This window comes from Salvelinus namaycush, chromosome 13 (assembly GCF_016432855.1).
Source record: "Salvelinus namaycush isolate Seneca chromosome 13, SaNama_1.0, whole genome shotgun sequence".
Taxonomy (NCBI): domain Eukaryota; kingdom Metazoa; phylum Chordata; class Actinopteri; order Salmoniformes; family Salmonidae; genus Salvelinus; species Salvelinus namaycush.
The window spans coordinates 41,260,185-41,332,273 of record NC_052319.1 but is presented as its reverse complement, the minus strand read 5'-3'; the positions used below and the strand labels follow the sequence as shown (position 1 = coordinate 41,332,273).

The window sequence follows — 72,089 nt, the reverse complement described above, 5'->3', positions numbered from 1 at the left end:
GGAACTCTATTCCACATCAAGTAACTGACGCAAGCAGTAAAATTAGATTTAAAAACAGATAAAAAACCACCTTATGGAACAGCAGGGACTGTGAAGCAACACAAACAGGCAAAGACATATGCATACACACACACACAGGATAACATACGTGCATATGGATAACATATGGATTTAGTACTGTATATACAGTTGAAGTCGGATGTTTACATACACCTTAGCCAAATACATTTAAACTCAGTTTTTCACAATTCCTGACATTTAATCCAAGGAAAATTTAGGATCACCACAAAATAGGATCACCACTTTATTTTAAGAATGTGAAATGTCAGAATAATAGTGGAGATAATTATTTATTTCAGCTTTTATTGCTTTCATCACATTCCCAGTGGGTCAGAAGTTTATATACACTCAATTAGTCAGGTTTGTAGGCCTCCTTGCTCGCACACGCTTTTTCAGTTCTGCCCACAAATTTTCAATAGGATTGAGGTCAGGGCTTTGTGATGGCCACGCCAATATCTTGACTTTGTTGTCCTTAAGCCATTTTGCCACAACTTTGGAAGTATGCTTGGGGTCATTGTCCATTTGGAAGACCCATTTGCGACCAAGCTTTAACTTCCTGACTGATGTCTTGAGATGTTGCTTCAATATATCCACATAATTTCCCTCCTCATGATGCCTCTATTTTGTGAAGTGCACCTGTCCCTCCTCCAGAAAAGCACCACCACAACATGATGCTGCCACCCCCGTGCTTCACAGTTGGGATGGTGTTCTTGTGCTTGCAAGACTTCCCATTTTTCCTCCAAACATAACGATGGTCATTATGGCCAAACAGTTCTATTTTTGTTTCATCAGACCAGAGGACATTTCTCCAAAAAGTAAGATCTTTGTCCCCATGTGCAGTTGCAAAGCATAGTCTGGCATTTTTATGGCGGTTTTGGAGCAGTGGCTTCTTACTTGCTGAGCGGCCTTTCAGGTTATGTCGATATAGGACTTGTTTATCTGTGGATATAGATACTTTTGTACCTGTTTCCTCCAGCATCTTTACAAGGTCCTTTGCTGTTGTTCTGGGATTTATTTGCACCTTTCGCGCCAAAGTATGTTCATCTCTATGAGACAGAATGCGTCTCCTTCCTGAGCGGTATGACGGCTGTGTGGTCCCATGGTGTTTATACTTGCGTACTATTGTTTGTACTGTACAGATAAATGTGGTACTTTCAGGTGTTTGGAAATTGCTCCCAAGGATGAACCAATTTTTTTCTGAGGTCTTTGTTGATTTCTTTTGATTTTCCCATGATGTCAAGCAAAGAGGCACTGAGTTTGAAGGTAGGCCTTGAAATACATCCACAGGTACACCTCCAATTGACTCAAATATGTCAATTAGCCTATCAGAAGCTTTTAAAGCCATGACATAATTTTCTGAAATTTTCCAAGCTGTTTAAAGGCTCTGTCAACTTAGTGTATTTAAACGTCTGACCCACTGGAATTGTGATACAGTGAATTATAAGTGAAATAATCTGTCTCTAAACAATTGTTGGAAAAATGACTTGTGTCATGCACAAAGTAGATGTCCTAACCGACTTGCCAAAACTATAGTTTGTTAACAAGAAATTTGTGGTGTGGTTGAAAAACAAGTTTTATTGACTCCAACCTAAGTGTATGTTAACTTCCGACTTCAACTGTATGTGGTAGTGGTGGAGTAGGGGCCTGAGGGCACACAGTGTGTTGTGAAATCTGTCAATGTATTGTAATGTTTTTAAAAGTGTATAAACTGTTTTAATTTTGCTGGACCCCAGGAAGAGTAAGCAGCTAATGGGGATCCTTAATAAATACAAATACAAATACAGCTTGTAGCTTGTTTTTGAGTGGACAGCTTGATGACAACCAGTCAATATTTAGGTCACCCAGAAAATATACCCCTCTGTTGATATCACGTACATTATCTATCCAACATTTCACCCACATAGTCCAAATTCTGACTTTTAGTACTAGGTGGTGTATATCAACTTCCTACGAGAAGAGGCTTTAGGTGATGCAGATGAACCTGTATCCATATTACTTCCACATCATCTGACATGAGATCCTCTCTGAGCCTAACAGGAATATGACTCTGGACTAGGGCTGTGGCGGTCACGAAATTTCATCAGCCGGTGATTGGCAGACATTCAACGAACTAACTTGTTGGAAAGGTGGCATCCTATGACAGTGCCACGTTGAAAGTCACTGAGCTCTTCAGTAAGGCCATTCTACTGACAATGTTTGTCTATGGTCGATTGCATGGCTGTGTACTCGATTGTATACACCCGTTAGCAACGGGTGTTGCTGAAATAGCCAAATCCACTAATATGAAGGGGTGTCCACATACTTTTGTATACATAGTGTAGATCAGGTTGCTTTCATTCACTGCACTTCTATTTCTCTGGGATATAATATGATTTCCATGTCCTCTGTTGCTTATTTTGACAGGGAGCATTACCAAACCCAGACGGTCTATTAAGTCAATTACATTTTTTTTCTGATTGCTTTGGCACCATCTTTGTAGATGTTGGCTATTTTTGCTTAACTCTACACACTAACCACAAAACCTTACACCAAACCCTGCAAAACCGTATACATCTCTTGCAAAAGCAAACAATTCTTGCAAAACTCTTCAAACTCTTAAAGAAAATTGTGTTTTTGCGTCAATACAGCACACACAAACCATCATCTGAATAAGCACACAAATCACCAACTATGCACTGATAGTATAAGTGAAAAACACTTGTGGCTTTTGCTTTTTCTGTGTACAGGGCATAGCAGTTTGCAATAAAGTTTTTACATACATGTAGTACATGTACACGCAGGTATCCAAACGTGTAAAGTATGGACATAACACACTATCAATACAAATAAGGGGAAAATGTTTTTTTTTCCTTCTCAAAATGTTCTAACTCTCCTCAAACAACAAAAGCGCAGTAAAAGAAAACCAAAAACATTTGTGCAAAAAAAAATGGGGGGGGCTTCATCTCCTCTTCTTTGTGGGTCAGGCCATAAGACTTCATCCACATCACATGCGACGTTGTCTTGAGCTAGGCACCGTGGAAAGTATCGCCTGGAGTGCCGTGTTCAGGCCTGGCATGACCCCTGATCCACAAGCCTCCTCCATTGGCTGGCAATCATACACGCCATGCAGAGAAGAATTCTTCAATAGGATTCAAGAACGGAGAGTATGGGGGGGAGATTGAGTGCGATGAAAAGTGGGTGTCCTGTGAACCAATTGCGGACCACAGCAGCCCGGTGGAAACTAACATTGTCCCAGATGATAACGTACCTGGGCTGCTCTGGCCCCTGGTCATTAGGGATTAGAATGTTGTGGAGGGTGTCCAGAAATGTGATGATGTGTGCAGTGTTGTATGGGACTAGGATTGCATGATGGTGAAGGACGTCGTTTTGACTAATAGCCGCCACATTGTTATGTTGGCACCACATTGTCCCGGGAAGTTGATGATGGCACGGTGTCCGATGATATTTCTGTGCGGCCCCTTGTTTCTGCAAGGTTGAAACCTGCTTTGTCCACATATATTAGTTCATGATGCACTGCATCTGCTTCTAGCTCCATGACTCTGAAAGAGACAAGACAAAACAATGTAGCACAGTAGTTAAAAGACAGGGATCAGTCAATATGATGTAGCAACATACACTTCCAGATCCAGTACCAATGATAGGATAGTATAGCTTACCTGCACATATTCATATCTCAGTTGTTTTACACGGTCTGAGTTTCTTTCGAAAGGTAGTCTGTACAGCTGCTTCATCCTAATTCTATTGCGTTTCAGTAGACGAGACAGTGCATAGAGACTCACTCTGTTGACGTTTTGGAATATGGTGTTATCTACCATTATGTGGTCCTGCAGTTCTCTGAGTCTGATGCAGTTATTTGCAATGACCATATTTACAATGTGGGTCTCCTGCTCTGGGGTGAACAGTCAACCTCTTCCACCAGATACTGGTTTTCTTGTAGTTCTGTAAAAACATTTGAATGGTTTTAGTGATAGAGCCTTCTCATTATAAAAGTACAGTACATATTACTGTACCAGTCAGACTACAGCACTTACAGTTACTTACCGGTTCTCATTTCAAAATATCCGGATAATACCTGCAACAGTATAGCGGCTTAGATTTGGTTGAACATGTTGCCCAGCCTCCCTCATGCTCATCCCATGGTTGACATCATGGTCCTCCACGTCCTCCTCTTCTAGTTCTCACCCCTCTTACTCTCTGTCCAATATTGGCCTCCATTGTTGTCCAAACCAAATATTTACCTGTGGCCTATTTGTAGTGCTCAAGCTCTGATTTGTTAGTGAACTCATTATCTAAAAGTGTTTTCACGTGTCAATTTGGAAAGGCAATTGGCGAAATAGTGGAGCAATGTAGAGACCAATGTTTACAGTTTTGCTAGAAGTGTGTTATTAAATTGCAAACTGAGTGTAAAGCAGTGAGTTGTGTTTACAGTTTTGCAAAAAGTGTGTTATAAAATTACAAACTGAGTGTAAAGCAGAGAACGTGCATTCAGTCTGGCACACTTGGTAAATGCATTGGCTAGAAGGGTTAATGGTTTCAGAGACAGTGCTTCAAGAATCACTGTTAGTGTTTAAGCATTCAGAAAAAACTGTAAGCAGTTCGCTATGTTGATGGAGATAATCTTGGAACACCTGCGGTTAGGGTGAATACCATGTCTTTTAAAGAGTGTTCGTTGCTCCCACAGCAAGTCATAATTGTCACAAAAGGAGACATTCTTGTCTTTGGTCTTTGCAGAGTTTCTTCAGGAACTCGTTTAAGGCAGCGAGGCGGCTGTAACGTTCCGTTCGCTTTCTCTAGCACGGCAGGGGAACAGAGATGATTGTTCTCTTCCCTTTGTAAACAAGGGTGTTCAAGAGAATATTGTAGTCCTTCTTCAGTGCCTCAGATTGCTGAAAGTGAATGTTGTTTAAAAACTTCTCAGGGATAGCCCCCTTTTCTTTCATTTTTCGCCTAAAATGACATACCCAAATCTAACTGCCTGTAGCTCAGGCCCTGAAGCAAGGATATGCATATTCTTGGTACCATTTGAAAGGAAACACTTTGAGATTTGTGGAAATATGAATTGAATGTAGGAGAATATAACACAATAGATCTGGTAGAAGAAAATACAAAGAATAACCAAGCGTTTTTTTCTACCAACATCTTTGAAATGCAAGAGAAATGTCCCAGTTCTAGCCATCACTCTGGTTGTAATTCCAATGGTGTCCACAAGAGAGCAGCAGTGTATGTGCAAAGTTTCAGATGGATAACTTAAAGTATGAGTGAACTACATGACATTTAGTGTGAAGTCACCGAGGTACATTTGGGCAAATCGTGGAGACATGTGCATTCATATTACATTTTTCTGCAAGAATATCATCAAATCTGTATACTTGGACTTTTATTTAGCTTTTCCAGTATTAGTAGCCATATTATAAGTTCAACATTTGCAAAACAACCAGTTTTCATAACTTCATAACTCTGAATATTCTTCTAATTTTTGTCCAAAAGGAAAAGGCATGCTGTCGCACAAGGTTAGTAGATACATTTTGCAACAGACACAGGGTTTCCGGATACTCTCGTAAAGCCCAGCTCATTGTCTATCTAGCTGGCTTTGTTTGACACCGATTGGTGCTTATTTTACAAAGATACAGTCGATCAAATGAAGACCGGCCGCGTCATCGGCGTGCCATGAAGGCGTCGCTCTCCGACCAAATTTGGTGTCCTATAGGATATACTACACCCCTAATGATATAGTGAAGTCTGGTTACGTTCTAGGATCTCTGAGTAATACATACGGACGTGATTTGACTGGTTGTAACAACGTTTAGGGTTGGATTTTCACAGATTCCTTTCTTTGCATAATTGAACGGGTGGAAATACAAAATCGATCGGGCATGCTATATGGACATTTTTAAGATATTGAAAAGGATTTTATCTAACAAAACAACACTTCATGTCATCTCTTGGACCCTTTGGATGATAAATCAGAGCAAGATTTCAGAATGTAAGTACACGTTTCACCTTCAGAGGTGAATTTATCAAACCTATCGCAGTGAAAAAAGAGATTTGTTGTTAGGAGCTCTCCTCAAACAATAGCATGGCATTTTTTTCGCAGTAATAGCTACTGTAAATTGGACATTGCAGTTATATTAACAAGAATTTACGCTTTCAGCCAATAAGACACTTCTATGTACCGACATGATTTACAACTGTCCCGTTGACGGAACGCCTATCCCTAAGAAGTTCAGTGTGACAATGGTGCCAATATTACAGTAGTTAGCTAGAACTGTGGGCAGGAGGGAGTTGATGTCTTGGATACGGGCGCCTGGGTGACAATGGACCCTGGTCGACCCTGTTATGGCTGCAAGGGGCAGTATTGAGTAGCCAGTTAAATCGTGCCCATTTCAAACGGCCTCGTACTCAATTCTTGCTCGTACAATATGCATATTATTATTACTATTGGATAGAAAACACTCTCTAGTTTCTAAAACCGTTTGAATTATTTCTCTGAGTGAAACAGAAGTCATTCTGCAGCACACTTCCTGACCAGGAAGTGGAATGTCAGAAATCGATGCTTTGTTCAACTTCCTGCCTATACATGGGCATGATACGTAAGAGTCTACATACACTTCATACACCTTCCCCTGGTTGTCAAGAGGCGGTGAGAGAAAAAATTTCGTGTTTATCTTGGTCTGAGGTGGAATTAAAGCTCTTTGTTTGACGTGACCGTCCACTTCCTGTTTCTGGAGCGCGCGAAAGAGGACATGGATTTGCCTTCTGTTTTGCTCTCGTTATGGACGACTAACATCTCCGTCTTAGATTTTATTTGATACATGTGACCATATCATCGTAAAGTATGTTTTTTCAATATAGTTTAATCAGATTATTTAAATTTTTTCGGGAGTTTTGCCGTGTTCCGTTCTCTGATTTTGTTGACGTTGGAGAGATCCGTAGCACTTGGCAAGTGCCCATGCTAAATCAAGAGGGAAATTTGCCGTTCCAGATCCAAACAACGACTGTTCTGGACAAAGGACACCTTGTCCAACATTCTGACGGAAGATCACCAAAAGTAAGAAACATTTTATGATGCTATTTCTAATATCTGTCGTGCATGTGAACTGGTCGTCGGCGCCCAAGTGTTTCTGGCTATTGTGGCTATGCTAATATAACGCTACATTTTGTTTTCGCTGTAAAACATTTAATAAATCGGAAATATTGTCTGGAATCACAAGATGCCTGTCTTTCAATTGCTGTACACTATGTATTTTTCAGAAATGTTTTATGATGAGTAATTAGGTATTTGACGTTGGTGTCTGTAAATATTATGGCTGCTTTCGGTGCAATTTCTGATTGTAGCTGAAATGTAAACTATGATTTATACCTGAAATATGCACATTTTTCGAACAAAACATATGCTATACAATAAATATGTTATCAGACTGTCATCTGATGAAGTTGTTTCTTGGTTAGTGGCTATTTATATCTTTATTTGGTCGAATTTGTGATAGCTACTGATGGAGTAAAAAACTGATGGAGTAAGAAAAGTGGTGTCTTTTGCTAACGTGGTTAGCTAATAGATTTACATATTTTGTCTTCCCTGTAAAACATTTAAAAAATCGGACATGTTGGCTTGATTCACAAGATGTGTACCTTTCATATGCTGTATTGGACTTGTTAATGTGTGAAAGTTAAATATTTAAAAGAAATATATTTTGAATTTCGCGCCCTGCACTTGAGCTGGATGTTGTCATAAGTGTACCGGTGTCGGGCTGCACCCCAAACAGGTTAATAGCTGGATCTGATCTTCTAGGATATATAGAGGCCGACCAGACTGCTTCCCACTCTACCTCCTACGCCTTGCCAGTGTCCAGTCTCCCACTGGCTGTGGAGTTGAGCCACCATCTGTCCAGTGGATTGGAGCAGGTCAGTACCGCCCACCTCATCGACCCCTTGGCTGTAGGAGGCATTAAGAACTGAAATTCTGTGTGCCTGTGATGCATCAAAGCACTTAGAAAGTACATCTTGTTTTTCCTGCAGCTGAGCTAGCAGCCGGAGAATCTCTTCCTTAAGCTGCTTGATGATGATACATTTGGAACAGACAAAGAATTTATGGTCACATATCCCAATGACTGACATGGGACTCTGATATCAGTGGACTGTGATGCAACAGGTTATGGAAACATATCCCAATGACTGACAGGTGACTCTGATGCAACAGGTTATGTATGGTGTTTCTTCTGACAGGATCTGATCATCAATCAACACTGAGTCTTTCTGTCTATCAGTGGTTGTGGGAAATAATGCCTCCTGTCCATGGGGAGAAGGGGAGAAAGAAGGGGAGAGAGAATGGAGGGAGGGAGGTATTGGAGAGAAAAGGGGAGGTAGGAAGAGGAAAAGAACTGAAGGGAGAGAGAGGGAGAGAGCGTGCGAGAGGAAGAGAATTGAAGGGAGAGAGAGGGAGGGAGGGAAGGAGGGAGGGGAAGAGAACTGAAGGGAGAGAGAGATAGGGAGAAGAAGATAACTGAAGGGAGAGAGGGGTAGGGAAAGGAAGATAACTGAAGGGAGAGAGGGGTAAGGAGAGGAAGAGAACTGCAGCACCCGGCCTCACCCTACTAGAATTTAAATCAAATGTCTACTGTTTACAGATGATCTGGTGCTTCTGTCACCAACCAATTAGTGCCTACAGCAGCACATAGATCTTCTGCACAGATTCTGTCAGACCTGTGCCCTGACATTAAATCTCAGTAAGAGATTACAATGGTGTTCCAAAAAAGACAATGGTGTTCCAAAAAACGTCCAGTCGCCAGGACAAAAAATACAAATTCCATCTAGACACTGCTGCCCTAGCCCTTGTGCAGTCTTAACATTCTGTATACTCCCCTTGACCTAAGGGTAAAAAATTACCCGCCTTCACTAATTAAACCCCTAAAATAAAGCTGCTTAACTGAATTTTAAACCCCAAATCTATTTTGCATGAAGAAACAACCTGTCATTCATCACAAACTTTGTGAATATCTGGGTTTTCCCTCTTCACAATGCAGAAAGACTGCATTTAATAAGTGGACACCACTCGTTTTTATTACAACACACCTGTCATAATTGTTTTCTTTACTAAAGTAGAGGTTAATTATTATTATTATTACTAAAGGTACTGCATAGGTGTAAACATCATTTTCTTAGCAAGACATAGCACTTGTATAGCCTGAGAAAGTAGCAGAAATGTGCAGGAAGTAGTTTTGAATGCATTTTATTGAAGGGAAACAATAACAGGCGTCTCTTTTGACGAACATATCAAGACTGTTTCAAGGACAGCTTTTTTCCATCTACGTAACATTGCAAAAATCAGAAATTTTCTGTCCAAAAATGATGCAGAAAAATTAATCCATGCATTTGTTACTTCTAGGTTAGACTACTGCAATGCTCTACTTTCCGGCTACCCAGATAAAGCACTAAATAAACTTCAGTTAGTGCTAAATACGGCTGCTAGAATCCTGACTAGAACCAAGAAATTTGATCATATTACTCCAGTGCTAGCTTCCCTACACTGGCTTCCTGTTAAGACAAGGGCTGATTTCAAGGTTTTACTGTTAACCTATAAAGCGTTACATGGGCTTGCTCCTACCTATCTTTCCGAGTTGGTCCTGCCGTACATACCTACACGTACGCTACGGTCACAAGACGCAGGCCTCCTAATTGTCCCTAGAATTTCTAAGCAAACAGCTGGAGGCAGGGCTTTCTCCTATAGATCTCCATTTTTATGGAATGGTCTGCCTACCCATGTGAGAGACGCAGACTCGGTCTCAACCTTTAAGTCTTTACTGAAGACTTATCTCTTCAGTAGGTCATATGATTGAGTGTAGTCTGGCCCAGGAGTGTGAAGGTGAACGGAAAGGCTCTGGAGCAACAAACCGCCCTTGCTGTCTCTGCCTGGCCGGTTCCCCTCCACTGGGATTCTCTACCTCTAACCCTATTACAGGGGCTGAGTCACTGGCTTACTGGTGCTTTTTCATGCCGTCCCTAGGAGGGGTGCGTCACTTGAGTGGGTTGAGTTACTGATGTGATCTTCCTGTCTGGGTTGGCGCCCCCCCTTGGTTTGTGCTGTGGTGGAGATCTTTGTGGGCTATACTCGGCCTTGTCTCAGGATTGTAAGTTGGTGGCTGAAGATATCCCTCTAGTGGTGCGGGGGCTGTGCTTTGGCAAAGTGGGTGGGGTTATATCCTTCCTGTTTGGCCCTGTCCGGGGGTATCATTGGATGGGGCCACAGTGTCTCCTGACCCCTCCTGTCTCAGCCTCCAGTATTTATGCTGCAGTAGTTTGTGTCGGGGGGCTAGGGCCAGTTGGTTATATCTGGAGTACTTCTCCTGTCTTATCCAGTGTCCTGTGTGAATTTAAGTATGCTCTCTCTAATTCTCTCCTTCTCTCTTTCTTTCTCTCTCTCGGAGGAACTGAGCCCTAGGACCATACGTCAGGACTACCGGGCATGATGACTCCTTGCTGTCCCCAGTCCACCTGGCCTTGCTGCTGTCCCAGTTTCAACTGTTCTGCCTGCGGTTATGGAACCCCTACCTGTCCCAGACCTGCTGTTTTCAACTCTTAATTATCGGCTATGAAAAGCCAACTGACATTTATTCCTGATTATTATTTGACCATGCTTGTCATTTATGAACATTTTGAACATCTTGGCCATGTTCTGTTATAATCTCCACCCGGCACAGCCAGAAGAGGACTGGCCACCCCTCATAGCCTGGTTCCTCTCTAGGTTTCTTCCTAGGTTTTGGCCTTTCTAGGGAGTTTTTCCTAGCCACCGTGCTTCTACACCTGCATTGCTTGCTGTTTGGGGTTTTAGGCTGGGTTTCTGTACAGCACTTCGAGATATTAGCTGATGTACGAAGGGCTATATAAAATATACTTGATTGATTGATTGATCTAGCTTAGATTGTAGGAGGGCTGGGGTGTTAAGCATATCCCAGTTTAGGTCACCTAACAGTACGAACTCTGAAGATAAATGGGGGGCAATTAATTCACATATGGTGTCTAGGGCACAGCTGCGGGCTGAGGGGGGTCTGCAACAAGCGATAACAGTGAGAGACTTATTTCTGGAAAGGAAGATTTTTAAAAGTAGCAGCTCAAACTGTTTGGGCACAGACCTGGATAGCATGACAGAACTCTGCAGACTATCTCTGCAGTAGATTGCAACTCCACCCCTTTGGCAGTTCTATCTTGGTGGAAAATGTTGTAGTTGGGGATGGAAATGTCAGAATTTTTGGTGGCCTTCCTAAGCCAGGATTCAGACTCGGCAAGGACATCAGGGTTGGCGGAGTGTGCTAAAGCAGTGAATAAAACAAATTTAGGGAGGAGGCTTCTGATGTTAATATGCATGAAACCAAGGCTTTTACAGTTACAGAAGTCAACAAATGATAGCGTCTGGGCAATAGTAGTGGAACTGGGGGCTACAGGGCCTGGATTAACCTCTACATCACCAGAGGAACAGAGGGGGAGTAAGATAAGAGTACGGCTAAAGGCTATAAGAACTGGTCGTCTAGTGCATTGGGAACAGAGAATAAAAGGAGCAGATTTCTGGACGTGGTAGAATAAATTAAGGGCGTAATGGACAGACAAGGGTATGGTAGGATGTGAGTACAGTGAAGGTAAACCTAGGCATTGTGTGACAATGAGAGAGGTTTCGTCTTTGGAGGCACCAGTTAAGCCAGGTGAGGTCTCTGCATGTCTGTGGGGTGGGACAAAAGAGCTATCTAAGGCATGTTGAGCGGGACTGGCGGCTCTACAGTGAAATAAAACAATAAGAACTAGCCAAGACAGCAGTAGACAAGGCATATTGACATTATAGAGAGGCATAAAGCAATCACAGGTGTTGATCGGGAGAGCTGAGACAACAACGGGTAAATGGCGATGAATGGGCAGAGCAGGTCAGTTAGGTACATACAGGACCTGAGTTCGAGGCTGACAGATAAACAAAATTAGGTACTGTGTTATTAAAACAGTCCAGGGGACATCAGCTGTGTAGCCGAGTGATCATAGGGTCAAAGGAGCAGCAATAGGTGAGTCAGGGGGGCGTTCGGTAGTCACAACTACGCTAGGTGAGCAGTGGACACAGCGTTCAGAAAGCTAGCGGGCCAGGGGTAGCAGATGGTTCTTCGGCGATATCGTAACAGAATAGCCTGTTGAGACCACATCGGGCGATCATGTTGGCAGTCCAGTCGTGATGGATCGGTGGGGCTCCGTGTCGACAATAAAGGGTCCAGGCCAATTGGCAAAAGAGGTATTGTAGCCCTAGAATTAGCTGGTATATTGGCCTAGCGCGAGGCTAGCTCAAGGCTAACCGGTGCTTGCTTCGGAACAGAGGCGTTAGCCAACAGTAGCCACTCGTTTGTAGCTAGCTAGCTGCGATGATCCGGTGTAATGATCCAGAGCGGCAGGAATCCGGTGATGTGGTAGAGAGAAGCAGTCCAATATGCTCTGGGGTGATATCGCGCTGTGCAGACTGGCAGGTATTGTCCGAGCTAAGGCTGGCTGGTGACCGAGCTAAAGGTGAAGCCGTGGCTAACAAAGACTAGCAACTAGTTAGCTGGCTAGCTCCCGATGGAGGTTCCAGTTATAAGGAATAAAAATAGCAGATCCGTACCACATTGGGTGAGGCGGGTTGCAGGAAAGTATATTTAGTTCGTAGATAGAAAGTGAGAGTTAAGATATATACGAAAAAAACTGCTATTTACACGGTATAAGACACGGAATAAGATAAAGACAACACACGTCCGACTGCTACGCTATCTTTGTTAATATTTCCCCAAATCACAATGTTAATCATTGTGCGTATGTGTTAGTTATTCAAGGTACTATTTTGTTTGGGTTTCAACCCTGTGTTTTTGATACTTGTTGTTTGGTCTTCATCCCCGTGCCTTTACATGGCCGCCGTAATTTGGGGCATAATTTAAAAAACGACTAGACATTCCTGCGCCTGTTTCCCAAATCTCTTCATACCAGCGTGACAAATACGCTGATGATTGATGATTGATGATTTTCATAACATTTGGGGTGTTTTATTTAACTTTTGTACATCTGTGGTGTTCCCGGTCAAAAATGACCGGTCATTAGAAATGAATGGGTGAGACTACAATTAGTGTATTAAATTGAGTTCAGGCACTTGCCCATTCATCAGATGGACACACTTCCTCTCCCAGACCCCCACATGCATGTGTGTTTGAGCACACACACACACACACACACACACATGCACCTCACTCCCCTTCTTGGCTTCCATGGCAACCCCCATGGGAACCTTTCCCCAATAGAATCCCCACGGGAACCACACCTGTTGGCATTCTCACAAACAATCACAACATTATTTCAATAATACATAGAACTTTTCTCGCAGCTCTGGTATATAAAGCATTTTCGAGGCCTTGCTCACAATTCATTCTGTGGCAGCACAATAACCAAACGATATACTGTATGTGAGGCTCTTGATCATATCTTTGATCATGACACTGGTGAGGAGGAGAGAGTCCTTGTTAAACGTTGACACAAAGTAGTATGTGATAAATGGCACAATATGTTTCATCTGAGTATTTGTTAGAGTCAAAATAATCCATACATTATGCTTTTTTACTCAAAAACGAGTTGTATGAGCTCAGGTCAATGAGGCCTACAGGCCATAAATAGCAAATAAAAGTTCAAAACCTGTATTGTTCACAAGAACTTTAAGATGATAAAAATATCTAACACAACATTAAGTGATAATATATGTATTATTATGGATTTATAATCAGCTATAATGGAGTGGTCATTTTGGACCGGGAACACAGAAATAATTAACATGAAACGAACACAACAGGAGGGTTAAAACACCACAAGGGCTAGAGCACACAAAAACAACACATACCTTGGCCTAAACATCAACGCCACAGGTAACTTCCACAAACCTGTGAAAGAGATGAGAGACAAGGCAAGAAGGGCCTTCTATGCCACCAAAAGGAACATAAAATTTGACATACCAATTAGGATCTGGTTAAAAATACTTGAATCAGTTATAGAACCCATTGCCCTTTATCGTTGTGAGGGTCCGCTCATCAACCGAGAATTCACAAAATGGGCCAAACACCAAATTGAGACTCTGCATGCAGAATTCAGCAAAAATATCCTCTGTGTGCAACGTAAAACAGCAAATAATTCATGCAGAGCAGAATTAGGCCGATACCTGCTAATTATCAAAGTCCAGAAAAGAGACGTTAAATTCTACAACCACCTAAAAGGAAGCGATTCCCAAACCTTCCATAACAAAGCCATCACCTAAAGAGAGATGAACCTGGAGAAGAGCCCCCTAAGCAAGCTGGTCCTGGGGCTCTGTTCACAAACCCAACAGACCGCACAGAGCCCCAGGACAGCAACACAATTAGACCCAACCAAATCACGAGAAAACAAAAAGATAATTACTTGACACATTGGAAAGAATTAACAAAAAACAGAGCAAACTAGAATGCTTTTTGTTCCTAAACAGAGAGTACACAGTGAATACCTGACCACTGTTACTGACCCAAACGTAAGGAAAGCTTTGACTACAGACTCTTGCTCGTGAGAAAGGCTGCCGTAGGCAGACCTGGCTCTCAAGAGAAGACAAGCTATGTGCACACTGCCCACAAAATGAGATGGAAACTCAGCTGCACTTCCTAACCTCCTGCCTAATGTATGACCATATTAGAGACACATATTTCCCTCAGATTACACAGACCCACAAAGAATTCGGAAACAAACCCAATAATGATAAACTCCCATATCTACTGGGGGAAATACCACAGTGTTCCATCACAGCAGCAAGATTTGTGACCTGTTGCCACTAGAAAAGGGCAACCAGTGAATAACAAACACCATTGTAAATACAACCCATATTTATGTTTATTTATTTTCCCTTTTGTACTTTAACTATTTGCACATCATTACCACACTGTAATATAGACATAATAAGACAATTGAAATGTCTTTATTCTTTTCGAACTTCCGTGAGTGCAATGTTTACTGTTAATTTGTATTGTTTATTTAACTTTTGTTTATTATCTACTTCACTTGCTTTGGCAATGTTAACATACGTTTCCCATGCCAATAAAGCCCTTATATTGAAATTGAATTGAGAGGTAGGGAGAGGAAGAGAAGGAGAAGAAGAAGATATTTGAAAGGTAAAGAGAGAGGATGAGGGAGAGCCCATCTCTGGTGTCTGCTAGTGAAGTAGTGTGTGTGTGTGTGTGTGTGTGTGTGTGTGTGTGTGTGTGTGTGTGTGTGTGTGTGTGTGTGTGTGTGTGTGTGTGTGTGTGTGTGTGTGTGTGTGTGTGTGTGTGTGTGTGTGTGTGTGTGTGTGTGTGGACGCGTTTAACTATGCTTGTGAGGACCACAAGAATAGTAGGAGAACAAAAATTTGACCAAATGGGGTTATTTTGTTAGTCCCCACAAGGTCAAATGCTATTTCTTAGGGTTTAGGGTTAAGGTTAGAATTAGTTTTAGGGTTAGAATTACGTTAAGGGTCAGGGTTAGGAGCTAGGGTTAGGTTTAGGGTTAGGGTTAGGAGCTAGAGTTAGGTTTAGGGTTAGGGTTAGGAGCTAGGGTTAGGTTTAGGGTTAGGGTTAGGAGCTAGGGTTAGGTTTAGGGTTAGGGTTAGGAGCTAGGGTTAGGTTTAGGGTTAGGGTTAGGAGCTAGGGTTAGGTTTAGGGTTAGGGTTAGGAGCTAGGGTTAGGTTTAGGGTTAGGAGCTAGGGTTAGGTTTAGGGTTAGGGTTAGGAGCTAGAGTTAGGTTTAGGGTTAGGGTTAAGGTTATGTTTTTGGGTTAAGGTAAGGGTTAGAGTAGGGGTTAGGGTTAGAGAAAATATCATTTTGAAGTGGAGTGAATTGTGTGTCCCCAGAAGGTTAGTTGTACAAGACTTTGTGTGTGTGTGTGTGTGTGGAGATACTGCTTGCCTGCTAGCTGAATCACTCAGTGTGGGAGTGTAAATATCCTGTAGTGCCTGCTGCATGTGGGACCTCATCCTGTCCTCTTCCGCTCTGTCACTCCATCTCCTGTAGTTCATCTCTCTTCCTCCTCTCAGTCCGCCAGCACCAGTCCCTTTCCCCTGCCCTTTCTCTCCCTTTCCCTCCACCTCTCTCCCTTTATCTCTCTCCACCTATCTCTGAATCTCTCCCTCCACCTCTCTCTTGATCTCTCTCCTCCTCTTTCTCTCTCCCTCTCTCCACCTCTCCCTGTATCTCTCTCCTCCTATCTCTCTGTCTCTCTTCCTCCACCTCTCTCCCTCGTCTCCCTTCTGTTGACCTATATTACTCCTCTCAGCACCAGTCCCTCTACACTTGATATTTTTCTCTCTCTTTCCCTCAGTCTTCTCTCTCTCTTTTTCTCTTTCTCCTTTCTCCTCTCTCCTTCCATCTTTCTCAGATATCTCTTGTTTTATCATTGGACACTGTCTATTATCAGACTGGTTCAGAGTTCAGTGTAAGGTAAATGTCCCCTGTCTTTTTTACAGCATCTTGATAGCACTTCATGTAACCAAGCACAGGAGTTGTTGTCACTGTTCTATTACCGTGGGACTGAAACAAATAAGTAAAAAGAAGGTGGCAATGGAACACACTTGAATCGCAACAAAAAAAAGAGTGGAGAGGTTGTCCCAAAGACAGTAAAATAGGCTACATAATGCTTGGGGAACCCCTGCTTATTTGGTTGACAGTGTTAATTGACATTTGGGCGTAAGACCTATTTTCAGTATGCTACAATTGGCTTTTCAAAAATGAAGTCAAACCTCTGCCTCCCTTTGGCCGCGGTCGCTGCCTGGTGTGATAGGATGCTTGCTATTCCACACAGCGGCTCCCACGCCCCCCAGACACACACGTGGGGATCTGCGTCACGCTGTCGCGTGGGAGTGAGAGATGTAGCAAGGGAGGAGCAGCCCAACAGTAGAGGAGTTGGGTGGAACGAATAGTTAGCAGGTCCTGTATACTAAACCTCTATTTCACGTACTCATAATTTGTTTTCTCGCTGTGAGAGAACGGAGAAGTGAAGAACGGAACGAGAGGTTGGATGAGCGGCGCGAAGAGTTCTGCAGGTAGGCTATAGAGAGCTCACAGTGGATGTTTTCTTTCCTTTTCTAGCAGGGCGCAAACTTGAGACGCATCCATAGACGATCTTGGTTGGACTTTAATAGGGTAAATAATGTTGTAGACATGAAATGGCATTACCAATATCATGAAGAAGAGACTGGGAGTGATACAACTATTTGTTGATAAGCCTACCTATTGTTGATGAAGTGCACGTCCATCCTACTGTAAGCGTCATTCATTCTGTTGGCACATAAACTAATTGATACGTTTTGTATGACTTTTGTATGCGGAGAGTAGAGTTGTGAACTGCTGTGCATTTGAGCAACAATGACAAGTAGAAGCGGGACGGGGTTTTTAGGCTAGTCTATGAGTGGAAAACTCAAACCCATTATTCCCGGGCGCAGGGACACAGCCGGTGGGCGTCTACACTACCCCAATGTGCTGTCACTACTGAAAACATTTGAAGAATATGAAGAAACCTGTTGCACTTAATCTGAGTACAGTTAATTAAAGTGATTTTGTTGTCATTACTAAAACCGAAAAAGTTGGGCAGGAATGGACAACTCCAGTCCTTGGGGCAGTAGTGATATCACAGGTCCCCCCCCCCACACACACAGCTGAAGAGTCTATTGATGCACCTGTGCGTCAATCTAATTAACATTTTAAAAAATCCCCATCAAAATCCGCCAGTTTAAACTAGAGATCCGGGTTTTTTTGTTGCATGGGCTGCATTTCAATCCCCCACATCCGCCTTGTCGGCCTTCAGCATCTGCAGTGGAAAGTGGCAGAGCTACAGCACTGTTTGACAGACTAGGAGACATCCAGAAAACCGGTCTTATCAGGAAAACATCTGGAGTGTCTGAACCATTTGGGTTACAAACTAATATGACCCCACTATGTACTGTAAACATTTTGATTCGGGTGGTTAGTAAACTATACTTGAAAATACAATTATTTTGACTTTTACATTTTTTGTTGTCATCTTTACTTGAATATAATAACGACTTTACTGTATGTCACTTTGCAAAACCAACCTGAAATTTAATTTTTTTTATTCAACATAAGATAAATGTATAATTTAAACAAGTATTTGGGTGTAAAAACAATTACAAGGAAAATTGTGTTTAACTTACTAAATTTTCATAATATTTCCTTTCAACTGAACTTTACCATACTTTTACACAATGTTGTATGCATGTTTGAAGAACGAAAAGCACATTTCTATATTAATATCAAACTATTTGCTATGCTAGGACATGCAATGGATCATGATGAATGGATATCAAAACTTGTCAGGCAAATTGACGTTCAATGATGAGACCACCCGTTCTCACCATTAGCCAGATCATGTCGCGACTCTTGACAGGGTCAAATGCATCAAGCTACAATGGTTGCAGCTTGACCTCCAGTTAGTGTTGGTGGAATGAGCACTGCGCTCAACAATTCCTGCTAAAGTGGATAAAAAAAGTCGAGATGAAATGCATAAATCCTTGTTTAACACTAAGACACGATCATTGAAAGTAACTAATCAGAAAGATTAGCTAGATCTAATGTACAATAACAGTTCTGGATTTGATCAAATTTGGATCTTAGACATTTTTTTTATGCTGGACTTAATACATGAGTGTTTGTGAAAGACTTAAAGTTAAGTATATTATATGTAAAAATACCTCATGTTGGAAATACTGAAAAAGCTGATGCAAATAGTTGCCTACATTTTTTAAAAGTGGAACTAGCACAATATTTATTTACAGTGTGTAAAGGGAAGAATCTCACAAACATGGGTTTAGTCTGAAGGTAACCTAGTACAGGTTTAACAAATTAATGGAAGCTTTTTGCCCCCCCCAAAAAAGTTTTTAAAAATATGTGTCCAAAAAAAGTACATATTTCCTGAGCTTTAAAAAAAATATATCTCCTAGATACAGGACAGACACTTCAAACCCGTTATTCCTTACGATGAGGTTTTTAAGGACAGACACACAGGACAGACACGATGAGGTTTTTAAGGACAGACACACAGGACAGACACGATGAGGTTTTTAAGGACAGACACACAGGACAGACACGATGAGGTTTTTGACTGTCTGTTGTTCATTTCTATGGGCTATAGTAGTAATGCCCACGACCCACATGCAATATTTTATCAAACAATTATTTCATATTTTTTCAGATACCAACAGGGGTCCTGAAATTCCAATATCAAATAACTAAACATTCCGTGGTATGACCCCCCCCCCCCCCCCCCCCCCCGCCCAATTTTGAGAAAGTTTACTGTAAAAGTTTACGTTTACTGTAAAACTTAAATTCATAGCCCAGGCGTTTATTTGCTTAAATCACTGAACACAACAGGCGTTAATTAGAGACAGGCGTCAATATCCTTAATGCATACAGCTTTTGCTAATTTGCAAAGTTAATTGTTTAATTCCAGCATTCACTTCCAGAATTTTTATCAATTTCTTAATTTCCTGCAATAATGTGTTCACACAATGTCATGTTTCTTTTGTCTTCGTATGCCTCTATTAAAAATCATTTTCCTTGACAGAATAATTAATTATTCTCTTTTTTGACTGTGCATTTTCGTCAGTTCTTACTTCCGCCACTAGAAGGTGATCAGATGATTTCTAGGGGTCTGTACTCCCGAGATGGTTGATTGTTTTTGTGCTTGCCGGTTACCTAGCGGTTCTCAGCTGTTACCAGCCAATGGCTAACAGTTTCTTACTGCCAATAATAGAGGATGATTGCCATCATTTGTTCAAATCAAACGATAAACCTCATAAACAATTCATGGTAATCTTGTAAACAATTAATTTAGACCGGGTGTTTATTTGCTGAAGTGTATGCCGGTGCCTGGCTATGAAAAGTGGCAGGCGGCTATTTGAGACTCAGTGTTTAATTGAAGTTTTACAGTATTTTTTAAAACCTTTGTTTAACTAGGAAAGTCAGTTAAGAACAAATTCTTATTTACAATGACGGCCTAGGAAGTTGTACGGTACGAGGTTAACTGTTCAGGGGCAGAACGACAGATTTTTACCTTGGCAGCTCAGGGATTCAATCTAGCAACCTTGCGGTTACTGGCCCAACGCTCTAACCACTAGACTACCTGCCGCTCCAGCACAGGGTATGCGCACAGCTGTCTCTGTAGTGTCCTGGGTAAGGGTGTGTGTAGGTAGACTAGGTGTGTGTGTCGCTCTAGTGTGCTGGGTTAGGCTGTGTGTAGGTAAGCGAGGTGTAAAGCTTGCTCCACCGTGTCTGACTTTGGACGGGGGGAAAAGGAAGCCCATGCAGCACCTGTCTGTCTGGATCAGGGTGACTCACAGACAGGGAGAGAAGGGCAAGGAGGGAGAGGAAGGGGAGATGGAGGGGTGAGAAGGAGAGAGAGGCGAGAAGGCGAGAGAGGCAGGGGTGAGAAGGAGAGAGAGGCAGGGGTGAGAAGGAGAGAGAGGCAGGGGTGAGAAGGAGAGAGAGGCAGGGGCGAGAAGGAGAGATGGAAAGGAGAGAAGGAGGGGAGAGAGGGAGGTGGGGGAGAGGAGTGTGAGGGGAGAGGGAGAGGATATGTGGGATAGTAAGTGACTGAGAGAAAGAAGATAACAGAGAGACACTGACATTACCACCATGCTAGCTGCACTCATCCTCCTCTAGCCTTCTCGCCCTGTCCAATTGTAATAGATCTTTAATTGAGATGTCAACTGACTCCATTTAGGAGTACTGGGCCTCAGCCACAGTGTAGTGGGACTCAGCCACAGAGCAGTGGGCAGAGCAGTGGGACTCAGCCACAGAGCAGTTCGTCACGACTATAGTAGGGATGTTTGAAGCTCAATGCTACATTCAAATCTCCCTACCATGATATCATTCAGATATCCCTACCATGATATCAGTCAAATCTCCCTACCATGATATCATTCAAATCTCCCTACCATGATATCATTCAAATCTCCCTACCATGATATCATTCAAATCTCCCAACCATGATATCATTCAAATCTCCCTACCATGATATCATTCAAATCTCCCTACCATGATATCATTCAAATCTCCCTACCATGATATCATTCAAATCTCCCTACCATGATATCATTCAAATCGTCCTACCATGATATCATTCAAATCGTCCTACCATGATATCATTCAAATATCCCTACCATGATATCATTCAAATCTCCCTACCATGATATCATTCAAATCTCACTACCATGATATCATTCAAATCTCCCAACCATGATATCATTCAAATCTCCCAACCATGATATCATTCAAATCTCCCTACCATGATATCATTCAGATATCCCTACCATGATATCATTCAGATATCCCTACCATGATATCATTCAAATCTCCCTACCATGATATCATTCAGATATCCCTACCATGATATCATTCAAATCTCCCAACCATGATATCATTCAAATCTCCCAACCATGATATCATTCAAATCTCCCAACCATGATATCATTCAAATCTCCCAACCATGATATCATTCAAATATCCCTACCATGATATCAGTCAAATCTCACTACCATGATATCAGTCAAATCTCACTACCATGATATCAGTCAAATCTCCCTACCATGATATCATTCAAATCTCCCTACCATGATATCAGTCAAATCTCCCTACCATGATATCATTCAAATCTCCAAATTAATTACTTAAAAATCATACAATGTGATTTTCTGGACTTTTTTTAGATTCCGTCTCTCACAGTTGAAGTGTACCTACGATAAAAATTACAGACCTCTACATGCTTTGTAAGTAGGAAAACCTTCACAAGGCTCTTTGCTGTTGTTCTGGGATTGATTTGCACTTTTCGCACCAAAGTACGTTCATCTCTAGGAGACAGAACGAGTCTCCTTCCTGAGCGGTATGACTACTGCGTGGTCCCGTGGTGTTTATACTTGTGTACTATTGTTTGTACAGATGAACGTGGTACCTTCAGGCATTTAGAAATTGTTCCCAAGGATGAACCAGACTTGTGGAGCTCTACAATTGTTTTTCTTCTGAGGTCTTGGCTGGTTTCTTTTGATTCTCCCATGATGTCAAGCAAAGGGGCACTGAGTTTGAAGGTAGGCCTTGAAACACATCCACAGGTACACCTCCAATTGACTGAAATTATGTCAATTAGCCTATCAGAAGCTTCTAAAGCCATCACATCATTTTCTGGACTTTTCCAAGCTGTTTAAAGGCACAGTCAATTAGTGTATGTAAACTTCTGACCCACTGGAATTGTGATATAGTGAATTATAAGTGAAATAATCTGTCTGTAAACAATTGTTGGAAAAATGACTTGTGTCATGCACAAAGTAGATGTCCTAACCGACCTGCCAAAACTATAGTTTGTTAGCAAGAAATTTGTGGAGTGGTTGAAAATGTAGTTTTAATGACTCCAACCTAAGTGTATGTAAACTTCCGACTTCAACTGTAGGTAGCCAGCTAGCTAGCTAAAGTTAGCTAATGTTAGGTTGCTTGTCCAAAGTCCAGCAGCTTGCCTCTCTAGCTAACAACAGTCAGCTGAAAGCTAGCTAGATGTATTTGTTTTGATTAGGAAAGATGCCTGTATCTTAGTGACTATCTCAGTTGCCAGAGAGGAAGGAAACCACTCAGGGATTTCACAATGAAGCCAATGGTGTGTAATGGCTGTAATGGGAGAAAACTGAGGATGGATCAACAACATTGTAGTTACTCCACAATACTAACCTAATTGGTGGCCAATCCAACACAACACATCACTGAGTACCACTCACCATATTTTCAAGCATGGTGGTGGCTGAATTATGTTATGGGTATGCTTGTCATTGGCAAGAACTAGGGAGTTTTTTGGGGATACATCTAAACAGAATAGCGCTAAGCACAGGCAAAATCCTAGAGGAAAACCTGGTTCTGTCTGCTTTCCAACAGACACTGGGAGACAAATTCACCTTTCAGCAGGACAATAACCTTAAACACAAGGCCAAAAATACACTGGAGTTGCTTTCCAAGACAACATTGAATGTTCCTGAGTGGCCTAGTTACAATTTTGACTTAAATCAGCTTGAAAATCTATGGCTAGACTTGAAATTGGCTGTCTAGCAATGATCAACAACCAACTTGACAGAGCTTGAAGAATTTAAAAAAAGTTCAACTTCTTATGGCTGCAGGGGCAGTATTGAGTAGCTTGGACGAAAAGGTGCCCAGAGGTGCCCAGAGTAAACTGCCTGCTCCTCAGTCCCAGTTGCTAGTATATGCATATTAATATTAGTATTGGACAGAAAACACTCTGACATTTCTAAAAGTGTTTGAATGATGTCTGTGAGTATAACAGAACTCATATGGCAGGCAAAAACCTGAGAAAAAAATTCAACCAGGAAGTGGGAAATCTGAGGTTTGTAGGTTTTCAACTCATCGCCTATCGAATACACAGTGGGATATGGGTCAGTTTGCACTTCCTACGGCTTCCACTAGATGTCAACAGTCTGTAGAACCTTGTCTGATGCTTCTACTGGGAAGTGGGGCCGAAGGAGACGGAACTGAGTAAGGTCTGCCATGAGCTGACCATGCTCTGACCATGCGCGTTCACATGAGAGGGAGCTCTGTTCCATCGCACTTCTGAAGGCAATGGAATTATCTGTTTGGAACATTATTGAAGATTTATGTTAAAAACATCCTAAAGATTGATTCAATACATCGTTTGACATGTTTCTACTGACTGTTACGGAACTTTTTGACATTTCGTCTGCTTTTAGTGAACGCGCTTCGTGACTTTGGATTTGTTTACCAAACACGCTAACAAAAGTAGCTATTTGGACATAAATGATGGACATTACCGAACAAAACAAAAATTTCTTGTGGAAGTGGGAGTCCTGGGAGTGCATTCCGACGAAGATCAGCAAAGGTAAATGAAGATTTATAATGCTATTTAGGACTTTTGTTGACTCCACAATTTGGCGGGTAACTGTATGGCTTCCTTTTGTGGCTGAACGCTGTTCTCAGATTATTGAATATTGTGCTTTTGCCGTAAAGCTTTTTTGAAATCTGACACAGCGGTTGCATTAAGAACAAGTTTATCTTTAATTCTATGTAAAACATGTATCTTTCATCAAAGTTTATGATGAGTATTTCTGTTATTTGATGTGGCTCTCTGCAATTTCTCCGGATGTTTTGGAGGCATTTCTGAACATGGCGCCAATGTAAACTGATGTTTTTGGATATAAATATGAACTTTATCGAACAAAACATATATGTATTGTGTAACATGAAGTCCTATGAGTGTCATCTGATGAAGATCATCAGAGGTTAGTGAGTAATTTTATCTCTATTTCTGCTTTTTGTGACTCCTGTCTTTGGCTGGAAAAATGGCTGTGTTTTTCTGTGATTTTGCGGTGACCTAACATAATCGTTTGTGGTGCTTTCGCTGTAAAGCCTTTTTGAAATCGGACACTGTGGTGGGATTAACAAGAAGTGTATCTTTAAAATGGTGTAAAATACTTGTATGCTTGAGGAATTTTAATTATGAGATTTCTGTTGTTTGAATTTGGCGCCCTGCACTTTCACTGGCTGTTGTCATATCGATCCCGTTAACGGGATTGCAGCCATAAGAAGTAGTGCAAATATTGTACAATCCAGGTATGCAAAGCTCTTAGAGACTTACCCATAAAGACTCACAGCTGTAATCACTGCTAACGGTGATTTTAACATGTATTGACTCAGGGGTGTGAATACTTATGAAAATTTTATATTTCTCCATTTCATTTCCAATACATTTGCAAAACCTTCTAAAAGCACGTTTTCACTTTGTGATGATCCATTTTGAATTCAGGCTGTGTTATGTGGAATAAAATGTGGAATAAGTCAAGGGGTATGAATACTGGGATTGAGTTGATTTATAATTGCACATTGGGATTGGCTGAAGTTTGTGTGTGTGTGTGTGTGTGTGTGTGTGTGTGTGTGTGTGTGTGTGTGTGTGTGTGTGTGTGTGTGTGTGTGTGTGTGTGTGTGTGTGTGTGTGTGTGTGTGTGTGTGTGTGTGTGTGTGTGAAATTCTCAGTGCAAAACCCACTCTTTGTGCGCAGATGCAGTGCAATGTAATGTAAATGGGCCATTGTGATAGACAGCAACCTGCCTTGTTGCTCCATTTCACTCCCTACTCCCTGTCACTCTTCTCACTGGCCATGTTGGGTAGCTCGCTAGAAACTGTACTGGGGACAGGGAGTGGGGGAAGAATTCACACATACACACACACACACAATGGTTGACTCCATGCTGAGAGAGACTACTAGAATCTGAAGTAAAATGTTTACTCTTTGCTGATGATCTGGTGCTTCTGTCCCCAACCAAGGAGGGCCCACAGTAGCAATTAGATCATCTGCACAGATTCTGTCAGACCTGGGCCCTGACAGTAAATTTCAGTAAGACAAAAATAATGGTGTTCCAAAAAAGGTCCAGTTGCCAGGACCACAAATACAAATTCCAACTAGACACCGTTGCCCTAGAGCACGCAAAAAAAAAACGATACATACCTCGGCCTTAACATCAGTGCCACAGGTAACTTCCACAAAGCTGTGAGAGGTAGAGAGAGAGAGAGAGAGAGAGAGGAAAATGTTTTAAAGAGCATAAACCTTCCAATAGTGAACAGGATAACATTATCTTGATCTACAATGCCTAAAGGATGTAAAGAGAGAGCGAGCGAGCAGCTACGCGTGCTGAAGAGTATGTATGGTGTGTAGCTCTCCCTGATCTCCAGCACTGTGGCAGGCTGCGATGGGTTCAGAGCTGCCTCTCTGTGACTGCATGCTCCACTGCTTCACCTTCTCTATTCCTCTCATCTACAGTACATATTAGAAGTGTATACATCTGGTATATTTTTGCTGTGTTTTTTATATTCATAGATTATTTATGATTTATTTATTGTTCAGGTCTTTCACGGCTGAACTCTACTTTGTATTTCTGGAGTTTGAATATGAACATTTATTTGTATATATGCATTTGGCTGGTTTTAGTATTTCATAGTGGTTTTCACAGTGTTAAGACTGTTAAAGTATATGGCATTACTGTGTGTGTGTGTTCTGTCAGGGATGTTGGCAGTATTGAAACTAAGTTGTCAGTGTGTTCTGTCAGGGATGTTGGCGGTGTTACCCAGGACCCTTGGGGAGCTCCAGCTCTACAGGATCCTCCAGAGGGCCAACCTGCTGTCTTACTACGGGGCCTTCATCCAGCAGGGTGGCGACGACGTGCAGCAGCTGTGTGAGGCGGCCGAGGAGGAGTTCCTAGAGATCATGGCCCTGGTGGGCATGGCTAGCAAGCCCCTCCATGTTAGGAGGCTCCAGAAGGTTCTTCGAGACTGGGTCACCAACCCGGCCCTGTTCAACCAGCCCCTGGCCTCTCTCCCTGTCTGCAGCATCCCCGTCTACAAGCTGGAAGCTAACGGTAATTCTAACGCTAGCGCCCACGTCACGGTGCCCACACTGCTGGTGGAGGAATGTGTGGGGGAGCCCATGAGGGGTGCGGCGGCGTCAGGGGTGGGGGGCGAGGGACGAGGATGTTCGGCCTCTGGGTCTCCAGTGCAGAGTGGCAGCGAACCTCGTTTCTGGGGCTCCTTGTCCTCTAATGGTGGCGGGGGAGCGGAGAGCGAGCAAAGCCTGTCCCCTGCAGAGTTGACCCTGGGTCTGGGTTCTCCCTCGCCATCGTCCCCCCGCGGCGAGGAGGTACTAGATGCCGCAGCGTTGAGGTCGCTGGCAGAGTGCGTGGAGCGGCTGGCCCAGGCGCTGCCCCGGAGCGACCCGTCCGAGGTGAAGGAGGGGCTCCGGGGCAACAAGAAGCTGTCCAAGGTGATCTGCCACATCCTGGACATGGAGGAGGAGGACCCGAGGAGGGCAGAAGAGATACGCAAGTACAGCGCCATCTATGGACGCTTTGACTCCAAGAGGAAGGACGGCAAGCACTTCACGCTTCACGAGGTAGATGGGGAAAGAGGGTGTGTGTGCATGTGTATGTGTGTGTCTGTTTGTCTGTGTGTGGCATCAGTGTGCAAAAAAAGTATAACATTTTCAGATATTTGGGAACTTGATTGTTGTTATTCAACTTTCAAGAAATTGAGAAATCGTTATAACAATGACCCTCCAACTCCTCTCCTCCCCCTCTCTTCCCCTCCCCTCCTCTCCTCTCCTCCTCCCCCTTCTCTGTGTCTAGCTGACAGTGAATGAGGCAGCAGCTCAGTTGTGTATGAAGGAGGTGTCCCTGCTGACCAGGAGAGAGGAGTTGTTTGGTCTGGCTAGACAGGTCTCTCGGGAGGTCACCTACAAGTACACCTACAGGACTAGCAAGTGAGAACACACACACACACACACACACACACACACTGAAAGCAGTGTGATTTCGTAAGCAGTCCAAGCATCAGGAGGATGAACGGAAATACTTTCATGTGTATAAAGGGTGTAATCCTCCTAATGGGTCATAAAAAGAAAACATATATATATATACAGTTGAAGTCAGAAGTTTACATACACTTAGGTTAGAGTCATTCTTGTTAACAAACTATAGTTTTGGCAAGTCGGTTAGGACATCTACTTTGTGCATGACACAAGTAATTTTTCATTTCTTTTTTTTAAAGACAGATTATTTCACTTATAATTCACTGTATCACAATTCCAGTGGGTCAGAAGTTTACATACACTAAGTTGACTGTGCCTTTAAACAGCTTAGAAAATTCCAGAAAAGTATGTGATGGCTTTAGAAGCTTCTGATAGGCTAATTGACATCATTTGAGTCAATTGGAGGTGGACCTGTGGATGTATTTCAAGGCCTACCTTCAAACTCAGTGCCTCTTTGCTTGACATCATGGGAAAATCAAAAGAAATCAGCCAAGACCTCAGAAAAAAATAGTAGACCTCCACAATTCTGGTTCATCCTTGGGAGCAATTTCCAAATGCATGAAGGTATCACGTTCATCTGTATAAACAATAGTACACAAGTATAAACACCACGGGACCACGCAGTAGTCATACCGCTCAGGAAGGAGACGCGTTCTGTCTCCTAGAGATGAACGTACTTTGGTGCGAAAAGTGCAAATCAATCCCAGAACAACAGCAAAGGACCTTGTGAAGATGCTGGAGGAAACAGGTACACAAGTATCTATATCCACAGTAAAACAAGTCCTATATCGACATAACCTGAAAGGCCGCTCAGCAAGGAAGAAGCCACTGCTCCAAAACCGCCATAAAGCCAGACTACGGTTTGCAACTGTACATGGGGACTAAGTTTGTACTTTTTGGAGAAATGTCCTCTGGACTGATGACACAAAAATAGTGCTGTATGGCCATAATGACCATCGTTATGTTTGGAGGAAAAAGGGGGAGGTTTTCAAGCCGAAGAACACCATCCCAACCGTGAAGCACGGTGGTGGCAGCATCATGTTGTGGGGGTGCTTTTCTGCAGGAGGTATTGGTGCACTTCACAAAATAGAGGCCTCATGAGGGAGGAAATGATGTGGATATATTGCAACATAAGCAACATCTCAAAACATCAGTCAGGAAGTTAAAGCTTGGTCGCAAATGGGTCTTCCAAATGGACAATAACCCCAAGCATACTTCCAAAGTTGCGGAGGACAACAAAGTCTAGGTATTGGAGTGTCCAGCACAAAGCCCTGACCTCAATCCTATAGAACATGTGTGGGCAGAACTGAAAAAGCGTGTACGAGCAAGGAGGCCTACAAACCTGACTCAGTTACACCAGCTCTGTCAGGAGGAATGGTCCAAAACTCACCCAACTTATTGTGGGAAGCTTGTGGAAGGCTACCCCAAACGTTTGACCCAAGTTAAACAATTTAAAGGCAATGCTACCAAATACTAATTGAGTGTATGTAAACTTGTGACCCACTGGTAATGTGATGAAAGAAATAAAAGCTGAAATAAATCATTCTCTCTACTATTATTCTGACATTTCACATTCTTAAAAGAAAGTGGTGATCCTAACTGACCTAAAATAGGGAATTTGTACTAGGATTAAATGTCAGGAATTGTGAAAAACTGAGTTTAAATATATTTGGCTAAGGTGTATGTAAACTTCCGACTTCAACTGTAATATATATATATATATATATATATAAGAGAGGATTAGAAATTATGCGAGTAATGTTATTTGATACTCTAGTTCTATATTCTAATTTCATAGCTGATCAATCCCTGATCAAATAGTTTTATTTGACAGCATTGCCTTCTCATGACTGGCCCATGAGAATAAAGTTGAAGTAGAAAATATCACATGAGTTATTGAGTATAAAGTCTCATGCTCCATCTTGGAAGTTGCCAGCTTGCTTGTGCCAGCCACTCCCCCTTTACTCCTTCTTGATGACAGAGGTTTTAATCAGACATGCAGGTGCTTCCTGGCTGGCAACCACAACGACGGAAAATTCCACCCAGCGCCTTGTCTTTCTCACTTCTTCTCGTCATGACGTTGTTGCATGTTGATTCATAAATAATTATTTTTATGGGACGGACGTTGTCCCCACTTCCACCCTCCTTTTGGCTTAGTTGATGTAACCTGAATGTTTCAAGTATTAAAAATTAATCACTGTTTTCGATTTCGGTTTAGATTTTATATTAAATAACATGAAATGCACTATATCATTAAATGCACTATGCATTATGTGGGTTAAATGCTGTGACAAAACAGAATAAAACAAGTAATAGAAGTCCCATGATTGTAGTGACTGTCTATTAGTGCTTATCACTTATTAACCATAATTTATTCAAATCAAATTTTATTTGTCACATGCGCCGAATACAACAGGTGTACACCTTACTGTGAAGCCCTTAACCAACAATGCAGTTTTAAGAAAAATAAGAATTAATACATATATAATAATAAAATGAAGTAACACAATAAAATAACGAGGCTATATACAGGGCTATTCACATTACTTTAATAAAGTATTTCAGTTGTTGTTTATATTACATTAGTTTTATTTAATGACTTTATTATTTCATTCCACGTCATCTCATGTCTATAGAGCTGCTGTCTACGCTGTCTGACAAAATCCCTATTATGTAGTTCTTCAAAGTAAATACGTCATACTATTATGACTGCTGAATACCAACTGTCAATCACTTAGATTGTGTATTTTCAGTTAGAGATACCTCGCAGAGCAACTGCTCTCTATCCCTCTCGATTGCACATTATTCTCCTCTCTCTCTCCGTCTTCCCCACACTAACTTAATGTAGCAGGTGTAAAAGAAACACAGACTGGACAAGTAGGCGCGCAATGGATTATGGTCATTATTAGGGATGCACAATATATCGGTGAACATATCGGAATCGGCCGATATTAGCTAAAAATGCCAACATCGGTATTGGCCCGATGTCTAGTTTAACGCCGATGTTAAAAACCGATGTCAAAGCTGTCGTGCATACCTATATAACATAGTTACATGACGTAATGACGCCACGTAAAATGTTGCGCTACACGTGCAACACAGCATTCCTAACCTAGCCCACAATGTCTGCTGTGTGGATCGAGCAGTCAACAAGTCGAGCAGTCATTTGAAAGAGTAAGAACATTTCAACGAGACAACTCAAAGGTGAAATCTATTAAAGCCAAGATAATGGAATTCATTTTCCTTGACAATCAACTGTTCTCTGTCGTGGGTGATGTTGGCTTTCGCCGACTGGTCGAGCACCGGTTAACACTACCAAGTGCGCTATTTTTCAGACGTTGCCCTACCGGAGTTACACAGTAATGTCGTCACTGCTATTAGCTTCACGACATACATACTATGGAACACCGTTTGGGTCTTTGCCTGTCAAAAAAAGAGTAGCACTGTCAAAGCTGTACAAAAAGTCTGCAAACAAGCAAACACCGGCCACGAACGATGTGTTTACAATACCGCGTTGGTAATAAAGCATCATTTGTTTGACCGCAACTTCTGGGGTAGCTAGCTTTAGCTTGGTACCTAGCTAGCACCAATACAACCAGCCTGAAAACAATGACCAGTAGAAACTGCAGTCATTTTCATTATTCTTAGCAATGATTTAGGAATCCTTGTGAGTAAGTATTAGCTAGTTTGCCACTTGTTGTTCGCCTATTGAAATTGAACTTCAGGTCATGAAAGTAAATAGCTAGTCAACTACTTAACCCTGTTGCCCAAAGCTAAGGTCATCTGGCTAGTGAGGCTCAACTGGACTGGGTTATGTGTTGTGAAGCTAGCCACAATAAGGATTAGGCACAATAGTGGAATTTCTGGTTTGCCTTCAAAATAAAAGTATGATATTGACAGTGACACAAATGAATACAAATAGTATAATTATGCCATACTTTTATTTTGAAGGCTAACCGCAAAGTCCACTATTGTGACTAATCCTTATTGTGGCTAACTTCACATAGATGGGTCCGACCACCATTAATCAAATGAGAACTGTCTTATAAATTAGGGTTATTTTAGATGATGACACCTAGCTAGATAGTTAGCTAGCTAACTATAGCTACTGAAACAGATTATGTTGTTATGCTATATTTTAGGGAAAGAACATTGTTTGCATCCATGAGCTAGCTAGCTTTTTTTTAATGACCAGCACTGTAGGTGCGCAAGACAACTTTACCTGCATCATAGCATATGTATTGATGAATCGTTGTGACATATGAAATACGAGTGATAGTGTAATAACTACGTAAAAACTGTACAAACGCGTTAAATTGTTATGTGACATGGAGTCATATTCAGGTCCTGATTGAGTGGCAACCACGACGACGGAAAATTCCACCCGGCGCCGTGTGTCTTTCTCACTTCTTAGTGTTATTTGACATGTATCTTTTTTGACACACAAAACCCAAACGACGTTCCATAGCAAAGACCCAAACGACGTGCCATAGCAAAGACCCAAACGACCTTCCATAGCAAAGACCCAAACGACCTTCCATAGCAAAGACCCAAACGACCTTCCATAGCAAAGACCCAAACAGCAAAGACCCAAACGACGTTCCATAGCAAAGACCCAAACAGCAAAGACCCAAACAACGTTCCATAGCAAAGACCCAAACGACCTTCCATAGCAAAGACCCAAACAGCAAAGACCCAAACGACGTTCCATAGCAAAGACCCAAACAGCAAAGACCCAAACGACGTTCCATAGCAAAGACCCAAACGACGTTCCATAGCAAAGACCCAAACGACGTTCCATAGCAAAGACCCAAACGACCTTCCATAGCAAAGACCCAAACGACCTTCCATAGCAAAGACCCAAACAGCAAAGACCCAAACGACGTTCCATAGCAAAGACCCAAACGACCTTCCATAGCAAAGACCCAAGCGGCGTTCCATAGCAACGACCCAAGCGGCGTTCCATAGCAACGACCCAAGCGCGTTCCATAGCAACGACCCAAGCGGCGTTCCATAGCAAAGACCCAAACGACGTTCCATACGCAAAGACCCAAACGACGTTCCATACGCAAAGACCCAAACGACGTTCCATACGCAGAGACCCAAACGACGTTCCATACGCAAAGACCCAAACGACGTTCCATACGCAAAGACCCAAACGACGTTCCATAGCAAAGACCCAAGCGGCGTTCCATAGCAACGACCCAAGCGGCGTTCCATAGCAACGACCCAAGCGGCGTTCCATAGCAACGACCCAAGCGGCGTTCCATAGCAACGACCCAAACGGCGTTCCATAGCAAAGACCCAAACAGCAACGACCCAAACGGCGTTCCATAGCAAAGACCCAAACAGCAAAGACCCAAGCGGCGTTCCATAGCAACGACCCAAGCGGCGTTCCATAGCAACGACCCAAACAGCGTTCCATAGCAAAGACCCAAACGGCGTTCCATAGAAATCCTGGTTGAGAATGAAACGACTGAAGAAATTAACAACGAAACAGCACAGCAAGTAAGTGAAATAAATAGGTTTTGATTATGTTTTACTGGTAATGGGGACATACGTAAATACCAACAAAATAACTTTTTGCTGTGTGTGTAACCTTTTATTTAACTAGGCACGTCAGTTAAGAACAAATTCTTATTTACAATGACGGCCAAACCCGGACAAAGCTGGGCCAGTTGTGCGCTGCCCTAAGGGACTCCCAATCACTGCCGGATGTGATAGAGCCAGGATTCGAACCAGGGACTGTAGTGAGGCCTCTTGCACTGAGATGCAGTGCCTTAGACCGCTGCGTCCATGTGTGTGTGTTAACTATTTAACTATACTAGAATGCTTAAAAGGCCGCTAAAATTTTAAATATCGGTTATCGGTATTGTTTTTTTGGGGGGCAAGGAAAATATCGGATATCGGTATTGGCCAAAAATTTCACATCGGTGCATCACTAGTCATTGTAGTCAATTGCCACGTTTTCTGCACTAAACTACAGTATGTATGTAGAATATTGACCTGTTGCGAACTACAACTCCCTACTACATTGCACAGTTCGGGCTTGGTCTGATTTATCTCTAGAAAAGCTGAGCATTATGTGCATTGAGCTTCCAAATTGTTTAAATAAAATGGAGTTCTAATAATTTAACCAACATTGGTCAATTAGTTGTTTAAAAAAAACTAAAAATAACTGACATTTCGGTTAATCGGATTAAATGGGCATGTTTGTATAGTGAAATCTGTACATTTGTTTTTGAAGTGGGCTTCATGGCAAGAAAGGGAAAGGGGGGATACCTAGTCAGTTGTACAACTGAATGCATTCAACTGAAATGTGTCTTCTTGCATTTAACCCCACCCCTCTGAATCAGAGAGGTGCGTGGTGCTGCCTTAATTGATGTCCACGTCATGGGCGTCTGGGGAGCAGTGGTTGTTGGGGGTTAACTGCCTTGCTCAAGGGCGGAACTGCACATTTTTCCACCTTGCCGGTATTGCGTCATTGGTGTTGCACCATAAATTAAAGGGAAATAAATCAGCATTTGACAATATTTTACAGGAGTTTTCATATGTACCTTTTCTCCTTTAGGCATTATAGATCCTTTAGGGATTACAGATCTTTTAGGGATTATAGATCCTTTTGGGATTACAGATCCTTTATACATTATAGATCCTTTAGGGATTATAGATCCTTTAGGCATTATAGATCCTTTTGGGATTACAGATCCTTTAGGCATTACAGATCCTTTAGGCATTATAGCTCCTTTAGGGATTACAGCTCCTTTAGGCATTACAGATCCTTTAGGGATTACAGATCCTTTAGGCATTACAGATCCTTTAGGCATTACAGATCCTTTAGGCATTACAGATCCTTTAGGCATTATAGATCCTTTAGGCATTATAGTTCCTTAAGGGATTACAGATCCTTTTGGGATTACAGATCCTTTAGGCATTACAGATCCTTTAGGCATTATAGATCCTGTAGGGATTACAGATCCTTTAGGCATTACAGATCCTTTAGAGATTATAGATCAAGATAATGTTATCCTGTTCACTATTAGAACGTTTATGCTCTTTAAAATGTTCCTCTCTCTCTCTGGTCTCTCTCTGGTCTCTCTCTGGTCTCTCTCTGGTCTCTCTCTGGTCTCTCTCTGTCTCTCCCTCTCTCTCTCTGGTCTCGCTCTCTCTCTTTCTGGTCTCGCTCTCTCTCTTTCTGGTCTCTCCCTCTCTCTCTCTGGTCTCTCTCTCTCTCTTTCTTTCTGGTCTCTGTCTCTCCCTCTCTCTGGTCTCTCTCTCTCTTTCTTTCTGGTCTCTGTCTCTCTCTCTCTGGTCTCTCTTTCTTTCTGGTCTCTGTCTCTCCCTCTCTCTCTCTGGTCTCTCTCCCCCCTATCTCTCTATGGTCTCTCTCTCTCTCTCTCTCCCTGGTCTCTCTCTCTCACTCTCTCTGGTCTCTCTCTCTCTGGTCTCTCTCTCTCACTCTCAATCTCCTGTAGGTCTCGATGTTGTGACAGAGATGATCCTTCTCCCAAGATGATCAAAACAGAGGTGAGCTCATCTCTTTCCTCTCACACCGCATGTTCTGATGAGCACAGTGTTTGGCTATATATAATTTAAAGCTCATTCCTATATCCTCAGTTTCCTAACACCTTGTGTGTTCGTATATTAAAAAGGGTTAATCCATTAACAATCTGATTCCCACAGACAGACAGACAGACAGACAGACAGACAGACAGACAGACAGACAGACAGACAGACAGACAGACAGACAGACAGACAGACAGACAGACAGACAGACAGACAGACAGTGCATGGTTCTGGCTGGGTGTGTTCAGCACCTTAATGTTTACTCAACTGCCTGTCAGCCGGCTTGGCTGTGTGGGCGGGGCTCGAATGAGAGGGGGCGTGTCCCTCAAGACTACTGGGTGTCATAATGTAAGTGAACGCTCAAAGTTCACCTCAATAAAAACTTTCTCTGTCGAATCAGGTCACCTCCTCCGCACCTTAAGTCACGCCCTAAGAATCCACATTGAGCGACTGACACACCTCCTTGCATTCCCTCCTTGTCTTTAGAAGTGCGTCAGACGCTGCGTAGTAGGGCCTTGTCTGTCAGTGTGTCAATGCCTCTATATTTCCATTCCTCACAGTGTAGTGCAGCTGTTGAGTAAAGAGTTTCCCCAGAAACTCCCCTGAATTGTTCTGAGCTGTTGAGTAAAGAGTGTCTTTGTGTAGTGAGCTGTGTGAGATTGTGGCAGCTGTTCATTCATCTCTCTCCAGTGGTTTGTTTGATGGCGGTCCAAACCTCTGATCATACTCCACGCCTCCACAGTACAGGGGTGGGACCAGCTAGGTAGCAGACACACTCCCCCATCTCCTTCCCCCTGTTTCTCAATCCTTTGGGCCAGTCACATTGCAGAACTTTGTAGAACACATATACAGAATTATTTGTTTGAAGGGAAAAGGGGGGATACCTAGTCAGTTGTACAACTGAACACCTTCAACTGAAATGTGTCTTCCTGCATGTAACCCAACCCCTCTGAATCAGAGAGGGGGCTGCCTTAATCGACATCCACGTCTTCGGCGCCCTGGGAACAGAATTAATGTTTTGGAGTCGATTCTTTTCATATAAAATATGTTTTCTGGAAGGTATTGGACTCTACCGAAGATACTTATGATCTTCATTAAACCCAGTTTGTTACATACATGACACACAGTTTCCTTATAACAACCTTTGAAGTTGTTTTCATTTTGAGGCACTTTTCTCTTTGCTAAAGGGCCAATTGTTCACAAAACCTGCTGGTTTTCTTTTGACTGTAGAAGTTTGACATATTTACCACAACAAAGGACTTAATGACAGAGTTCTAAAATGAATCCCCACCCACCTGCCTTTCCCCTGCTGTTTCAGTCGTCACCATACCACACATACACACTGCTGCCTCCCTCCCATTAAGGGCCAGGCACCCTTTCCCCTGCTGTTTCAGTCGTCACCATACCACACATACACACTGCTGCCTCCCTCCCATTAAGGGCCAGGCACCCTTTCCCCTGCTGTTTCAGTCGTCACCATACCACACATACACACTGCTGCCTCCCTCCCATTAAGGGCCAGGCACCCTTTCCCCTGCTGTTTCAGTCGTCACCATACCACACATACACACTGCTGCCTCCCTCCCATTAAGGGCCAGGCACCCTTTCCCCTGCTGTTTCAGTCGTCACCATACCACACATACACACTGCTGCCTCCCTCCCATGAAGGGCCAGGCACCCTTTCCGCTGCTGTTTCAGTCGTCACCATACCACACATACACACTGCTGCCTCCCTCCCATTAAGGGCCAGGCACCCTTTCCCCTGCTGTTTCAGTCGTCACCATACCACACATACACACTGCTGCCTCCCTCCCATTAAGGGCCAGGCACCCTTTCCCCTGCTGTTTCAGTCGTCACCATACCACACATACACACTGCTGCCACCCTCCCATTAAGGGCCAGGCACCCTTTCCCCTGCTGTTTCAGTCGTCACCATACCACACATACACACTGCTGCCACCCTCCCATTAAGGGCCAGGCACCCTTTCCGCTGCTGTTTCAGTCGTCACCATACCACACATACACACTGCTGCCTCCCTCCCATTAAGGGCCAGGCACCCTTTCCCCTGCTGTTTCAGTCGTCACCATACCACACATACACACTGCTGCCTCCCTCCCATTAAGGGCCAGGCACCCTTTCCCCTGCTGTTTCAGTCGTCACCATACCACACATACACACTGCTGCCACCCTCCCATTAAGGGCCAGGCACCCTTTCCCCTGCTGTTTCAGTCGTCACCATACCACACATACACACTGCTGCCTCCCTCCCATTAAGGGCCAGGCACCCTTTCCCCTGCTGTTTCAGTCGTCACCATACCACACATACACACTGCTGCCTCCCTCCCATTAAGGGCCAGGCACCCTTTCCGCTGCTGTTTCAGTCGTCGCCATACCACACATACACACTGCTGCCACCCTCCCATTAAGGGCCAGGCACCCTTTCCCCTGATGTTTCAGTACTCACCATACCACACATACACACTGCTGCCTCCCTCCCATTAAGGGCCAGGCACCCTTTCCCCTGCTGTTTCAGTCGTCACCATACCACACATACACACTGCTGCCACCCTCCCATTAAGGGCCAGGCACCCTTTCCCCTGCTGTTTCAGTCGTCACCATACCACACATACACACTGCTGCCACCCTCCCATTAAGGGCCAGGCACCCTTTCCCCTGCTGTTTCAGTCGTCACCATACCACACATACACACTGCTGCCTCCCTCCCATTAAGGGCCAGGCACCCTTTCCCCTGCTGTTTCAGTCGTCACCATACCACACATACACACTGCTGCCACCCTCCCATTAAGGGCCAGGCACCCTTTCCCCTGCTGTTTCAGTCGTCACCATACCACACATACACACTGCTGCCTCCCTCCCATTAAGGGCCAGGCACCCTTTCCCCTGCTGTTTCAGTCGTCACCATACCACACATACACACTGCTGCCACCCTCCCATTAAGGGCCAGGCACCCTTTCCCCTGCTGTTTCAGTCGTCACCATACCACACATACACACTGCTGCCACCCTCCCATTAAGGGCCAGGCACCCTTTCCCCTGCTGTTTCAATCCTCACCATACCACACATACACACTGCTGCCACCCTCCCATTAAGGGCCAGGCACACGCCCATGTGGACTCTAACAACAGAAAAGCCCAAATGAGTGCAGTCGCGCCTTCCTATAGGCCTGATGACATCACCACGTGGGCGCTGTCTGAATCACCCACACCCATACACTTGCACAGTTGAGTTGTCTGCACACACACACACACACACACACACACACACACACACACACACACACACACACACACACACACACACACACACACACACACACACACACACACACACACACACACACACACACACACACACATAGTCATATGGTCTTTAACTCTCCTTCTGTCTCTCCTCTCACATACACACACACACATAAACACACACACAGTCATATGGTCTTTAACTCTCCTTCTGTCTCTCTCACACACACACACACACACACACACACACACACACACACACACACACACACACACACACACACACACATAAACACACACACACACACACACACAGTCATATGATCTTTAACCCTCCTTCTGTCTCTTCTTCTCACACACACACACACACACACACACACACACACACACACACACACACACACACACACACACACACACACACACACACACACACACACACACACACACACACACACACAGTCTGACTGGACACCTTCTGTGGGTTCTGTAAAGGAGTGACACATCATAAGGTATGATTGTAGGGTTAGCTCAGGGTTGATCGACCAGCAGACATGTGTTAACCTTCCTCGTCCAACCCCAGTACAGCAGGAAGGATCCACCAGGTGGTAGGTTTACTTACTGACTTTATTGTCCCCATGGGGATATTTTGTTGCAGTGTCATGTACACGTTTAAAGCGGCGTTTAAATACAAAACAAAATTGACAATACAACTTTCATAAGTTACATACCAATAAATTAAAACATTTAAAAAGACTAGCCTGCTGGCCTTACTGAGTCGATAGGAACATTAGCCTGCTGGCCTTACTGAGTCGATAGGAACATTAGCCTGCTGGTCTTACTGAGTGGATAGGAACATTAGCCTGCTGGCCTTACTGAGTCTATAGGACCATTAGCCTGCTGGCCTTACTGGGTGGATAGGAACATTAGCCTGCTGGTCTTACTGAGTGGATAGGAACATTAGCCTGCTGGTCTTACTGAGTGGATAGGAACATTAGCCTGCTGGTCTTACTGAGTGGATAGGAACATTAGCCTGCTGGTCTTACTGAGTGGATAGGAACATTAGCCTGCTGGTCTTACTGAGTCGATAGGAACATTAGCCTGCTGGTCTTACTGAGTGGATAGGAACATTAGCCTGCTGGCCTTACTGAGTCTATAGGACCATTAGCCTGCTGGCCTTACTGAGTCTATAGGAACATTAGCCTGCTGGTCTTACTGAGTCTATAGGAACATTAGCCTGCTGGCCTTACTGAGTCGATAGGAACATTAGCCTGCTGGCCTTACTGAGTTGATAGGAACATTAGCCTGCTGGTCTTACTGAGTCGATAGGAACATTAGCCTGCTGGCCTTACTGAGTGGATAGGAACATTAGCCTGCTGGTCTTACTGAGTCTATAGGAACATTAGCCTGCTGGCCTTACTGAGTGGATAGGAACATTAGCCTGCTGGTCTTACTGAGTCTATAGGAACATTAGCCTGCTGGCCTTACTGAGTTGATAGGAACATTAGCCTGCTGGTCTTACTGAGTCGATAGGAACATTAGCCTGCTGGTCTTACTGAGTCGATAGGAACATTAGCCTGCTGGCCTTACTGAGTTGATAGGAACATTAGCCTGCTGGTCTTACTGAGTCTATAGTAACATTAGCCTGCTGGTCTTACTGAGTGGATAGGAACATTAGCCTGCTGGCCTTACTGAGTGGATAGGAACATTAGCCTGCTGGTCTTACTGAGTGGATAGGAACATTAGCCTGCTGGTCTTACTGAGTCTATAGGAACATTAGCCTGCTGGTCTTACTGAGTCGATAGGAACATTAGCCTGCTGGCCTTACTGAGTGGATAGGAACATTAGCCTGCTGGCCTTACTGAGTCGATAGGAACATTAGCCTGCTGGCCTTACTGAGTTGATAGGAACATTAGCCTGCTGGTCTTACTGAGTTGATAGGAACATTAGCCTGCTGGTCTTACTGAGTTGATAGGAACATTAGCCTGCTGGTCTTACTGAGTCGATAGGAACATTAGCCTGCTGGCCTTACTGAGTCTATAGGAACATTAGCCTGCTGGCCTTACTGAGTCTATAGGAACATTAGCCTGCTGGTCTTACTGAGTGGATAGGAACATTAGCCTGCTGGTCTTACTGAGTCTATAGGAACATTAGCCTGCTGGTCTTACTGAGTGGATAGGAACATTAGCCTGCTGGCCTTACTGAGTCTATAGGAACATTAGCCTGCTGGCCTTACTGAGTTGATAGGAACATTAGCACCGAGCTATTTAGGAGGGATATCACACCTGGCACAAATGATTGTCTAGTTCTGTTAGGACATCATATTGTAGCTAATAGAGACCCTAACTGATGTATAGAACAATCTTAAAGTGATCTACTTTGGTTTAAATACAAGCGTCATGAAATCTTAGACAATACATTCATTCAACTTGGACCTAACTTTCTTACCACTTTGTGCATGTTGTTTTCTTCCTTCACAGACTCCGTGAATTGGTCAAATTTGGTCAAATGATAAATGTTGTGTATGGTTTCCTAGAAACAAGGGTGTCTCAACTTACCCCACTCTCCCCTAGCGTAGAAAAGAGGGGCTCATCAGGACCGTGGTCTCAATGTTCCTCACTGTCTCTGTCTCTTTATTGTGTCAGGAGGGCTACTTCGACCTCCAGGAAGCCCTGCAGGCCATCCACATGAGAAGGGAGGCCCTGAGAGAGCAGCTGGCCACAGCCACCTCTAAAGGAGAGGAGACTATGGGGCGCAGCATCCAGGTGACTACACTACCACTCACTGACGGACTGACTGACTGGCTGTCTGACGGACTGATGGATGGACTGACTGACTGGCTGGCTCGCTGACCGACTGACTGGCTGTTTGACGGACGGACTGACTGGCTTGCTGGATGACTGTTTGGCTGACTGGCTTGCTGGCTGGCTGACTGTGTGACTGACTGACTGGATAACTGTATGGATGGCTGGCTGATGGGCTGGGTAAATGAGAAGAAATTAAGTGAGGAAGCGACTGCATATAATCAGCAAAGTTATTGACAAGCTGTTTTGTTTCCTCTCAGCTTATCTTGTTTCTAGTTGAGGGGGAAAAACGTAATGATGAAAGCAGTCACTCGTCCATGCCTTCCTCCACATCTGTTAAGACATCATCCGCTGTGCTTAAACAGATACTTAGGGATTTTGGCAGCGAAGCCCTTTCTCTACTTCCACAGTCAGATGAACTCGTGGATACCATTTTTATGTGTGCAGTTTGAATGAAGTCGCTAACTAGTGCTAGCGCAATTGCTAACTAGCTTTAGAGCAAAGACTGGAGTCTATGTGTATCTGCTTCCAGTCATTACACTAATGCTAGTTAGCATTGGCTCACGAAACTACGTCTAACCTCCTTCCTACTGAACACCGAGACAAAAAAAATGGTATCCACAAGTTCATCTGACTGGGGAGGTAGATTAACAATTAATCAAATGGCCACTCACACTATTTACACCTTTGTTTTTTACACTGCTGCAACTCGCTGTTTATTATCTATGCATAGTCACTTTACCCGTACTGACATGTATAGATTACCTGGACTAACCCGTACCCCCGCACATTGACTCGGTAACGGTACCACCTGTATATAGCCTCATTACTAACCCGTACCCCCGCACATTGACTCGGTACCGGTACCACCTGTATATAGCCTCATTACTAACCCGTACCCCCGCACATTGACTCGGTACCGGTACCACCTGTATATAGCCTCATTACTAACCCGTACCCCCGCACATTGACTCGGTAACGGTACCACCTGTATATAGCCTCATTACTAACCTGTACCCCCGCACATTGACTCGGTAACGGTACCACCTGTATATAGCCTCATTACTAACCTGTACCCCCGCACATTGACTCGGTAACGGTACCACCTGTATATAGCCTCATTACTAACCCGTACCCCCGCACATTGACTCGGTAACGGTACCACCTGTATATAGCCTCATTACTAACCTGTACCCCCGCACATTGACTCGGTACCGGTACCACCTGTATATAGCCTCATTACTAACCCGTACCCCCGCACATTGACTCGGTAACGGTACCACCTGTATATAGCCTCATTGTTGTTATTTTATTGTGTTACTTTTTATTTTATTTTTGACTTTAGTTTATTTCGTAAATATTTTCTTAACTCTATTTCTTGAACTGCATGGTTGGTTAAGGGTTTGTAAGTACGCATTTCACTGTAAGGTCTACACTTGTTTTATTCAGAGCATGTGACAAATAACATTTGATATGATTAGATAAAGGGCCTCATTGCCAATATCCCAAAGTATCCATTTAAAATAACTCTTCTAATTATCCCTCGTCAAATTACAGGTTTCTTTTCTGTCGTTTCGGAGAGACAGACGAGGCAGGAAATGGCTGACAGATACGTGTATTAACAACCAGTATCTAGACAGGAGAACAGACTTGTGTATTAACAACCAGTATCTAGACAGGAGAACAGACTTGTGTATTAACAACCAGTATCTAGACAGGAGAACAGACTTGTGTATTAACAACCAGTATCTAGACAGGAGAACAGACTTGTGTATTAACAACCAGTATCTAGACAGGAGAACAGACTTGTGTATTAACAACCAGTATCTAGACAGGAGAACAGACTTGTGTATTAACAACCAGTATCTAGACAGGAGAACAGACTTGTGTATTAACAACCAGTATCTAGACAGGAGAACAGACTTGTGTATTAACAACCAGTATCTAGACAGGAGAACAGACTTGTGTATTAACAACCAGTATCTAGACAGGAGAACAGACTTGTGTATTAACAACCAGTATCTAGACAGGAGAACAGACTTGTGCTGCCCATTTAGATGGTCTTTGAGAGAACTGCAGGCTCAGTTGTTTTGTGTGTGATGTGTTTTCTAATGTGAAAAACAAACTTAATGTAACGGTTGTCCTCCTCCTCTTCAGACGAAGAGGAGGAGTAGGGATTGGACCAAAGCGCAGCGTGATAGTTTGACATAATGACGTTTATTAAAGTAAAGACGAAAACACGAAAAATACTTCAACAAACTACAAAATAACAAACGAACGTAGACAGACCTGAACTTGAGAACTTACAAATTACGCAGAACGCACGAACAGGAACAGACTACATATAAGAAACGACAAACGAAACAGTCCCGTGTGGTACACATACAGACACGGAAGACAATCACCCACAAACAAACAGTGTGAACAGCCTACCTATATATGGTTCTCAATCAGAGGAAACGTCAAACACCTGTCCCTGATTGAGAACCATATAAGGCTAATTACACCTGACCTAAACATAGAAACACAAAACATAGAATGCCCACCCCAACTCACGCCCTGACCAACTAAACACATACAAAAATAACAGAAAACAGGTCAGGAACGTGACACTTAATTTGTATTGTGTTTATCTCTAACTCTGCATGCCTCCATCTGTGTGTGTGTCTGCGTCTGCGTCTGTCCGTGTGTGTGTCTGCGTCTGTCCGTCTGTCCGTGTGTGTGTGTGTCTGCGTCTGTCCGTGTGTGTGTGTGTCTGCATCTGTCCGTGTGTTTGTGTATCTGCATCTGTCCGTGTGTGTGTGTGTCTGCGTCTGTCCGTGTGTGTGTGTGTCTGCGTCTGTCCGTGTGTGTGTGTCTGCATCTGTCCGTGTGTGTGTGTGTCTGCGTCTGTCCGTGTGTGTGTGTGCGTCTGTCCATGTGTGTGTGTCTGCATCTGTCCGTGTGTGTGTGTGTCTGCGTCTGTCCGTGTGTGTGTGTGCGTCTGTCCATGTGTGTGTGTGTCTGCGTCTGTCCGTGTGTGTGCGTCTGTCCGTGTGTCTGCGTCTGTCCGTGTGTGTGTGTGTGTCTATGTGGTCTGTTCATGCGGGTGTGTTAGCTGCAGCTGGAGCGTCTGCTGGCCAGACAGATAGAGATCCATCACGAAGCCCAGGCCCAGGACAGACTGCAGGCCCAGGACAGACTGCAGGCCCAGGACAGACTGCAGGCCCAGGACAGACTGCAGGCCCAGGACAGACTGCAGGCCCAGCACAGACTGCAGGCCCTGGAATGGAAGGTCCCTCTGGGGGCCTTCAGGTTGAGACACAACACTAACCCAGAGCACCGTCACCATGTCAACGGAGTCTCCACTGACAGCACCAGTCTACCACCAGGTCAGTCATTCCACATTCATGTTAGAAAGTGTATATTGGACCGGCAGAACGAAAACGTAAGGTTGAATTAATTAGGTGTTGAGGTTAAAAGTTTAGGAACCGGGGTTCGGTTAGGGTTGGAGTAAGGAGAAAGCATAAAAAGTTAACATTGGGTCAGTGGTACCACTGTCCGCCACCATTCTATTTCTGCTGGTTAAATATACACTGCCTTTATGTTTCATTTCCTAGTCACACTTTCATTTCTTTCAGTCATTTGTTTTTGGGGGGTTTTGGGGAGTTTCAGGATGGGTCCAGGTGTGTGTGTGTGTGTGTGTGTGTGTGTGTGTGTGTATTTTTTAGTATTTGGTATTTTATTAGGATCCCCATTAGCTGTTGTGAAGCAGCAGCTACTCTTCCTGGGGTCCACACAAAGCCTGAAACTTGACATAACACAGAACATGAATGAATGAGAACAGCTCAAGGGCAGAACTGCATACAGTTCAAAAAGGCACATGTAGCCTACATATCAATATATACACACAAACTATCTAGGTCCTCAGAAAACAGACTTATATATAAAGGTTATACATGCTCTGAGTTGTTTTTAAGTTTGCTGTGAGGACCATTAGGCAGCTATTAATTTGCCCTGAAGCCCTCTTAAATGGATAATTCACCCAAATTACAAAATTACACATTGATTTCTTGACCCTGTAAGCAGTCTGTGGACAAGGTATGACTGCAATCCATGCTTTGGTTTAGTTTCCCTGGCACTGTTTCCACATACTAACGTTTTAACATTTGTAGCACAAATCCCATTCAAGTCATGGGACTGATATTAGCATTTTTCGCGCATAAGACATCAGAATGCTTCAGTTTGGCTGGCGCCTAGTCGAACTCAGCTAGTACGAAGTGAACAAGTGTGCTCGCATACTCCCTTAAAATACCTTCGCTTGAAAAGACCTTCGCTTGAAAAGACCTTCGCTTGAAATACGGAGTGGCAATAGTACGGTTTGTCCATTTTGAGTTTGTCCAAATTAAATCTAAGATATCTCAAGAAATCTGTCATGAAATTTGACGTTTTTGCCAAGGAGATCTTATTCGTACAATTTTACATCTAACTAAGATGTTTAGTGCAGTATTTGTCAATTAAAACGTGCATGAAAACGAATCGTCTCTCATTGAATGACAACAAAGACTTTATTGTATAATCCCTACTGTTGATCAACCACCCACAAAGGGGCGTAGGCTTTGACTCTGAACATCGGCTTGGATCCAGAAAACATTTTGTGTTCCCGAACAGCCGAAAAAACCCTCACCGATGTCCAAAACAAACAAACTGTCATAAAATATCATCATAATATATGCACAAACTCTTCGGGAACTGTTTCGACCGGGAAACATGCGTAATTTGAGACAACGAAGAGTGTGTGGTGAGCACTGAGGATGAAGGGTGACACGTCCTCTCTACTTTCACAAACTCAACCTCACACAGTCAACAGCATGACACCGCAATGTTAACACTTTCACCTGCTTCCTCTGTTTCCTCTCATGCTCACACGCGCGCAACCACACACACTTATACACAATAAAACACACACATGCACTCACATGTACACAGACTGAATTCTCTTCCTTTGTGCTCTACCCCTGGGTCTTCATTCACAGCAATGTGGCGTGACTAACACTTTTCATACACAGCACAACACACCGCTCTTTCATTTAACAGCCTCTATTGATGACAGAGAGAAAGCCACGAAGCATTGTTTTAAATAAGGGGTGTTGACTTTTTGTGAGGTGATTTGAGTGCTAGAATACTACAGTACTTTATTATCATTCTGTTATATCAGAAATGTGTCTTCTGTTGAGAACAGGGACTCCCTGCCTAATTAAATAAAATCAAAGTTTATTTGTCACGTACGCCGAATACAACAAGTGTAGACCTTACAGTGAAATGCTTACTTACTTTTTAAGTTAAAAAAAATAGGTATTAGGTGAACAATAGATAAGTAATGAAATAAAAACAACAGCGAAAAATAACAGTGGCGAGACTATATACAGTAGCGAGGCTATATACAGGCACCAGTTAGTCGGGCTATTTGAGGTAGTATGTACATGTAGGTATGGTTAAAGTGACTATGCATATATGATAAACAGAGAGTAGCAGTAGCGTAATAAAATAAAATCAAATTATATTTGTTACATGTGCCGAATACAACCTTACAGTGAAATGCTTACTTACAAGCCCTTAACCAACAATGCAGTTAAAAAAAAAAATATGAATAAGAATAGGAAATAAAAGTAACAAGTAATTAAAGAGCAGTCTGTCCATTACAGGTGAAATAACAGCTCCCTGTCTAAATACAGGTTAAGTAACAGCTCCCTGTCTAAATACAGGTTAAATAACAGCTCCCTGTCTAATTACAGGTTGAATAACAGCTCCCTGTCTAAATACAAGTGAAATAACAGCTCTATGCCCAATTACAGGTGAAATAACAGCTCCCTGCCTAGTTACAGGTTAAAGGGACACTTCAGGATTTTGGCAATGAGGCCCTTTATCTACAGTACTTCCCTAGAGTCAGATGATCTCGTGGATACCATTTTCATGCCTAGCGAATACTCATAGACTAGCGAATACCCATTGACTTCCAGTCATTGAGCTAATGCTAGTTAGCATTGGCTCGCGAAAGTGCCCTTAACTTCCTTCATACTGGACACAGAGACATAAAATGGTATCCACAACTTCATCTGACTCTGGGGAAGTAGATAAAGGGCCTCATTGCCAAAATCCCAAAGTATCCCTTTAAATAACAGCAGTGGTCTATCTTGTCTGTATCCTAGCTTTGTCCTTATGCGAGCCAATGTACATAATGTTTCTGCTACAAGCTCTTATGATTGAAAAGAGTTTCTGGAAATCAGAACAGCGATTACTCACCTTGAACTGGACAAAGAATTTATCTTTAATGAGTCGGACAAAAGGGATTTACTCCAGAGACCCGAACAAGCCCTCATCCCGTCATTCGCAGGAGAACGAGACGGTGAAGATATAGCGGAAAGAGATCGAGGTGCCTTGTGAGGATCCGCTGATGAGTGTCGAATCTGCCCTTGCCATCCGTACTACTGGCCAACGCACAATCGGCGGAAAATAAATTGGGCGAGCTAAATGCACGTATATCCTACCAACGGGACATTAAAAACTGTCAAATCTCATGATAAGCTGTAGACCACACTATCTACCTAGAGATTTTTCATCTGTATTTTTCGTAGCTGTCTACATAACACCACAGACCAAGGCTGCCACTAAGACCTCACTCAATGAGCTGTATACCGCCATAAGCAAACAGGAAAACGCTCATCCAGAAGTGGCCGGGGACTTTAATGCAGGGAAACTTAAATCTGTTTTACCTAATTTCTATCAGCATGTTAAATGTGCAACCAGAGGGAAAAAAAAACAATTCTAGACCACCTTTACTCCACACACAGAGAGAGACATGTACAAAGCTCTCCCTCGCCCTCCATTTGGCAAATCTGACCATAATTCTATCCTCCTGATTCCTGCTTACAAGCATAAAATTAAAGCAGGAAGCACCAGTGACTCGATCAATAAAAAAGTGGTCAGATGAAGCAGATGCTAAGCTACAGGACTGTTTTGCTAGCACAGACTGAAATATGTTCCGGGATTCTTCCGATGGCATTGAGGAGTACACCACATCAGTCACTGACTTCATCAATAAGTGCATTGATGATGTCATCCCCACAGTGACTGTACGTACATAACCCAACCAGAAGCCATGGATTATAGGCAACATCCGCACTGAGCTAAAGGGTAGAGCTGCCGCTTTCAAGGAGCGGGACTCTAACCCAGAAGCTTATAAGAAATCCCACTATGCCCTCCGACGAACCATCAAACAGGCAAAGCATCAATACAGAACAAAGATCGAATCATACTACACCGGCTCTGACGCTCGTCGGATGTGGCAGGGCTTGCAAACTATGACAGACTACAAAGGGAAGCACAGCCAAGAGCTGCCCAGTGACACGAGCCTACCAGAAGAGCTAAATTACTTCTATGCTCTCTTCGAGGCAACTAACACTGAAGCATGCATGAGAGCACCAGCTGTTCCGGACGACTGTGTGATCACGCTCTCCGCAACTGATGTGAGTAAGACCTTTTAAACACGTCAACATTCACAAGGCCAGACAGATTACCAGGACGTGTACTCCGAGAATGCGCTGACCAACTGGCAAGTGTCTTCACTGACATTTTCAACCTGTCCCTGACTGAGTCTGTAATACCAACATGTTTCAAGGAGACCACCATAGTCCCTGTGCCCAAGAACACTAAGGTAACTAAATGACTACCGACCCGTAGCACTCAAGTCTGTAGCCATGAAGTGCTTTGAAAGCCTGGTCATTGCTCACATCAACACATTATCCAAGAAACCCTAGACCCACTCCAATTTGCATACCGCCCCAACAGATCCACAAATTATGCAATCTCTTTTGAACTCCACACTGCCCTTTTCCACCTGGACAAAAGGAACACCTATGTGAGAATGCTATTTATTGACTACAGCTCAGCATTCAACACCATAGTACCCTCAAAGCTCATCACTAAGCTAAGGACCCTGGGACTAAATACCTCCCTCTGGATCTGGATCCTGGACTTCCTGATGGGCCTCTCCCAGGTTGCAAGGGTAGGTAACAACATGTCCACCACGCTGATCCTTAACACGGGGGCCCCTCAGGGGTGTGTACTCATTCCCCTCCTGTACTCCATGTTCACTCATGACTACAAGACCAGGCACGTCTCCCAACACCATCATTAAGTTTGCCGATGACACAACAGTGGTAGACCTAATCACCAACAACGACGAGACAGCATATAGGGAGGAGGTCAGAGACCTGGCCGTGTGGTGCCAGGACAACAATTTCTCCCTCAACGTGATCAAGACTAAGGAGATGATTGTGGACTACAGGAAAAGGAGGAACGAGCACGCCCCCATTCTCATCAATGGGGCTGTAGTGGAGCAGGTTGAGAGCTTCAAGCTCCTTGGTGTCCAAATCACCAACAAACGAACATGGTCCAAGCACACCAAGACAGTCGTGAAGAGGGCACGACAAAACCTATTCCCTCTCCGGAGACTGAAAAGATTTGGGATTGGTCCTCAGATCCTCAAAAGGTTCTACAGCTGCACCATCGAGAGTATCCTGACTGGTTGCATCAGTGCCTGGTATGGCAACTGCTCAGCCTCTGACCGTAAGGCACTATAGAAGGTAGTGCGTACAGCCCAGTACATCACTGGGGCCAAACTTCCTGCCATTTAGGACCTCTATACCAGGCGGTGTCAGAGAAAGGCAAACATTTTTGTCAAAGACTCCAGCCACCCTAGTCATAGATTGTTCTCTCTGCTACCACACGGCACGTGGTACCGGAGCGCCAAGTCTAGGTCCAAGAGGCTTCTAAAGAGTTTCTACCCCCAAGCCATAAGAGTCCTGAACAGCTAATCAAATGGCCACCCAGACTACTTGCATTGCCCCCCCCTACCCCTATTTTACGGTGCTGTTACTCTGTTATTTTTTTTGCATTAGTCACTTTAATAACTCTACCGACATGTGTATATATAACCTTAATTACCTTGACTAACCGGTGCCTCCGCACATTGACTCTGTCCCGGTACCCCCTGTATATAGCCTCGCTATTGTTATTTTACTGCTGCTCTTTAATTATTTGTTACTTTATTTCTTATATTTTGTAGGTATTTTTCTTAACTGCATTGTTGGTTAAGGGCTTGTAAGAAACATTTCACTGTAAGGTCTACACTTGTTGTATTCTTGTGACAAATAACATTTGATTTGACCTAGCTGTCTGTATCCTAGCTTTGTCCTTACCTAGCTGTGTGTTCCTGCAGGGGAGAGGCCACTGAACCTGCAGGTGGCGGGTCAAAGGTCGAATGGAGACACACCCCTGGGGAAACAACTAGCCAATGAGCTGAAGAGGCATCACGGCAACAGGGAGGGAAAGACCCCGCCGACAAGTCACCATGGCAATGTCAACTGCAAAACTCTGACCATAGGTCTGCCCCTAGAGATTCTCTCTTATTGTTCATTCACAATGAATCATTTGATACTGAGTCAGCTCAAAGATGTTATCATTTTTCATTCTGAATCCTTTGATTCTGAATCTTTTGATACTGAATCAGATTGTTGATTCTTTGTCATAGTTCTCTCATGCTGAATCATTTGAAAATAATCCAAGTCCTATTTATTTATTTTCTCTTTCTCATTCCAGAAAATGGGAACGGGACTGACTTCGAAGGGGCTCTCAGCCTTTCTGACAAGAAGACCATCAAATCATAGCCAGAGGATTCCAGATAGCTCCTCTTCCTCCTCCTCTTCCTCCTTGCGCATCCCTCTTTCACAACACAGTCATCGTTGGTCAATACTAAACAAGCACAGCTGCATTAGAGCCTTAACAACCAATGTTGCCTCAAGATAAGGGATTTTACATTTAGTTTCTTTTTTGCCAAAGCACCTAGAGAGCCTTTATTTCTCTATTCGTAGAAGCCCATTTTTTTTGTGTTTTCACTGACTGTGTTGATTCCCCCTCCCTTCCCTACTCTATCGTTCTCCTTTCTTACTTTCAAGACTGACGGTGAGGGGTCTGTAGATGTCATATTTGTACATACAGAATCCTGACTCTGAAAAGTATTTATTTGTCGTTGTTGTCATTTAAATATGTGCTGTGTAAAATAAGGACATCAGTTACCAGGACAACACTAGAAGTTCCATTGACTTTGAGTCAACCAGGATTTGGCTCAGAAAAGTCTTATTTATCTTGACAAAGTGCCAGGTTACCATGGTGTTGCCATGGGTTGACTCATCCAAGGTTTTAATGGTGATAAAAAAACCTTAGAGGCTTTCATTTATGACACCAACTTAAATATTTATTACAATTCAGTGAGAGCCTTCATTTGGAATTTACATATGGGATGACAACAACATTTTTGATTTTTACCTTTATTTAACTAGGCAAGTCAGTTAAGAACAAATTCTTATTTACAATGACAGTCTAGGAACAGTGGGTTAACTGCCTTGTTCAGGGGCAGAACGACAGATTTTTACCTTGTCAGCTCAGGGATTTGATCTGGCAACCTTCCGGTTACTAGTCCAACGCTCTAACCACTAGGCTACCTGCCGCCCCAACACATGGGACGACGACAACATATGGGACGACGACAACATATGGGGGGACGACATATGGGATGACAACATATGGGATGACAACAAAGTACCATATTTGTATATTATTGCAAGACAGAGTTTTCTTTGATAACATCGGGTGTGTATGATAGCCATCAAGAATAAGCACAAGTAGTGATTTTCATGACAATGGCCTCAGAGGCAATATAAATGGAGTCGTTGACGTACTCTGTCTTACTAAACGGAAGGGAAATCCTAGAAGGGTATATAGTCTGAACTACAAAACAGTAATAATAGGGTTTACATCCCACCTTCTCACTTTAACTAGTACAAAACCAAGTGTGTATAAGTAGAGCAATACCGACAATGTGTTGTTGAGAAACCCAGTGTCAATGTCTAGTTGTCCCAGTTGTGGGGATCGTGGTCACTGTGCAGTTCTATTTCCTGTTGACTAGCGTTAGCCATAGTCTTAGTTCCCCTCAAGATGACCTCGAACAGATACAGTTGAAGTCAGAAGTTTACATACACTTAGGTTGGAGTCATTAAAACTCGTTTTTCAACCACTCCACAAATTTCTTGTTAACAAACTATAGTTTTGGCAAGTAGGTTAGGACATCTACTTTGTGCATAACACAAGTAATTTTTCCAACAATTGTTTAAAGACAGATTATTTACTTATTATTACTTATATTTACTTATAATTCACTGTATCACAATTCCAGTGGGTCAGAAGTTTACATACACTAAGTTGACTGTGCTTTTAAACAGCTTGGAAATTCCCGAAAATTATGTCATGGCTTTAGAAGCTTCTGATAGGCTAATTGACATCATTTGAGTCAATTGGAGGTGTACCTGTGGATATATTTCAAGGCCTACCTTCAAACTCAGTGCCTCTTTGCTTGACATCATGGGATAATCAAAAGAAATCAGCGAAATCAACCAAAAATTGTAGACCTCCACAAGTGGTCTACAATGGTCTGGTCTGATGAAACAAAAATAGAACTGTTTGGCCATAATGACCATCATTATGTTTGGAGGAAAAAGGGGGAGGCTTGCAAGCCGACGAACACCATCCCAACCGTGAAGCATGGGGTTGGCAGCATCATGTTGTGGGGTGCTTTGCTGCAGGAGGGACTGGTGCCCTTCCCAAAATAGATGGCATTATGAGGAAGGGCAATGATGTGGATATTTTGAAGCAACATCTCAAGACATCAGTCAGGAAGTTAAAAGCTTGGTCGCAAACGGGTCTTCCAATTGGACAATGACCCCAACCATACTTCCAATGTTGTGGCAAAATGGCTTAAGGACAACAAAGTCAAGGTATTGGAGTGGCCATCACAAACCATGACCTCAATCCTATAGACAATTTGTGGGCAGAACTGAAAAAGCACGTGAGAGCAAGGAGGCCTACAAACCTGACTCAGTAACACCAGCTCTGTCAGGAGGAATGGGCCAAAATTCACCCAACTTATTGTGGGAAGCTTGTGGAAGGCTACCCGACACGTTTGACCCAAGTTAAACAATTTAAAGGCAGTGCTACCAAATCTTAATTGAGTGTATGTAAACTTCTGACCCACTGGGAATGTGATGGAAGAAACAAAAGCTGAAATAAATCATTCTCTCTACTATTACATACTAGACATTTCACATAGACATTTCACATTCTTGTGGTGATCCTAACTAACTGACCCAAGACGCAATGTTTACTAGGATTATTTTGATTTATTTTTTCTCATATTCTCCCATGAATGACTAGGATGTGATGTACATGTTACTTTATAAAACACTTCAGTAATGTATTCAATTACATGAATCCCTGGGGTACTATCTTTAATGTCACTTTAGATTAAGCAGTTTAACAAAAAAAGTTTCCGTCTCATATTCATCTTTCAGTCATGTACCAGTTAAGTTGTCTCACTAACTGTATTGGTGTTTAAAATGATTACCTCTTCTTTCAGTTACATTGATACATTCTGTTATCCATTTTCATGCAATAGTTAAAGAGACAGTTCACCAAAAAAATATAAATTGAAATTATTTTCCACTTCGCCTAAATTGGAATACAGTGCCTGTACAGTAACATGCTATAAATGACATCAGAGCTCAGGCTCTGTGCTTCACAGCTCTGTATAGGTTCAGCTGATATGAACTTGAGCACCACATGCAACAAGAAGTTTCCCCCCATCCCTCCTGCTAATGGGAAACTTCAGCAAATGTTATGTTGTCTTAAGGGAAATGCTGTAAATTTAGATGACTGGATGTACTATGAAAGATGAGACTGATGATTCGAATAAATATCGCTTTGATGTCAGAAAAGCAAGTCAAACACCATTTGAGTCCAAATGTGCCCTTCACATTTCCATATCACAACGCATGTCATATACAGTGTCAATGTTTATGATCTCTATGTTTGATGTACAGCTACAAGATGACATGGCTGTCATACCCTGGGTTGTTCTGAACAGAATGAGTCTATGTTTGATGTACAGTTGTTATTGTATTACTTAGTCATCTTGGCAATATAAAAAGCTGACACAGATTGCGATTTATAATGGACCGTTTCTAGATTGCATAAAGAATAACGGTAATTGTGTGATTGCAGGGCTGTGTTCCAAACAAAACAACGACAAGTGTGCTTGCTCTAGTTCCTCAACAGCACAGCTACATTAGGAGAGCTCAAAAAAGCACCTTTATAGTTAAAGACTTTTCTTTTAAAGTGCATTGAAATTACTTAGGAACTGGGCACACTTTGGAGTTAGTTCTGTCTCTCAAACTCTTGTAATTTTTTGTCTTATGTTGCACCTACCCCACATTTTCCACAAATATTCTTATAATATTGCTGAATGTATCCAGAATATTTTCAGATTGTTGTGAAAAGTACAGTAAATGTAAAATGCACATAATATCAACAGTGTCATGTTTGCATTCAGTATTGTGTCCGGTGAACTGTTGTGTCCTCACCTTTTGGTCAGATCATTTCCCCATAATCTCCCAACTGTTCCCTTTCAATTGCTACCATGCTTATGCATATGTATTTCATATTTCTTCATTAAGAAACATTTCAATTTAGCCCAACTCCCACAAGTGTAAAGGGTTAAAGCACAGTATTCAATGATGATTTGGTCAGGAGAAGCTAGCCAGAGGATAGTGACACGTACACAGTAGCCAGGATAACAACTGTAGAATTGTGCGTTGCCTTACCCTAGTAGTAGAAAATAGTGTGCATTTGTATATTTAGTGAACTAACCAAAATGTGAGTGTAAAATGTACATTTGTATAATTTATTGGAGGTATTTTTGTTCAGAACACAAATAATTTATTGCATGCAAATCTTTGACTATTTACATAAGTGAGATTCATTAAGTAATGGCCTAATGAGCATCTACATCCACCCTCATCATGAAAACTGTATTGTAAAGTTATTAGAATGTCTAAAATTGTTTCCCCTTAAGTCATGGAACAATGTTGGCAGGATGATTGATTCAATCATCTTCACCTGAATTCTACCTATACATAAAAGCAAAAGTAGCTTGGCTACCTGACTGTTTCAGTATTCAAAAAAGCTACCTCCAAATACAGTAAGAAACAGACTGGTACCCAGGCTACCAACAACCAGCTTCACAAGAAGGATGATGTCTGAACTACCTTAGTTCCTGGTAAGTTTCCTCTGCAGCACCGACCTTTGACCTGACCCTGTGTTGTGACTTGTAACAGCTTTGTATACTATACAGTAGAATGATACATTACTAACTTTGGGATGAAATCGTTTTTGTTTGTCAGTAGAATTTGTTCTTGTCAGTGTTGTTGTTGGTAAAAACGTTAGATTATGTCGTGCACCCTATTGTTTTGTAAACACTTACATTTAATTTGTTATACAGCACATGAACAATAAACTATATTTTTGTTTTATCTGATGGTGGATTACCTTTCATGTGGCTGTCCTGTTTCCTCCAAAATAATTTGTGCTTTTTTATTTATATATGTTTTAATTGAACTCAAATTTAAAAAATGGTGGATAGCACATAGTTTCTGAGAACTTTAGCGAGACAAGCCAAAACCACTTCTGAGAATGTATGATTAGGTAAAGGTAAATGTCCTCTGATAGGGCTGCAGATGCTCTCTCGGAATCAAGAAAACAACCTGACTAGATAAGATCTAGTGAACATTTTGTGTTCATAAGAAATACTGTTCTAGTTTCCCTTTCAGAAAACTCCAAAGAGTTAAGTCTTATGCTCAGGAAAATGGGCATGTTCGAGTGATAGCGGATAACCTTCTGTCATTGATAAAGAACAAAGTCTTGTTCTTCCAACACAACGGTAAAAATGTAGTAGTGAAAAGACAATTCAGACTGCACAGTTATTTTTCATCTCCTTGCAAAAAATCTTCTCCTTGCAAAAAAATCATCTCCTTGCAAAAAATCATCTCCTTGCTAAAAAAGAACTACCTAAAAATTACATTTGCAACAAGAGTTGTAAATTCTGCCGCTGCAGTGCTTCTGAAGCGTGTTATTCAGATTCTACAGCATATTCCAGCTCATACTCTCAAACCTTCGACTCTCAAAACCATCTCAGTGTCCTTATTCATGTGTATCCATTTAAACTCAGTTACTCTTTGAACGTTTTTGAAAAACTTGAGAGGAGAGGAAAGTTTCACGACACTCTGCTATATTCTGGGAACAAAAGGTATTGCGCAACACATACAGTGCCGTGAAAATGTATGCCCCCTTTCTGATTTTCTTTGTTTTTGCATATTTTTGATACTGAATGTTATCAGAATGCAGTGTTGGGTTTTCGCCAGGCATAATGGGACCCATGTCATCCATAAAGTTATACTTTTGACTCATCTGTCCATAGAACATTCTTCCAGGAGTCTTGAAGATCATCCAGGTGCTTCCAGGTAGAAGGAACCATGAATTCTGCTCTGTATCAGAATTCTACAGGAGAATGTCAGGCCATCCGTCTGTGAGCTGAGCCTGAAGTGCAGCTGCCTCATGCAGCAAGACAATAATCCAAATCACACTATCAATACAATAGCGCCGGAGGAGATGGCTGCCGTTTTACGGGCTCTTAACCAATTGTGCTATTTTGTGTTTTTTCACGTTGTTAGTAACTTATTTTGTACATAATGTTTCTGCCTCCATCTCTTATGACCTAAAATAACTTCTGCATATCAGAACAGAGATTACTCACCTCGAACTGGACAAATATTTTTTCTTTAATGACACAAAGGATTTACTGCTGCTACAGGACCAGGCCCAAATCCTCGTCATTCGCATGAAGAGACGCCGCCGATACAGGGAACGCAGATCCGGGTGCCTTGTGAGAATTCCTCGGTGAGTGGGTAACCCGCCTCTACTATCCATCCTATTGGCCAACGTGCAATCATTGGAGAATAAACTGGATGAGATCCGTGCGAGACTATCCTACCAACGGGACAATAAAAACTGTAATATCAATCAATCAATCAAGTTTATTTTATATAGCCCTTCGTACATCAGCTAATATCTCGAAGTGCTGTACAGAAACCCAGCCTAAAACCCCAAACAGCAAGCAATGCAGGTGTAGAAGCACGGTGGCTAGGAAAAACTCCCTAGAAAGGCCAAAACCTAGGAAGAAACCTAGAGAGGAACCAGGCTATGAGGGGTGGCCAGTCCTCTTCTGGCTGTGCCGGGTGGAGATTATAACAGAACTATGCCAAGATGTTCAAAAATGTTCATAAGTGACAAGCATGGTCAAATAATAATCATGAATAATTTTCAGTTGGCTTTTCATAGCCGATCATTAAGAGTTGAAAAACAACAGGTCTGGGACAGGTGGCGGTTCCATAACCGCAGGCAGAACAGTTGAAACTGGAATAGCAGCAAGGCCAGGCGGACTGGGGACAGCAAGGAGTCCTCATGCCCGGTAGTCCTGACGTATGGTCCTAGGGCTCAGGTTCTCAGAGAGAGAGAAAGAAAGAGAGAACGAGAGAATTAGAGAGAGCATACTTAAATTCACACAGGACACTGGATAAGACAGGAGAAGTACTCCAGGTATAACCAACTGACCCTAGCCCCCCGACACATAAACTACTGCAGCATAAATACTGGAGGCTGAGACAGGAGCGGTCAGGAGACACTGTGGCCCCATCCGAAGATACCCCCGGACAGGGCCAAACAGGAAGGATATAACCCCACCCACTTTGCCAAAGCACAGCCCCCGCACCACTAGAGGGATATCTTCAACCACCAACTTACAATCCTGAGACAAGGCTGAGTATAGCCCACAAAGATCTCCACCACAGCACAAACCAAGGGGGGGCGCCAACCCAGACAGGAAGATCACGTCAGTAACTCAACCCACTCAAGTGACGCACCCCACCTAGGGACGGCATGAAAGAGCACCAGTAAGCCAGTGACTCAGCCCCTGTAATAGGGTTAGAGGCAGAGAATCCCAGTGGAGAGAGGGGAACCGGCCAGGCAGAGACAGCAAGGGCGGTTCGTTGCTCCAGAGCCTTTCCGTTCACCTTCACACTCCTGGGCCAGACTACACTCAATCATATGACCTACTGAAGAGATAATATCTTATGTTTCACTAAGTCGTGGCTGAATGATGACATGAATACTATACAGTTGGCTGGGTTTTCCGTTCATCGGCACGACAGAAAAGCTGCCTCCGGTAAGACAAGGGGTGGAGGTCTGTGTCTATTTGTCATTAACAGCTGGTGCACAAAATCTAATATTAAAGAAGTCTCAAGGTTAAGCTTGCCTGAGGTAGAGTACCTCATCAAGTCTCATGAAGGGATCCCGAGTGGCGCAGCGGTCTAAGGCACTGCATCTCTAGTGCAAGAGGCGTCACTACAGTCCCTGGTTTGAATCCAGGTTGTTTCACATCCGGCCGTGCTTGGGAGTACCATAGGGCAGCACACAATTGGCCCAACGTCGTCTGGGTTTGGCTGGGGTAGGCCGTCATTGTAAATAAGAATTTGTTCTTAACTGACTTGCCTAGTGATATAAAGGTTAAATAACACATTTTAAAATGATAAGCTGTAGACCACACTATTTACCAAGAGAGTTTTCATCTATATTTTTTGTAGCTGTATTCATTCAAAGCAAATGTTATTTGTCAGATGTGCCGAATACAACCTTACAGTGAAATGCTTACTACAAGCCTTTAACCAACAATGCAGTTTTAAGAAAATATATTATTATGAAAGTATTTACTAAATAAACAACAACAAAAAAAGTTTAAAAATCTAAAGAAATTAAAGTTCAACAATAAAATAACAGTACCAAGGCTATATGCAGAGGTCATTGAGGTAATATGTACATGTAGGTAGACGTAAAGTGACTAATGCATAGATAATAAACAGAGAGTAGCAGCAGTGTAAAAACATTTTTTGGGGGGACAAAGCAAATAGTCTGGGTAGCCATTTGATTAACTGTTCAGGAGTCTTATGGTTTGGGGGTAGAAGCTGTTCAGAAACCTCTTGGACCTAGAATTGGCACTCAGGTACCGCTTGCTGTGTGGTAGCAGAGAGAGCAATCTATGACTAGGGTGGCTGGAGTCTTAGGCAATTTTTAGGGCCTTCCTCTTACACCGCCTGGTATAGATGTCCTGGATGGCAGGAAGGTTGGCCCCAGTGATGTACTGGGCTGTACGCCTTGCGGTCAGAGGCTGAGCAGTTGCCATACCAGTCAGGATGATCTCGATGGTGCAGCTGTAAAAAAAAATTGAGGATCTGAAGACCCATGCCAAATCTTTTCAGTCTGCTGAGGGGGAATAGGCGCTGTCGTGCCCTCTTCATGACTGTCTACCACAAACCACAAACCAATGCTGGCACTAAGACTGCACTTAATGAGCTGTATAAGGCCATAAGCATACAAGAAGATGCTCATCCAGAGGCAGCACTCCTAGTGGCCGGGGACTTTAATGCAGGAAAACTTAAATCCGTTTTACCTCATTTCTACCAGCATGTAACATGTGCAACCAAAGGAAATAAAACTCTAGACCACTTTTACTCCACACATAGAGACGTGTACAAAGCTCAACCTTGCCCTCCATTTGGCAAATCTGACTCTCCACTGGTCCATTGACATGTCACATGTACATCATTTCAAGACATTCTCTGAAACTCATCTCGGACGCACTGCCTGTCTCCCTGTACTTCACATATGCTTGGACTGATAATAGAATAGTCCCTTACGCCTACTGCAACCCACAGCCCTGTGTCCACACACACACACACGCAAGCCACCATGGCATGCATTAAAAACGTGTAGGTGGGACACACTGTGGAGCCTAGCAGGAATGTAAAAAGCAGCCACATCACCATGCTCATTTAATAGTGAAACTGACCTACCAGTAAATGTGGATGATATGTTATCCTTGGTGGTATGTTATCCTTGATGATATGTTATCCTTGATGATATGTTATCCTTGGTGGTATGTTATTCTTGGTGGTATGTTATCCTTGATGATATGTTATCCTTGATGATATGTTATTCTTGGTGGTATGTTATCCGTGATGATATGTTATCCTTAGTGGTATGCTATCCTTGGTGATACGTTATCCTTGGTAGTATGTTATCATTGGTAGTATGTTATCCTTAGTGGTATGCTATCCTTGGTGATACGTTATCCTTGGTAGTATGTTATCATTGGTAGTATGTTATCCTTAGTGGTATGCTATCCTTGGTGATACGTTATCCTTGGTAGTATGTTATCATTGGTAGTATGTTATCCTTGGTGGTATGTTATCCTTGGTGATACGTTATCCTTGGGGATATGTTATCCTTGGTAGTATGTTATCCTTGGTGATATGTTATTGGTGATATGCTATCCTTGGTAGTATGTTATCATTGGTAGTATGTTATCCTTGGTGGTATGTTATCCTTGGTGATACGTTATCCTGGGTGATACGTTATCATTGGTGATATGTTATCCTTGGTGGTATGTTATCCTTGATGGTGTGTTATCCTTGGTGATACATTATCCTTGGAGATATGTTATCCTTGGTTTAGTTTAGTTTATTAATTCGACCATTTTAAAAAACAAGCACACATAAAACTTAAAAGCCATACATGCACATTAATAAAATCATCGAGGAAAACACACAATAAAGTCTGGGACTTATTTCCATTGTGGTCCTCTTGAGACAAGATGGCTAGACAAGATCGAACACAGTATGGCAGTGAAATAATAAAACAAAAACATAAAAGAAGAACATCTATCTCATCATTCCAGTTACATCATAGGGGTTATTCATATGGGCACAGAGGCCATCAAACATATTATAACTTTATTTTTAAAGCTTGGTAGTATGTTTTCCTTGGTGGTATGTTGTCCTTGGTGATATGTTATCCTTGGTGATATGTTATCATTGGTAGTATGTTGTCCTTGGTGATATGTTATCATTGGTGATATGTTATCATTTATAGTATGTTATCATTGGTGATATGTTATCATTGGTGATATGTTATCATTTGTGGTATGTTATCCTTGGTGATATGTTATCCTTGGTGATATGTTATCCTTGGTGATATGTTATCCTGCCCTCTTTTCTTCTGCAGGTCTTTTTTTATAATCTGCTACAGATAAACCTGAGTTGTGCAGTTGATGATTGCTCATTAATACCTGCCACAACTTGTAATCTTTCAAATGTGCAGGCAGACGTCTGCAATGTCGTCAGTCTGGAACACGGCCATTGTGCTTCCCACTGGGCACAAATTGGTTGAATCAATGTTGTTTCAACATAATGTGTCAACGTATTGTGACGTGGAATCTACGTGGGAAATGCATTGGATAAAAAAAAAAAAAGGTAAACTGTTGTTTCAACCACAGGACTACGTCGTCACGGTAACCACATTTCCACATAGACAAACCTTTTATAAAATATGTTGAATTTGTGCCTTTGAAACAATGTCAGATCCTCAATGTTATAACTATTATCTGGAGAATTGATCTATCTACGGCTATCCATTTGGTCTCCCATCCAGGGTTTTAATGAAGCCCAGCTTTGATATTGTCCACTGATTACTACCAATGTGCTGTCGTGAGAATGATTTTTGAGAGATCTCTTAATAACTGAACATATTTACTGTTGCTTTTGAAGGCATTCCAAAGGGTAGGTTTAGCAGAGCAAATTAAACGTAACCATATTTTATAAGTCATACATCCTCAATGATGCTATTTAGGCATGTACAGTGAGCTCCAAACATGTTGGGACAGTGACACATTTCCTGTTCTTATGGCTCTGTACTCAAGAACTTTGGATTTGAAGTGCAGACTGTCAGCTTTAATTTGTCAGGTTTGTTAATCCATATCGGGATTAACTGTTTAGAATTCACAGCTCTTTTTGTACATAGTCCCACCATTTTAGGAGACCAAAAGTATTGGGACAAATTCACTTATGTGTATTAAAGTAGTCAAAAGTTTAGCATTTAGTCCCATAATCCTATGGTTTTTGATGTGTTTCAGATGACTTTGTACTCTGGAGTAAACGTAAGTTTCACTATAGTTGTTGAAATTGATATGAATGCATTTCAACTCAATAGAGAGGGTTTTATCAAGTGTCAGAGATTCTAGTTTCACAAAGCTGTCACGTCCGTCGTAGTGATGAGACCAAGGCGCAGCGTGAGATGAATACATTCTTCTTTAATCAAACGAAGAACACTTAAAACAAACTAACAAAAGTGCCGCTATAATAACTGCGTGCTGACATGCAACTACATATAAACAATAACCCACAAAACCAAAATGGAAAATGGCAACCTAAATAGGATCCCCAATCAGAGACAATGATAAACAGCTGTCTCTGATTGGGAACCAATTCAGGCCACCATAGACCTACATTTACCTAGACAATACCCAAAACCCCATAAATATACAAAAACCCCTAGACAAGCCAAAAAACACCCATACCACCCTCGTCACACCCTGACCTAACCAAAATAATAAAGAAAACAAAGATAACTAAGGTCAGGGCGTGACAAAAGCAATGTTTGTACTTGGTGTAAGGGTCATCTAATGGAAAGACTGCTGTCCTTACACTCATTACACTTACAAAGGTTTGTCTTTCCCCCAAAATGCTTCCTAAATGTTCTTTTCTCAGAACGAGTCTGAGCTCCAGTCTTATGGTGTTGTTCACAATTGTTACTATTGACAACCAATTTGATAAAATCCCAGAAAACAATGTTCTTTCTTCTGTCATATAGTTTCAGATTATGTGATATTATCCTGAAATGTACAAAGGATTGAGATCATCAATGAAATTGGTATACACATTTTCTATACCTGGATTGTAATTGCTTTGTTTTGTAGTGTCAGGATTTTTCAATATTGCTTCTGTAATTTGCTGTTATACTAAATGATTAATAGGAAAGGTTAAAGTAATGGGTTTGTAATTCAGATAAGAGATAATTATGTGAGATGTATTCAGTACATTTGATACTTGAAGATGAATCCCCTTGTCCTAAAACTTGTGTTTTCAAACTCTCTTCTGTACATTGCTTGTAGATGTTCATGGGTCACAGCAGAGGTTCAGCATCATTACAATGGAATGACAAAGCTGACAAAAACATTTCAAATATATAATTTGCTGTATGGAATGAACCCCTAGATGGCAGTATAGACTTGTGGACCAGAAATGCATTTTTCCCTCTAAAGGGCTAATCACTTTTTCCCCAGTTAGAATATTATAATGATGAACACTTCTCTGAACTGTTTACAGAAAAACATTGCCAAAAATAGCAAAACATTTGCGGAAATTGGTTGCACTGTAATAACTAACATATTCCCACATGAATTTGTCCACTTTGGCTATGTTATTCCACGCTATTAATGAGAAAACTACCATATGTATACAGCAGAAAAATACCCTCATTGCTTATAGACCACTCATAAAGGCTATTGGGCCAAATCCTCAGTTGAAATGCATCTCCATTTTAAGATTTCTCACATACTGAATGAGATAAATAATCTGGATGCTACGGTCCTAGACATTTGTTTGGGGTGAAACTTAATCTCGGGGGGTTAGTCTAATAGAAATGCAGCAAGGTGAATAACTGCTGGCATTTTTAGTATTTAACATTTGTTTTCGTGTCATACTTTCCATTTCATCCTTTTAGAACGCTTGAGGTGGGCCATGATGACTCTAGTCTTTGGACTCTAGTCAGCGTGTGGTATGTTGGTGTGGAACGTCTTTTCTCTGGACAAAGGAAGAGATTGATTAGTTCTGATTATGTGTGTAGGAAAGGACAGTGTCTGTCTGTCTGTCTGTCTGTCTGTCTGTCTGTCTGTCTGTCTGTCTGTCTGTCTGTCTGTCTGTCTGTCTGTCTGTCTGTCTGTCTGTCTGTCTGTCTGTCTGTCTGTCTGTCTGTCTCTCTGTCTGTCTGTCTGTCTGTGTCTGTCGGTCGGTCGGTCGGTCGGTCGGTCGGTCGGTCGGTCGGTCGGTCGGTCGGTCGGTCGGTCGGTCGGTCGGTCGGTCGGTCGGTCGGTCGGTCTGTCTGTCTGTCTGTCTGTCTGTCTGTCTGTCTGTCTGTCTGTCTGTCTGTCTGTCTGTCTGTCTGTCTGTCTGTCTGTCTGTCTGTCTGTCTGTCTGTCTGTCTGTCTGTCTGTCTCTGGTCATCTCTCTTGTTGTCTGTCTGTCTCTGATGCTCAATAAAGTACTCTAGATAGACTCCAGGTCAGTCGCAGTGGGGATCACCAGGCTATAATGCAGTGAAATGCTAGTTAGATTAGCAGTGATTTAGATTTACACTGGTTTTCTACTACAATTTTCCGAACACCAGTATGTTAGCATAGCACCATTTATTTCTGCAGTTCATAACAGATTAATAGTGTAGCTGCCTGCCCCTGTGAAACTCAATCACATAACATTCAGTTAGAATACACTACCCAGCTATCACATACTGTACTTAGAACCATATGTTTCTTATATCTTGGTGAGAGCGTGGTTGTCCTATGGTTACTTAGCATACAACCTTCCCACAACTTTATGGGACTGGTGCAAGATAATTGCTTGGATGAGAACCAAATGTGCTAGCTGGGTACATTGTCAGGTTGCATCTGCCCGTGGCCATCTCTGCCAAATGAAAGGTTACATTACAGTAATGTATTCAGCATGTGTTTGATTTAAGACTAGGTCGATCTTTGGGCTGCCTGAGCAAGCTACCCTGATGGTCTTTCTGCTTCTGATCCGTACTCATTTGGCCGGCATATTTTGCTCGAGCAAATGTTTAGGTTGTGTATCAGTACCTCTTACGTCAGAGTTGTCCTTCTACTTTTCATTTTGACTGAGGACAGTCGCCCTCTCTAAGGACTCTACTATACCAGATAAATGCCTCCTTTATGCTGCGTCTCCTCCAGTGTCAGCTAGTGAGATTGGGAGAGTTTTAGTGACCCAATTATCTTTAAAGGCACAAGGGTCCGCTTAGATGCTTTTTGTTTTACTCTTCTCCGAACAGGACCGTCTGATTCCCTAAGATCTGGCCGCTCCGAGGCTCTTTACCCCCAAAACCCTGCCACAAACCAGAGGCAGCAGATGTGACAGGACTTGTGCCTCTGTCACATTTGCTTACCACACATATCTTCTCCTTTAGACTTATTCAAAGTCTTTCTCTTTAAATGTGTCTAAATGTACAGATACCAATCCAACAACTGCAAAGAAAAGAGACATCTAAAAGTCATCCCAGCAGTCACAGCAACACTGATTTCCAGCATATTCTCACAGCTCGTAGTTTTACACTCCTTACAGTATATTGCTCATTTTCATCCCTTTGGTTTATTACAAAGCTTTCTTCGTTTATTCTCTGTTCCATGGGGCCTCAGAGAGATAGTTGTAGATATAACTTTGTCCTCCCTCCCCTAGCCCCCAAAGTGTATCTGTTTTCTGAGTGCCCTCTCCCTGGGGCCATATGGGTGATAAATTACATGAGCTCAGTTCAACACACACACACGCACACACACGCACACACACGCACACACACACACACACACGCACGCACGCACGCACGCACGCACACACACACACACACACACACACACAAACACATGCACGCATGAACACACACACACGGCCACTTCCCCTGACCTTCCTGAGTAGGTCAACATGGCCGCCCCATCACAACTGTCTGCTTTGATGTTCATGTAATGGCCGTCCGCTTCATAGCGTTCCTCAGAATGTGGTGTCTCTCTGTGCCCTGACAGACATTATTCTGATATTCACATTCCTGACCAATTTTTAACTGTAGGACAACTCTGCATAGTGATGTTTTCCCCACAGTGCATGTCTTGTAATGTCTTGTGATTGAGATGAAGCCCTCTAGTCATTTAAAAGAATATAAGGTCCAGAGATCTCAGGGGCTCTGGGCCTTGCCTGCCTCTCCTGAGTTCCAAACTGGAAGTGTGATTGCATTACCCCAGTGAATGAATGTGGTGTGGTGTTATATATGCTATACCTCTACTGTTGGTCTGATTCTGGTGGTCTATATGTTATACCTCTACTGTTGGTCTGATTCTGGTGTTCTATATGCTATACCTCTACTGTTGGTCTGATTCTGGTGTTCTATATGCTATACCTCTACTGTTGGTCTGATTCTGGTGTTCTATATGTTATACCTCTACTGTTGGTCTGATTCTGGTGTTCTATATGTTATACCTCTACTGTTGGTCTGATTCTGGTGTTCTATATGTTATACCTCTACTGTTGGTCTGATTCTGGTGTTCTATATGCTATACCTCTACTGTTGGTCTGATTCTGGTGTTCTATATGCTATACCTCTACTGTTGGTCTGATTCTGGTGTTCTATATGCTATACCTCTACTGTTGGTCTGATTCTGGTGTTCTATATGTTATACCTCTACTGTTGGTCTGATTCTGGTGTTCTATATGCTATACCTCTACTGTTGGTCTGATTCTGGTGTTCTATATGTTATACCTCTACTGTTGGTCTGATTCTGGTGTTCTATATGCTATACCTCTACTGTTGGTCTGATTCTACTGTATTTGGTCTTCCTCTCCAACATCACAGTATAGGACTACTGATTGGTCCTCATGAATATCCAATGAGATCCAATGCTGACCATAATCATATGCATCTCACTCTAGAATTTCTTGTGAAGCAGGCTTATTACTTTGAAGCTTCATTTTCAACAAAGTATAAATCCATTTAAATGGTATTTGTTGGAACTTTTTTCTCATGTAAGAAGGATTAAACAGCTAGTCACATTCCATATAGCCCAAAGTAGACACTTTAATTCAGGCAACAGATGTTTTCATTTGTTTTTATGCTTCATCGTAGTGCAATGTTTAGTTTTAGGCATTCTTTAAAGGGATAAACACATGGCATGTTATTTTGATAGCATCTTGTGGTACGTGGTAAACAATAAGGTTCCTCTGTATCTGGTTTCAGATGGCAGTGAAACCTCCTTTTCCACAGGTTCTATAATGTTAAAACAGATGGCAGTGAAACCTCCTTTTCCACAGGTTCTATAATGTTAAAACAGGTGGCAGTGAAACCTCCTTTTCCACAGGTTCTATAATGTTAAAACAGGTGGCAGTGAAACCTCCTTTTCCACAGGTTCTATCATGTTAAAACAGATGGCAGTGAAACCTCCTTTTCCACAGGTTCTATCATGTTAAAACAGATGGCAGTGAAACCTCCTTTTCCACAGGTTCTATAATGTTAAAACAGGTGGCAGTGAATACTCCTTTTCCACAGGTTCTATAATGTTAAAACAGGTGGCAGTGAAACCTCCTTTTCCACAGGTTCTATAATGTTAAAACAGGTGGCAGTGAAACCTCCTTTTCCACAGGTTCTATAATGTTAAAACAGATGGCAGTGAAACCTCCTTTTCCACAGGTTCTATAATGTTAAAACAGATGGCAGTGAAACCTCCTTTTCCACAGGTTCTATAATGTTAAAACAGGTGGCAGTGAAACCTCCTTTTCCACAGGTTCTATAATGTTAAAACAGATGGCAGTTAAACCTCCTTTTCCACAGGTTCTATAATGTTAAAACAGATGGCAGTTAAACCTCCTTTTCCACAGGTTCTATAATGTTAAAACAGATGGCAGTGAAACCTCCTTTTCCACAGGTTCTATAATGTTAAAACAGGTGGCAGTGAAACCTCCTTTTCCACAGGTTTTATAATGTTAAAACAGATGGCAGTGAAACCTCCTTTTCCACAGGTTCTATAATGTTAAAACAGGTGGCAGTGAAACCTCCTTTTCCACAGGTTCTATAATGTTAAAACAGGTGGCAGTGAAACCTCCTTTTCCACAAGTTCTATAATGTTAAAACAGGTGGCAGTGAAACCTCCTTTTCCACAGGTTCTATAATGTTAAAACAGGTGGCAGTTAAACCTCCTTTTCCACAGGTTCTATAATGTTAAAACAGATGGCAGTGAAACCTCCTTTTCCACAGGTTCTATAATGTTAAAACAGGTGGCAGTGAAACCTCCTTTTCCACAGGTTCTATAATGTTAAAACAGATGGCAGTGAAACCTCCTTTTCCACAGGTTCTATAATGTTAAAACAGATGGCAGTTAAACCTCCTTTTCCACAGGTTCTATAATGTTAAAACAGATGGCAGTGAAACCTCCTTTTCCACAGGTTCTATAATGTTAAAACAGATGGCAGTTAAACCTCCTTTTCCACAGGTTCTATAATGTTAAAACAGATGGCAGTGAAACCTCCTTTTCCACAAGTTCTATAATGTTAAAACAGATGGCAGTGAAACCTCCTTTTCCACAAGTTCTATAATGTTAAAACAGATGGCAGTTAAACCTCCTTTTCCACAGGTTCTATAATGTTAAAACAGATGGCAGTGTTCCATGACTTTAAGAATTAGGTCAAAAGCATTCTCAAAGTGACATTTCTGTAGGAATCTGATCTGTCATGTGGTTCATGTTGTAACCTCAGCAGCTGTTGGCACAGCCAAATAATTCACACAAAGATTGGACAAAATTAAACAAATACAACAGGTGTAGAATTTACCGTGAAATGCTTACTTACATGCCCTTAAACCAACGATGCAGTTTTAAGAAATGTTTTACTAAACAAGCCAAAGTTTTAAAAAAAAGTAGCACAATAAAATAACAATACAACAATAAAATAACAACTGATCTTTCTGAGATCCATTGTATTTGAGTCATCGAATAGAACACATATTCATTCAATGATAATGGAAAGGGAGGCCATCTGTTGTCTCTTTGGGACTGTAAGGATCGGACTCTTTTTTACATTTTCACCTAAAATGACATACCCAAATCGAACTGTCTGTAGCTCAGGACCTGAAGCAAGGATATGCATATTATTGATACCATTTGAAAGGAAACAATTTGAAGTTTGTGGAAATGTGAAATTAATGTTGGAGAATAAAAAATATAATAAATATATAGATATAACACAAAATAGATCTGAAAAAGATAATACAAACAAAAAAACTTGCGTATTTATTTATTTTTTGTTCCATCATCTTTGAAATGCAAGAGAAAGGCCATACGTTAAGTTAGGATCCTATGTGTAATTTATATTTTGTCCACAAGATGGCAGCAGTGGGTGTGTAAAGTTTCAGCCTGATCTAGGGAAGAATTACCTCAATACACAATATTTTGCATCAAGTCTGCCAGGAGTTTGCCCAAATGTGCCGAATTGGTCAATGTATACATGTTCAAGTACATAACTATAGAGAACATACAAAAATGCTATTTTAACATCATACATGATGGATCATTATCTTAAACACTAACCTCAACACATCTAGATAGCCGGGCGGGGTGGGTGTGGAGCCAGAGACAGCAGTGGGGTCAAACTGTAAACCCCAGTTCCTAAAATTTGTAAATAAAAATGGATTTTGTCAAACCAAACTACTCTACATTTTATCTCATGGACCCTCAGGATGACAAATCAGAGCAAGATTACTGAATGTAAGTACATAATTTACCTTCAGAGGTGAATGTATCAAACCGGTTGCAGTGATAACAGTGTTTTATTGTTGTGCACTATCCTCAAACAATAATTTAAATGTTCTGCCCATATAAGACATGTCTATGTCCCGGAAGGTTGGCTGTTGTATACAACGTGTTCTAGTCACATTATCGCATATTGAGCAACAACTGGCCCGGTATAGGGACACCGATCCCATAGAGGTTTTTAAACTAAATACTTATTCTTGACAAAGAGTTTTGAACGTATTCATATCTATAAGCAAATTCACATTTGTTTTGTTCTTCAATCACTTCTTCACATTTGCCCAAACTATCAGAGTTATGTCATGTCTGAATCTAAGACCAAGTCTTGTTTAATAAGGACAGAAGTTTGACTCTTGTCCTACAACATGGTATGTACTAGTTCCTGTGCCTCTTAGGCTTGTGCAAGGCCAGTGTGACCGTACTCTTTTCCTGCCATTTTCCCTGTGGCTCAGTAACCATGACGGTGATTGTGTTTGGTGCTGTGTTCCAAGAGGCTTTTATTTCCAATTAAAATGTGCATGATTACCTCACCCCTCTCACACCCCCTCTCCTCCTTTATACTTTGATTTGTTTGTTTTAGAGGAATACTGTTATACGGGACGATACAGTGCTGAGGAAATGAAAAAGGTTGAAAATGGTTCATTGACATTGGTAACAGTGATACGGCGTTATAGTTCCTTGTTGGACGGGAGTACGGGTAGATATTATATGGCTTTTCAGAAACAACATCACTAGACGTTTCAACAAATTACATTTTTATTTTGGTCTACTTTTGAATAGAAATGGATATCATGTTTGTTATGATACCTACCCACAAACAGACTTTTGGATAGATGATTTGAATGGACTACAAACTTGGTGAACGACAAACGTGTTTTAATTAATGGCAACTTGGTCCTTGGCCTCCTCTTTTCAGACTGAGTGCTACCCGGGATACTAAGTAACCTGGATTGAGTTATTGTTCATGGTGACCCTTTTGACAAATGTTTTATTGATGTTGTCCATGAGCCGTCTTTCTACTTGAGAATGGGGAATCAATTAGAGGGGGCACAGTCCACTTCCTGTAAACCTCTGAATAGCATGGATGTTAATAGCTGCTATTTCTCCTTTATGTCATCCAAAACCAAAGATTTAGACCTTCATTTATATTCATATCAAGGCAAACGCAGAAGCCCCGTTTATACCCAGTGGGACTCACATTTCAGTTGTAGAGATTTTTTTTTTTTTAACACATTGTGATCAGATCTTCCTGGTCAACTCTGGAGGTAGTCAGGCTTGGAATGTGTCTGTATATCAATCAAGTGTAGACAGATCTGGATTGTCAAACATTTTAAATCATCATTATACCAACCTCTAAAATCATTGCCAGATAGCACCTTTGACTTATGGCATCAGAAATGTTCTTAAAATAAATAAATCCATATTATTTCGAAAGCAAATCTGTCAAATAATTTGCATACAGAGTGGTGCCAGTTAATCTGGTCACAATGCGGACACAGTGGATGGATTAATACACTGTGCACACCTAGCACATAATATTCTGAGAACCATATGTTTCTTATAGCTTGGTGAGAGCGTGGTTGTCCTGTGGTTATTTTGCATACAACCTTCCCACAACGTTCTGAGAACCATATGTTTCTTAGGTGGGAATTTCAGCTTAACATTTCCTACATTTTCCCCATGGTTCTATTTAAAGTAATGTTCTCAAATTGTTCCCGAGAACGTGAAGAAACAACGTTCTTCTGCGAGAATTTCAGGACTTCAGCATAACGTTTTCTTCATGTTTCCTCGTGGTTTTCTTAACATTCCCTTTTACCGGTCAGAAAACGTATGGCTTTGTTCCCAAAACCAATGGAAAACCAAAACGTTCCCACAACTTCTAAGGAACCAAATGTGCTAGCTGGATATTGATCAGATCACAGAACTCACATGTTAGTGCAAGGTGTAAAAAAAAGCACTAGATTTTCTTCTTTGAATGTTTTACTTACTACATTCTTTGCTCCTCCAGGTTAAGGGGAAACACGGGCCAACAATAATAGTTCCATTGGAGGAAATTCATTATTATATTCTGAGAAATTTGGAGCACATGATTTTACACTATTATTCTTAATTAACTGTCTTATGATCTAAATACAGATTTTTGATATCAATAGATTTGACCAATATGAAAATATGAGCCTATGCACATTTTTAACATGTGATAACAGTGTAACATGACTTACATCATATCTATTGCTGTGTAACTCCAGAGAAAAAGTCTCTGAGAGGCTGATTGAAATAGACTCGTCCCATCTCCATAGTGACATTGGAGAGCTACTCAACTATCCTGCCATGTAAAACTGGCTCCCTTAGCTCCCCTCTCTCTCTCTCCTCACGCTCAACAAGCTGCTGATTGTAGTCTTACAAGTCACATAGATTCCCCAATAAAACCCCAGTCAACAAATGGGGTTTTACAAACAATTCCACAGGAAGTGAAGATCTAAGCTACT

General features: G+C 42.3%; 1 protein-coding gene across 1 annotated transcript; it reads left to right on the top strand.

Moving 5' to 3' along the window:
* The first annotated feature begins 26,214 nt into the window (after positions 1-26,214).
* On the top strand, positions 26,215-50,803 carry LOC120058139 (NGFI-A-binding protein 1-like). The gene is made up of 8 exons (XM_039006608.1): positions 26,215-27,051; positions 27,284-27,417; positions 34,941-34,992; positions 40,938-41,057; positions 44,194-44,265; positions 44,356-44,467; positions 50,356-50,520; positions 50,736-50,803. The coding sequence occupies exons 1-8, from the start codon at positions 26,215-26,217 to the stop codon at positions 50,801-50,803; spliced, it is 1,560 nt and encodes a 519-aa protein (XP_038862536.1).
* Positions 50,804-72,089: the final 21,286 nt, after the last annotated feature.

What these genes read in the sequence shown, in the direction of transcription:
- LOC120058139 (XM_039006608.1), top strand. Translation starts at nt 26,215, where the DNA reads ATGTTGGCGGTGTTACCCAGGACCCTTGGGGAGCTCCAGCTCTACAGG. An exon ending in AGCACTTCACGCTTCACGAG is followed by an intron (nt 27,052 to 27,283) that starts GTAGATGGGGAA and finishes CTCTGTGTCTAG; the next exon opens with CTGACAGTGAATGAGGCAGC. An exon ending in TACACCTACAGGACTAGCAA is followed by an intron (nt 27,418 to 34,940) that starts GTGAGAACACAC and finishes AATCTCCTGTAG; the next exon opens with GTCTCGATGTTGTGACAGAG.